General features: G+C 38.6%; 3 protein-coding genes and 2 long non-coding RNA genes across 5 annotated transcripts; 2 read left to right on the forward strand and 3 right to left on the reverse strand.

The window, feature by feature from the left end:
- Nucleotides 1–7682: 7682 nt before the first annotated feature.
- Nucleotides 7683–12149, reverse strand: LOC140948468 (uncharacterized). The gene is made up of 3 exons (XM_073397709.1): nt 12013–12149; nt 10638–11647; nt 7683–8922 (listed from the first exon to the last, which is right to left on the reverse strand). Exon 2 carries the CDS (start codon nt 11642–11644, stop codon nt 10652–10654), a length of 993 nt encoding a protein of 330 aa, XP_073253810.1. The 5' UTR covers nt 11645–11647; nt 12013–12149; the 3' UTR covers nt 7683–8922; nt 10638–10651.
- Nucleotides 7750–10247, reverse strand: LOC140948987 (uncharacterized). Its single transcript, XM_073398241.1, has 2 exons — nt 9039–10247; nt 7750–8922 (listed from the first exon to the last, which is right to left on the reverse strand). Exons 1-2 carry the CDS (start codon nt 10245–10247, stop codon nt 7750–7752), a joined length of 2382 nt encoding a protein of 793 aa, XP_073254342.1.
- A 1180-nt stretch (nt 12150–13329) lies between the features above and the next one.
- Nucleotides 13330–26837, forward strand: LOC140948627 (membrane frizzled-related protein-like). Its single transcript, XM_073397891.1, has 3 exons — nt 13330–13615; nt 21626–22030; nt 25068–26837. Exons 1-3 carry the CDS (start codon nt 13570–13572, stop codon nt 25421–25423), a joined length of 807 nt encoding a protein of 268 aa, XP_073253992.1. The 5' UTR covers nt 13330–13569; the 3' UTR covers nt 25424–26837.
- A 6922-nt stretch (nt 26838–33759) lies between these two features.
- LOC140947842 (uncharacterized) lies at nt 33760–38941 on the forward strand. Its single transcript, XR_012167008.1, has 3 exons — nt 33760–33833; nt 36061–36125; nt 38839–38941. It is a non-coding gene; the product is annotated as an uncharacterized lncRNA (long non-coding RNA).
- Nucleotides 38942–50598: 11657 nt separating this feature from the next.
- LOC140947256 (uncharacterized) lies at nt 50599–55689 on the reverse strand. Its single transcript, XR_012166945.1, has 2 exons — nt 55578–55689; nt 50599–51011 (listed from the first exon to the last, which is right to left on the reverse strand). It is a non-coding gene; the product is annotated as an uncharacterized lncRNA (long non-coding RNA).
- Nucleotides 55690–72089: the final 16400 nt, after the last annotated feature.

Below are 72089 nucleotides of genomic sequence, written 5' to 3' on the forward strand. Positions count from 1 at the left end.
TTTCTGATTGGCTTAAATTGACCGTTTAATTCTTTATGGTCAGATAGCACTGACAAAATTTAGATGTTTGCTGTCTTTGGTTTTAATTATTACTGGCCTAAATCGTAAACTGTTCGACTAAAAAGACGACGCACAGTACAGACGTCGCAAAAAGGAGCAGCACAACAGCTGGAGAAAATGGCGCAAGATTTCATACATTAAAAGAAGAAGTCGAAGAAGAAATGGCCGAATTTATACGGCCTCAAAACCATTGCACTCGAAACTAACACTCGACCTATAACAAGTTCTTTATTTTTTCTGACAAACATCTTTTAGAATAAACATCCCTTTATATTCTGAAACTGCCAAGTAACAGGAAAATGCTTTAAATGATTAATAGTAATTATAATATCGATGATAATAATAATAATATATAATAATAATAATAATAATAATAATAATAATAATAATAATTGATAATAGTAATCATCATTGGTGCCCTAGTAACAGTCAGCAAAAGATTCCACCTACCGTATCTTAAAAGAAAGCAGGACTTGACGGAAGTATGCAGCCCCAATAACTTGTCAGAACTGGGAACGGCAAAAATTATGAGAAAGGTGATGGATACCTAAGGTGACGGGAGGTCACCTGGTACCAGGAAATGAACCGGTTGGAGGACCAAGAAAACCGTGCGAACTGACAATAATGATAATGATACAATTGACCTTGAAAATAGTTTCTTCTTTTTTTAATCGAAATAAATTGTTTTAATTGAAATGAAATGTTCTTAATTTGACTAATTTTTGTTTAATGAAATGAATTTTTTTCTATTCAAAACTAAGGGTTTTCTTAACGGAGGGAATTTTAAATAGTGTTTTGACGAAATAGTTTATTTTTTTTAAAAAGTGAATTAATTGTAAATAGGATTTTAATAGTTAGCATTGTTATCAATAAAATATGTTGCATAATTTTAAAAATTTTAAATATAATAATAATAATAATAATACTGATGATGATGATGATGATGATGATGATGATGATGACAGTAATGATGATAATGATAACAATAATAACTGAAACCTTAAAGGATTTCCCCTACGTATGATATGAAGGATATCTGCATAATTCCTCGTTCTATAACAAAGACTGAATTCAATGTACACTTTTATGTTTTGTTTTCTCATTTCAGACGATGTTATGTTACCCCATAGAACTGTTTTATTCTCGGCCTTTTCACCAGTGTATGTGTCCATACTTTATGAAAAGACAAAAGCAAGATCCCTTGAGAACATTACGTCGTCTGCCGGAAATGGGAAAAACCTCCAAGCTAAGAAGGTCTGTTATATTGTTTTACCAATATGACCGACGTGACGTCATGCGAAAACGCTCTATAACCCGGGGTATTCCAAGTGGGAGGGTGCTAATGGGGGTACTACTATTTTTAGTTAGCTATTAGCTTTCACTTCCCTACAGCGAATACTATTCCTTCATAAAACGAATTTTCCTTCTTTCAGCAAGTCAATCACTTTTGGGGGTAGGCCCTACTAAAATCAAGGTATAAATTTACATGAACTCTGCCACTAGTACAATTTATTAGTAACTGAAAATATTAGTCGTATAACCAAAATCAGAGATCCAGACGCACCAGTCATGATCTCGTACTGATCTTCCCGACATGGTCATACATGTCCTGCCATAAACTGCTTCAAAGGTCACCTTCGGCACTTTCATTATCTGATCGGAATCGTAGTCTTGTTCTTATCTGGTTGCTGTATGTCCTGTATCTTGTTGTTGGCCTACGTTTCAATCCATTTTCAATCCTTGCAATCCATTATAACAGACGACGAGAAACATTATCAGTGCCAAAATATAGTCTTAAATAACAAACCTACAATCAGGGACAAAAGTAGTTGACACACTTGTTTAAAACGGGTGCTTTTAGCAAACATTTAATTCATCTATTATTTCATTCTTTTTAAACGCCGTAAATCCCCTCACCCCCCGAATCAATGTTGTCTGAAGTAAAAAAAAGACTTGAGGGTCCAAAATTCAACATTGATTTTGGGGGGGAAGGGGTTGGGGTAGACAGGGGAATGGGATAAGTATATCCACTATGCAAAAAGGGGCCATTTTACGGAAGTGTGCCAACACTTTTGTCCCTCATTGTCTGAATGCAAAATTGTGCTACTGCACACAAGTTGAGCCGTGCATGACACTGATTTTAACTGAAATTAAAGAAATCAAAGACATAATTATGTTATTGGTGGTGGGGGTGACATTGACTTATTCACGACCGAATTATAGGGCCAATTGGAATTACGTGATGACGTAATAAAAGGGCTGCGATATCCAGAATTAACGTCGATATGGTTTACAAGCTAAAAACTAACGCTGAAACTCGCGCACATGTACAACTTTTGATGAATTTCAAGGGTACGCGTACTGAAAATGTTTTTAATAAAGTGAATATTTCTCGTTCTTCACTTTATCCGATGGTTAAGGCGCAAACAATCACGGGTAGGGTAAGGATTGACACGTAGTGGGGATAGTCACTGGCCGGCCACGGAAATATGGAGCGTTAGTGCGGAGCGGCCGTCACTGCGTTCAATATCGAAACTACGGAAAAGTGAAGGTAAATTCATGGCCAATTCAATAAAAAACTAAGGACAGCGTAGCAAACATTGTAAGTGTCCACGAAAACAATTACTTTCAATCCCACCTCGTGACACCATGAGTGACATGATAACGCAACGCAAATAGCGTGACATGAGCGCATTTGGCTGTGTATTTGGACTGTATTTCTCAAGCGAAACCCTGTGTTTTTGTCTATTGTCGGCAGAGAAAATGAAAAGAGAGCTTTGAAACGTGAACTGGTATTTGACTCTCAAAGAAAACGACAGCTCAAACTGAGGAAAACACTGCTTCCTTCGTGTTACAACGGTTAACCACGTTTCGGAAAACGAAAAGTAAAATGAGTCTGTTATGACCTCTTAATGTCCATATGTATTCTCGTGGTTAACCGTTGAAACTCCTTATTTGCACCACATCGCTGGAATTTTTCTTGCCAAGAATACGTATTGCGAAGTACTTTCTACATAGCGGAATCTTCTTTTGCCTTTCGTGAGGAATTAGCGCATAAAAAAGGAAAATTTTCCAGCGCACGGCCGTCATTGATCACATGTTATCCCGCTTTCCTTGTCATCAAGTGAACTTCTGGGCAAAAGTAATTGCTGTTTTGGCGATGACGCAAACTGGTGTGTCTATCTTGAAAACAATTTCTTTGGTATTCTGTGATTTACGAGCTGGGAAATGAAATAGTTGTCCATCCAACATCAATAAAAAAATTATGCCACTGAATAAATGGCAGGCGGTCATCTAAAATCATTACAAAAGTACATTCCAAAACCTGGTCTAACCTGTTCGACGCCTACCTACGCTAAAGGTTTGGATCACTTAGGTTTGAAAAGGTCTCCAAAAAAAACACACATCTATATATAGGACATAGCACAAACGGCTGGCCCATCATTTATGAGGTTCATAACCTGTATATTGTTCACGTCCTTTCACTAATGGCACAAGTCAATGTCAAAAATAATGCATGTCCCCTCAGTTACTCTGCAGTACTTCATTCGCTTAAGTTAATCATTTACCAGAACAATTTCCATTGCACCTTAGTGTTTCCATCCTTTTTCCACTATTGATAATACTTGTGAAAACATTACATCCGCTGCAACGGCATTGATCATAACACAAATGATTTCCTCTCGACCCCACAGGGTATCAGGAACGCGCGCGGAAGTACAAGATTAAGTGATGACATACGCTTCGTACATTTTACTCTACGTATACTACAAATCAGGACGAAACTTTACAAATTGTTGTTTCTAAAAAAAACAATTTGGCCCATAGAGTAACGTCATCGCACAAAAATTCAGCAGCGTCAAAAATCTAGCCGGAAAACACAGATACATATTTCAGACAATCAGGGACAAAAGTAGTTGACACACTTGTTTAAAACGGGTGCTTTTAGCAAACATTTAATTCATCTATTATTTCATTCTTTTTAAACGCCGTAAATCCCCTCACCCCCCGAATCAATGTTGTCTGAAGTAAAAAAAAGACTTGAGGGTCCAAAATTCAACATTGATTTTGGGGGGGAAGGGGTTGGGGTAGACAGGGGAATGGGATAAGTATATCCACTATGCAAAAAGGGGCCATTTTACGGAAGTGTGCCAACACTTTTGTCCCTCATTGTCTGAATGCAAAATTGTGCTACTGCACACAAGTTGAGCCGTGCATGACACTGATTTTAACTGAAATTAAAGAAATCAAAGACATAATTATGTTATTGGTGGTGGGGGTGACATTGACTTATTCACGACCGAATTATAGGGCCAATTGGAATTACGTGATGACGTAATAAAAGGGCTGCGATATCCAGAATTAACGTCGATATGGTTTACAAGCTAAAAACTAACGCTGAAACTCGCGCACATGTACAACTTTTGATGAATTTCAAGGGTACGCGTACTGAAAATGTTTTTAATAAAGTGAATATTTCTCGTTCTTCACTTTATCCGATGGTTAAGGCGCAAACAATCACGGGTAGGGTAAGGATTGACACGTAGTGGGGATAGTCACTGGCCGGCCACGGAAATATGGAGCGTTAGTGCGGAGCGGCCGTCACTGCGTTCAATATCGAAACTACGGAAAAGTGAAGGTAAATTCATGGCCAATTCAATAAAAAACTAAGGACAGCGTAGCAAACATTGTAAGTGTCCACGAAAACAATTACTTTCAATCCCACCTCGTGACACCATGAGTGACATGATAACGCAACGCAAATAGCGTGACATGAGCGCATTTGGCTGTGTATTTGGACTGTATTTCTCAAGCGAAACCCTGTGTTTTTGTCTATTGTCGGCAGAGAAAATGAAAAGAGAGCTTTGAAACGTGAACTGGTATTTGACTCTCAAAGAAAACGACAGCTCAAACTGAGGAAAACACTGCTTCCTTCGTGTTACAACGGTTAACCACGTTTCGGAAAACGAAAAGTAAAATGAGTCTGTTATGACCTCTTAATGTCCATATGTATTCTCGTGGTTAACCGTTGAAACTCCTTATTTGCACCACATCGCTGGAATTTTTCTTGCCAAGAATACGTATTGCGAAGTACTTTCTACATAGCGGAATCTTCTTTTGCCTTTCGTGAGGAATTAGCGCATAAAAAAGGAAAATTTTCCAGCGCACGGCCGTCATTGATCACATGTTATCCCGCTTTCCTTGTCATCAAGTGAACTTCTGGGCAAAAGTAATTGCTGTTTTGGCGATGACGCAAACTGGTGTGTCTATCTTGAAAACAATTTCTTTGGTATTCTGTGATTTACGAGCTGGGAAATGAAATAGTTGTCCATCCAACATCAATAAAAAAATTATGCCACTGAATAAATGGCAGGCGGTCATCTAAAATCATTACAAAAGTACATTCCAAAACCTGGTCTAACCTGTTCGACGCCTACCTACGCTAAAGGTTTGGATCACTTAGGTTTGAAAAGGTCTCCAAAAAAAACACACATCTATATATAGGACATAGCACAAACGGCTGGCCCATCATTTATGAGGTTCATAACCTGTATATTGTTCACGTCCTTTCACTAATGGCACAAGTCAATGTCAAAAATAATGCATGTCCCCTCAGTTACTCTGCAGTACTTCATTCGCTTAAGTTAATCATTTACCAGAACAATTTCCATTGCACCTTAGTGTTTCCATCCTTTTTCCACTATTGATAATACTTGTGAAAACATTACATCCGCTGCAACGGCATTGATCATAACACAAATGATTTCCTCTCGACCCCACAGGGTATCAGGAACGCGCGCGGAAGTACAAGATTAAGTGATGACATACGCTTCGTACATTTTACTCTACGTATACTACAAATCAGGACGAAACTTTACAAATTGTTGTTTCTAAAAAAAACAATTTGGCCCATAGAGTAACGTCATCGCACAAAAATTCAGCAGCGTCAAAAATCTAGCCGGAAAACACAGATACATATTTCAGACAATCAGGGACAAAAGTAGTTGACACACTTGTTTAAAACGGGTGCTTTTAGCAAACATTTAATTCATCTATTATTTCATTCTTTTTAAACGCCGTAAATCCCCTCACCCCCCGAATCAATGTTGTCTGAAGTAAAAAAAAGACTTGAGGGTCCAAAATTCAACATTGATTTTGGGGGGGAAGGGGTTGGGGTAGACAGGGGAATGGGATAAGTATATCCACTATGCAAAAAGGGGCCATTTTACGGAAGTGTGCCAACACTTTTGTCCCTCATTGTAGATCATTATTTTTGGAATTCAATTGGTGAATTAATAACTGTTTGCACCGATGGGAGAGATATAGTTGAGAGTGCTGACAAAGGCATGACATGACACGGGACAATTCGACTTTTCGTGAGTGTAGCCCACTTCGAGCTCGTAGTTCTTTTAAGCGATTGCTTTACTGTGGTTTCAAAGTCTTGGGCGTAGTTCAAAGCGCTAAATGTTTTGTGTTGAAGTGAGAAACCAGTGTAGGCTTTCCACCTGTTTTGTCAGAAGTTTTTTTTTCGTACCTCGATACAGATTTTGTCGATATTCTCTTTCGCGTCCCTCAATGCTACTTTTTTCGCGTATTTCAAAAGCCTCATAAAGATATCCAAGGGTTTTAAGAAATGAAACTGCCGAAACTGTTTCAGAAAGACCGGTTTAAACACGACCTTTTCCTTTTTATTAAAAGAAAGTCTCCATAGTTAGAACTCCAACATCAGTTACAAAAATGATTTCTCGTAAGTAAGTAAGAAAGATCGGCTGATTTCTTTGAACCCTCAAAAATTCTTTTTGGCCAGATCCAATGCTATTAGAGTCACAGCTTTTTTATTTGGGTAGTAATGTTTAACTTGACGATCTTTTGGGTCCGTGAAAACAGTATTTTCCTTTTCTGAACACAGAAAACTTGTCAATAATAAAAGACGAATTATTCGTTGAGTTGTCTACAACCAGCTCTTTGACTGACGCTTTCTGTTTGTCGGGTACTGCCCTGGAACCTTTTGCACATAGTAATATCAGTTAATGTGCCACCGGGTCAACAGCGGGACAAAAAATGTAAGAAAATAGCAAAACTTTGTTGCTTTCATTAACATTAATATAATATACCACTTAACTGTAAACTTTTAATTTATCAGTTAACTACTAATTTTTTGGCCAATTATCAGTTAACTACTGTTTTTTTGGCTAAATGTCAGTGACTGTTAACCCCATTCGCACCCTCAAGTAGGAACTTCCAAGTTACTGGAGCCAATTACGTCCGAAAATTGAAAATTAAACAAGACTTACCTGTAAGTTGAAGTTTGATGATAATTCTGCCAAATCATTAGTAGTACAGTAGGGTTAACATGAGATGCGCACGCACCGCCGCAGGTCAGTCTTAAAAGAATTTTGTGATCACTAAAACGCAGCCAAAACGGCGTAAGGGGTGGGTGTGAACATATGGGTGCTATGGGCATGTTAACCCTACTGTACTACTAATGATTTGGCAGAATTATCATCAAACTTCAACTTACAGGTAAGTCTTGTTTAATTTTCAATTCTACCAAATCATTACGTACATCCGGGTTACCATGAGACTTTAACGCAGTGAGCACAAAATGAGAAACACCCACACAACTTCACACGCCGACTTTATCTGTACACTACTTTGCAATACAATTTTGTTGTACAAGGCATTAACCTAAGTAAGAACTGCCAAACTCATCTGGTTTGTTACAGCAACTGGCTTGTGGTAAAACTTCCGAAAAGTGGACTCCTCAGTCCAACCAGCTGTAGCTAGAATCACATCAGTGGAAACTGACATAAGAGCTTTACTCGTTGAAGCACACCTAGTGCTATGACCAGAAAATATTTCTGTATCAACCCCTGCTTGTCCCAACAAAGTTTTGATCCAGCGTCCAATAGTAGACGAGGTTACTGCCTTATAGGGCTTAATGTACGAAACAAGCAATTTTGAAGAATTCCTGAGCTTTTCAGTAGCCTGTAGGTAATAATCTAATGTTTCATAAACACACAGTTCCCTTACTGGATACTTGTAAAGGCGTACATTGCCAAACACTTTGCCAGGTTTGTCCTGCTTAATGTGTTCAGTTAAGGCAAAATTAAAACATGTATCATTCTTCTGCATATATTGCTCTGATGTGTCCAAAAAGGTCAAAGTCTGACACCTCTGCCCCGTAGTTAAGGCAATCAACATGACTAATTTCAGGGTGAGTTCCTTCAAATTGATCTCGTGCAGGGGCCAATATAAACTCAAGTAATCAAGGACAGTATCCACGGACCAGATATTGTTATACTTCGGCACAGGCTTGAGCTTGTTGAACACCCCTCTAAGGTAACGGCAAACAAGGAAATGCTTCCCTATAGGTGTGTGAGATGAAGCATCATTATCACTCATACCAATGTTAGAGACTGCAGACCGAGCTGTATTCAACGCAGAATAGCTCAAGCCACTCTTGAAAAGACTGTGCAGAAAAGAGAGTACAGCTGTTACAGTGGGATGCAACGGATCAATCTTTCTTTCATTGCAAAATTGCAACCACTTGTTAATATACACTTTATATTGTTTCTGAGTGCTGTCTCTCCATGAATGCATGATGATGTCGACAATGTCTGACGAAATTGCAGACTCTTGCAAGGATCGCCTGATAACTTGCATACCATCAACTGCAGGCGTTGGTGTAGGGGATGAGGACCGTCCAGAGTTGGATGAATCAGGTTCTGAACTGAAGCATTGAATACACGTGGCGTTTCTGTTAGTAGGCTCAGTACAGCCGTAAAATAAGGCTGAGTTGTCCACAAGGGAATTACTAGAATTCCTGATGCCTGGTCGTGAATTATTTTCTGTACACACCTTGAAACAAGACAAAATGGAGGATAAGCATAGAAGAAAAATTGTGACCAATCAATGGTAAAAGCATCCACAAACTTTGCCATTGGATGTGGTTTCCAGGAAACATAATCCTTTACCTGAGCATTAAGTCTACTAGCAAATAGATCTATATCTGGTTTGCCAAATAAAGCTACTATCCTCTGAAAAATTGGAGTGGAAAGCATCCATTCCAGATCCAAATTCAAACTCCGAGATAACTGATCAGCATCAATATTGCTTGATCCTGGAATATGGGCTGCTGATAACCAAATATCTTTGCCAATAGCCCAATCCCAAATATCCTTAGCAATGAAGTTACATTCTAAAGATCTACAACCTCCCATAGAATTAATGTAAGACACAGCAGTGTTGTTATCAGACATAACCCGCACATGAATATTGTTCCGGGCATCAAGTAGGGAGGACAGAGCAAGCTTAACTGCTAATAACTCCAGGTAATTTATGTGCCTGGATGACTCTGACTTAGACCAGATGCCACTAGTGTTATTCCCATGTTCGATTTGAGCACCCCAACCCACTTGGGATGCATCAGTGTAAACAACTACATCAGGGCTATTATGAAAAATTCTTCTTGATGCTGTTAGAATATTTGTAGACCACCAGTGAATCTCTTCCAAACTGTCATGAGACAAGGTCATGAATGAATCAAAATTCCCCTGGATCAATTTCAAATTTGCTTCTTTGTCAACCTCAATGTGGCGATAATGTAAAGGGCCAAATTCCACGCCTGGAAAGCTGGAGACTAAGGTCCCAAGAAAAGATGCAACTTCACGAATAGTAAACCGTTTACTTGGAAGAGAGAACTTTTGGCACAACTGCAAAATTTTAACAGCTTTCTTGTTAGTCAAAGTAACTAACATGAGAATAGAGTTCAAAATAAACCCTAAAAACTCTAAGATCTGTGTTGGTATAATAACTGACTTTTCTGGATGGATTTTAAAACCCAGACTGACAAAAAGTTGTATAGCACGTAATGTGGCTTCTTCACACTCTGTATAACTATCTTCCAGATAGAAAGAGTCATCAATATAGCCCAGACAGGTGTGGCCAAACTGACTTCTCAAGTAGCTAAAGACTGGTTTTAAAACTTTCGTAAAAATCCTAGGGCTACTAGTCAATCCCATAGGCAGGCTAGTGAAAGCATACAACTGATCCCTCCAAATAAATTTTAAATATTTCTGATGTTCTTCTGCAATAGGGATAGAGTAATACGCATCCTTCAGATCTATAGATGTCATGTAACATCCAGGCCTCATGAGTCTAATAGCTGTCTCTAACGTGTCCATTTTAAAATGATGGTATGTCACAGACTCATTCAGTTTCTTTAGGTTAAATATAACCCTGTGAGACCCATCTTTCTTAGGCCTTGTAAAAATTGGAGATATCACCTGGCCATCCTCATGTGATGATAGCCTTATTATCCCTTTAAGAAGGAATTTTTCTACTTCATTGTCAATGATAGTCTGCTCAATTTCAGTGAAGGAACAAAAAGGCCTAGTAACACTAGTACATATTCCAGGTTCCCGGTCAAATTCAATATGACAGTGAGTAACTGCATCCAAGATAAAAGGATCTGATGTGATAGTCTTCCATACATGAAGACAGTCCCGCAGCCCTCCTGCCTTAAAAGGAATTTGATTTGCAATAATAGTAGTAGCAAGAGTTGTCTGACTTACCTCAGCTGGTGATCCTACTGGGTCTTGGTTGCCGAGGTCCTGGGATTCTGCTGGGGCCGAGCATGGCCCCGGCCTTGACCTAAAAAAGAATTAGAGGAGGCTCTTCCCCTGCCAGCACTATGACCGAAGCGGCCACGACCACGCACACCTCTAGAGGCGGGGACTTTGTAAGGTTCCATGCGTCTCTTAGGAGTCACTTTATTGCTGAGCTTTTGTGACTTGGTTAACTCTTCCACTTCTTTGTTTAGGTCATCTCCAAACAAGAATGTTGACACAGCTGTAGATGGGTTGCATAAAGGAGCATATTGCTTGTTTAGGTCAGGACGAATGAGATCTCTTCGTTTCAGATTAAGCTCTCTATTTGCTGACAACAGCAGGACTGCTGTATGGGTCAAAACATTCCTTTGATCCCCATTTGCACTGTTACACAGCTGAAGTACAGCATATAAACCTGACAAGAGCAAAGACTGTGCCTTCTGGAAAGCTGAATCATTGTTTCTGGTCTCCTGTCGTAATTGTTGCCAAATTTGCTTGTTTATCTTGGGTGCAACCAAATTAGTGCAGTTTTCAGGTCTGAGGTACTTGTTCTGTACCTCGGCCAACTTTTCTTTTGTGAGCTTCTCTGTAAGCAGACTCTTCACTATTTCTGCCAAATTTGCATCTATGGCAGGTGAAGTTTTCTCTAGAACGCTAAATTCATCAGCGAGTGATTTAAAGGAACCGCCATCCGAGCCTTCAGCTTGGTCTGAGGTTTTTGGCTGGATAAAATCATTTATTTTAGTTGCAACAGTCGTTGCAACAGCTGTATCCGAACACTCAGTGCTCGCTTCACCGCTCTCAGGGCCGGTCTCATAATCTTCAAAATCGGCATAAACCTTCCCGATAGAGTCTTGCACGTGAGCCAAAATGTCTCTTTTGGCATCATCTAAAAGTTCAGCAAACATCGCCTTGAAGTCCACGGGCGAAGTACCTCCAGAATTTGCAATTTTCTGAGACTCCTCAGACATCGTCTGAAGAAAATAAGATGAATAAAGAAAACGTCAAGCTTTTTGCACTACAAAATGGCGGACTCGTCCGCCACGTGGTATCAAAACAATCGGTCCAAATAACCGGCTTTGTAGCTAGTCACAAACTCGTTGAGACTTGTAAAGATACGAGGAAAGGGTATAAACGCGTTACACCACAATTGCTTAAACTCTGGACACGTCCAGGAGTCTTCTCATAAAATTATAATTCGGCACAAGAGCCGAGACCGCCTGTGACGCGTCACAGAGCACGAAAAGGGAAAAAATCCAGACAATAACGGCTGGAAAATGTAATGTGGAGCGCGTCCACAGTAAAAGAAAAATAAACGAAAAAGTAACTGTTAACTTACCGTGATAAGCAGCTGCCAACGGCGTAGAAATATCGGAGAAAAATACACACGACTAAACCCACGGCGAACGATACATGCACTGACCTGCGGCGGTGCGTGCGCATCTCATGGTAACCCGGATGTACGTAATGATTTGGTAGAATTGTTATCCACTTATTTGGTAAATGCTAACAACCGTTAACCGCAAAGCCCACCGTCCTTTTGGCAGTCTCTGCGGAAGGAAACTTATGTATATACTGAAAATAATCCCAAAGCATTATTTTTATTTTTTGTTCCAAAGACACCAAACGACTTCCACTTTTTTAACATCTTCAGTTGTTCTAAGTCGGCGCTCCAGTTATTCGATCATTTTTTTCATACAGAGAACTGCGAAGAGTGATTCTAAATTGTCGCACGGCAGCAGGATCAGCCTTTTAAACTTAACCTTTTCATTCTATCTTTCTTTTGTTCTTTCCTTGAACTTATCACCGTTCTTATTTTAAAATTTCGTACACTCACGTGAGGCTTTTCATTATCTGTCAGTGCGGTTTATGGTCCTATTTTGGTGGAGTCACCGTATTGGAGTCTTGATAAAGCATTCTAAATTCAGAACAAAGCCGTTCACTGTTTTTCCAAAAAACCACAATTATTTTCCGGCCCCTCCTTGTCCCAGCAAGAGGACTGATTTCATAGTTTGAATACTCAGACATGCAAGAAGAAGTTTCTTTTCTTTCTTTTTTTTCTTAATTTCAGTCTGCCAGGGAAACGACTTAATATTAGTGAAGAGTTGCGTAAACTGTATGCATCCATGTTTAATAAAAACTTTCCTTGTCAGCGAAATTATTTGTTTCGATACTGATTGAAAAATTCCCAGTAATCCAAGTGTGAGAAAGACAAAATAATATTTTTTTCGACGGGATTTAAATTAAGAATTGGAAGAAAACTCCTTTTAATCCACCTCGGCTCTTTTGAAGTATATATTTTTTTGTCTTGATTTATTATCAAATGAGATCTTAAAAGTTAAAGAGCTTTATCAAAGGATCAAGGCGAAAGAATTGCGAAAGAACCATTAAAAATTTGACAAAACAAATATAGAAAGTTGCCAAGTTAAAAAGATCAGTTTATCAAAAAAAGTGAAGAAATACCGAAAGGCAGTGATTCAACAGCCATTCATTGGCAGAATTTAATGCTAATGTGACACTCCTTGTGTAGCGGTGGTGATCTATGACCGATTGGGATATAAAGTTTGTTCGTGTAATCCAAAGCCTTTGAAATCCTGTACGCGTCAACAGTATCATATGTTTGGAGTTCAATTTTATCCATGTCAGCTCAAGGTCATTAGAATTTTAAATTTTGTCCGTCGCCCTGTGGTGTTCAGTCTCTTAAGCAATCTGTCTAATTTGTTTGCTCAAGAATAAGAAGCTTTTCTGGACTACATATTTACGTTTGCGACGATATCGAGTTTCGACCACTCAATCCCTTGCGACTTTGTCTGCGCGAGAAATCCGTTTGGAGCCAGATGATTCCCACGGAAGGATTTTTACTTGAGGTTCTTGAAGAATCGCCAAGACGTAAAAGATGAGAGGGGCCATTTGCATCCTGGTTCTTTCTGTTGTTAACTTGGGTAAGTAACATTTGTTTCTTCAAGAGTGATGTCCTCTTCTAAGCTTGTGAATGATTGCGCCTATCATTGCCGGTACACATCTAGAGCATGTAGATTTTTCAAGACGATGTGCAACCTTAATTGATTAACGTAAAAGCGTTGCCAAAGAGTGGTTACCAAACTTTAAACTGCGTTTTCTTTGTCTTGAATCACAGCGTGTTTGACCACATCGCGCTGCTAACTCTTGCTTAATGCGCTCGGAATTTCAAACGCAAACATCAACTACAACGGACAATTTTTCTAAAAATACCGCTCTCGGCGTAGACTGAAGGTCAACCTTCAATTTCCACTACGGAAATGGGGCTTGAAGATGCTGTCTTGGGATAAATCCACCCTCTATGGGTTAGCTGACTTCAATTAAGACTCTTCATCTGCCACTGCTGTTCTAAGGAAATGTTTATTGTTGGTACAAGATGGTCTCTGCGCATATATAGGCAGGCACACATGATGATCAGGCACCTTGATTTAAAAAACTAGCCTTCTCTGAGTAGAAAGGAACGATTTCTTCTTATGCAATGTGACAAGCTTGGGCATCGAAGTGCAAAATAATCGAGTCGACAAATCTCTCCTGTAAGAAACAGTGTTCCCATGTAGATGTCCTTTAGCCGCAGCCTTCGCCCGATGGAGAGGGCTGTTTGTTTTCATCTCGTTCAATATTTTACGTATGGCATGGACAAGAAATTTGGGTCTTTGCATTCCGTGTAGACAAAACCTTCACCTGTATATACGACATACTGGTGACGTGAATGTCACACTTTCTTTCAATTCAATTCTCTCTTTGCTAAATCAAATTTTTGCTTAGGTTTCGAACTGAATTTTAATCAACTACAACTTCAATTTTCTCGTTCGTTTTTCGTTTGCTCTATTTGAAACCTGCAGTTTGAGAATATCATTTTGGACAATACTCAGCATTGTTTCAAGATTAAGTCAAAAGATATCAAAAGTGGAAGGTTAATTTTAATCTTCTTAACAGCCTCTACTTTCCACTCAGGAAATAATGAAAAACGAACAATTTCCTATTATAAGAGTTCCAAAGGTAACAGCACTGTCATTCTTCGAATGGATAACAAACATAAAGGCCCCGGTTTGTGATCGTGAAACCGATATCAAAACTGAGCGTTTCTCCTTGGAAATAGAATGGGTCTCTGAGTAGCACAACGGAGGAACTTCAGTGAAAAAAAGGAAAATGGTAAGGAGTAGTCATGGTTTAAACAAGAATTTTCTGTTTACTCTGAAAGTTACTGGCAATTGCAAGTTCTTCGGTTACCTCATTCGGAGAGAACTTTCGGGAAGGAAAAGATCTGTAATTGCCACCCCCCTAAACGAGAGAACCCTTCCCCCTCTCGCTTACAGGGCATGTTACTAAAACCCCATACACTCTCTTTTTTTATCTATAAGAATATATTTTATAAGAATATCGAGGCTGAAATTTGCAAAATTTAAGAATATTTTAAGAATAAACCCGAGGCTGAGATTTCGAAAAGGATGATTATTTTGAGTGATGAAAATCTAAAAAAATTATATGTTTTTAACTTAACCGTATTCAAATTATTGCTTCCTCCTGCGGAAAAACTATCCAACAAAACGAAGAAACCTGCATTGGTGATAGCCAAATGTTCAGTGCTAATGACAGTTCGATGAACGGTACATGAAATATACATATCTATAGTATACAACCAAAAAAAATGAACAAACCGCAAAAGGGATATGATAAATTCCTTCTTTTCAATTCGATTTCAAGAATAATACAAGAAAATTTGCAGGCTAAAATCGGCAGAAAAATAAGAATATCCAGCCTGGCCCGAAAAAAACAACATTCTTATATATAAAAAAAGAGTGTATTAGTACATGATGAAACAGACATCATACAGCTAAACACTATTATAATAACAGACTCTCTGTTTACCACATTAAGTCGAACTTAAACAACACTATTAAGAGGAGCTGCTCTTAGTGTCAGGTGTATCAGACCAGTTCTTAAGTGACGGATGAACTTACTCTAAGTTCTGCACAAAGCTTTGCGTTTTCAAGCTTCATGCTTACAAATGACGTTAGGAATCTGTTCATTTATTCATTTGCCTATTTACTGGTTTGTTTTTGAAACAAGAGACGTTCCTTTTTGGGACAATACAAACCAGGTATAGATTTGTACTGAAAGCATCCAAGATTTAAGATAATTGAAAATTGCTGTTAAATTGTTTTCACATGGTGTGCTGATCTTTTTACCATAGTCATCAAAACATCATCACAGAAATGCCCTACTATTCAGCTAAAATAATTGTTTTTGTTTTAGGCTAATCCAAGACAGCTTGGCGCCTTTTTTTTCATGATGTGATTTTTGGGCGGTTAAATAGGGATTTTGCAGTTCCAAAAGCTGACATTTAACCTCTTATTTTCATTAGATATCGAGAGGTCATGAATTAAACACGGGGGATTCATTATTTTCCTAAATAATCAAAAGTGAGACGTTATATTAATATCGTAGTGTATCGTAGTAACGCACGGTCACTACCAACTATGTGTTAGTCTCTTAGTCCAATCATATCTTCCCCCCCCCCCCCCCCTCCTCCCCAGTGTGGATGTAACAAAACCAACCGAGTTGATTCCGTTTTTAATAAAGGACCTTTTACAGAACCAAAAGGTAAAAATAACAAACATTAATGTGGCAAGTAGCTAGGCGCAGCAAACACCCGATGGGGGACTTTGCATACGAGGCCATGCAGAGTGACCATATCATGTTGATTCAGTTTCATCTGAGTGATACACGTATTTAACAGTGGCCTTTTTCGTCTCTCCCGCGTTTCGCTAAACGGACTAAGAAAAACCAGTACCTGCTTGTAGTCTACTATATGTTGGTGTACCAAAAAATAGGAGATATCCCATAAAATCAGAGCTCAGTTCTTGGGGGTACACCAACATGTTCTTCCTTTCGACGCTATATGCTTACGCCCTATTCAGTCCGCTTCAGGCCGTAGTTGGTCAAAAGCTGGATTAAGCTATCCAGTTAACAAATCTCTGTCCAATAAACAGGGGCACCCAACGAGGATATAGTTCAAAACCACTTAACATAGCATTGTTGAACGTATTTTAGTATTCAAACGGTAAATATAGGCATATTTTTATCCCCTAAAAACTTTTCATCTGTTCGGATTTCCTAGCGGAAAGTCTAGTGATCCGAAAATTATAGGGATAAAACCTTACCTTCTCGAAAAATTCAGCCAGGAGAAGGCTCCCGAAAATTCTAGGTGGCCTTTTTTTAGGGTCAAAATCCGTTAAAAATGGGTAATTATACCATTTTGTCGATGTTCGAAAATCCTAGGAGGCAGGCAAGCAAGAAATTTTACAACAAATGCTCCGAAAACTCTAGATCTCAAATCGTCTTCCGAACAGATATTTTCCCGAAAATTGCCGTTGGGTGCCCCTGAATAAATAACGCAATCGTTTGTCCTAATACTTATCCTCTGGATAATTATATAAAAGATTTATCTTGGTTAGGGCTGTCCAGCTTTTGTCCAACCGGGGATTTGCAGACGCATAAGGGCCAAAAATAAGATGAGGGAGAAACCTGCCCGAGAATGAAGCTCTGGTCCATAAGGAGAAGAGAATATGCTACCTTCTTCTTTACCGGACAACTACATTGCCCGGACAAAACTAAACTTCTTCCTTGGTAGATTGGACTTAAATGCCCTGAATGCCTGTAAATGACCAAACGCTTTATCTAAAACTTTGCTGTGTCTTTAAAAGCTCCACATTCCGATTAACTTTTACGTTTTTGGACCTTTCCGGGTAATGTTTTAGCCGAGGTATAACTGTACATCAGCCGAATGGGATCAATTAACTAATCACCCGCTGTGTCTTTATGCCGCTCCGTATTTAGCTTCATGATCGAGTGTTCTATCGATTAAAAGTCTATCAATCAATTTTAACACATGACAAGAAGCCAAAATTCAGCCAGGCCAGCATGGGATCTACAAGTTCCACTGCAACCGAATCAAGAACTTAAAAACGACTTGTGCTTCGTTTTAAAGCGGGGATCTCGCGCGCGCGAAGCGGAGCACCATGGGTAAGAAAATCTGGTTAACTATATGCATCCAAGAAATTTTGGATTGATGACCAAATCGTCCGTACGTACGTCCCACCCCTTCATGTAAGCTGGGATGCAGTCCGCGCGTTTCGGCGGTGAATGCCATGGCCACCCGGACTTAAAGAGAGAAAAAAACAACAGCAAAGCCGAGTCCTTCTTTCGACTAAATTTTAATGTCTACATCAAAGTGGAAAACAGAGAGAGAGCTAGAGCGAGAAATAAAAATCAACGGAGACCAATTTCGTTTGAAGAAACTGATATAACAGTTTTATAGCTGCGGTGAGAAAATGAGAAATGCCAGCGGCCACCAAGGTCAAAACTATGAAAATTAGCGGCAGTGAAAAAGCACTGAACAGGAACACATATAGAACATTTCCTCCATAAAACGTGCAACTAGGAGCTTCACGTTGTAGCACTGCAAAACAACGGTAAAGAAATGTACAAAAAGAGTGTGCTACACGTGCAAAGTTGTTGTTTCTTTTTTTCTAATTTTTCCTTTTGCTGTTGTTTTTTACCGTTCTCGTTGCCATCACAGTTTCTCTAGCATTACACCATTTAAATTTTGTTTCAGTAAACTAATACCAAAGAGAGATTCGTTTTCAGCTTAAGCTAAATCATACACCGTTTCTGCCTACGGGTACGGATGGGTGGAAATGTTTGCCATGTAGCCTATAAAAAGTGAGCATCATTTCCCATATGTGATGATGGCATCAACTTTCTAACGGGTTCTAGCTAACCCTTTTCTCCAGGATAAGGGGCAATTTACTAATATTTTATTTTACGGCTACGCGTACGGGTAAATTACCCCGCGTAACCCCACACGGAAATTTTCTCTCTTTATTTGCCGGTTTTGTCTGTTCAAAGCTTAGTCTAAACAGGAAGTTGTAAGGAAGCCTGTCAGACATGTATGTGGTCTCCTGGTGGCACTGATTTCATCGGTTTAAAAACTTTAGGTTAAAGGGTAGCAAACTCAGCTGGAAAGAACATTGAATAAGAAACCTTTCTTTAAAAAGAGAGCAGATTTTAAAAAAATGCCGTGCCCATCCGGCTAACTGAGAAAACACGATATTGCTCTCTGCCCCTCGAGTTGTTTGATAGCGTGCCTTTTTGTTAAAGAAAGAGTATACAGAGGTAGTCTCGAGGTCATATCCGCCCCAAGGGGCGATTTCCTTCTGCAGTAATTATTAGTTACATAACTGCTTAGACCGTGAAACTCAAACACTGGTGCGCAATTTTCAAGCTCAATATGTTGGGGGTTTTGTAGGATGGTTTTATGAGATGGCTGCGTCTTCATCGTAAATTAGTAGCTGTTGAATGTCTTTTCTGTGACCATTACAATGAAAAGGTGAAAAGCGGTGATTTCTCTCGACAATATAATGTTTACTTTGCGTGGTTTAAGGTGGCCCTATTTTTTCGTCAGCAGATGACATGATCGACCTTAAATGTTCCTGTTATTGCCGTTGGACTACGGTAAATTTTAGTACTAAAGTAGATGTAGTAGCAGTGGTAGTGGTGGTGATAGAAGTTGCAGTGGCAATAGTTAAGTGACAGTGGTGGAAGTAGTAGTAGTGGTGGTAGAAGGTGCAGTCGTAGTGGCGATAGAAATTGCAGTGGCAGTGGTAGAGACAGTGGTTGTGGTAGTGGTAGAGGTGGTAGAAGATACAGTGCCAGTGGTGGGTAGAGGTAGTGCTGATAGAAATTGCAGTGGCAGTGGCAGTGGTAGTGACAGTGGTGGTGGTCGTGGTAGTGGTGGTAGAAGATGCAGTGGCAATGGTGGGTAGTGCTGGTGGTAGTGGCAGTGGGATAGAGGTGGTATTAGTAGTTCCCTCAGTTGTTGTCGTTGAAAGCGTGGTGGCCGACAGGTTGGCACCTCGCCGTCGCAATGTTTGCTTAGACAACAAACTGACTTGTTTTGTATGGAAGGTGCAACCCTTTCTCCTTCTATATACTACTTTTGACAAACAAGGTACCCTTTTAGTATACTTCTGTTGAAAACTGATGTCCCTTGCATATATCTGCTAATCGTAGATCATCTTTTCATGAACAAATTAAACTGATACGGCCATCAGTTGCGTCGATATATTTTAAATCTAAGGCCTTTTAAATACCTAAATAGACCGCGAGCGGTTGTCCTTCTTTCCTAAGAGCCACGAGTGACTAACAAAAACATGAGATTACTCCTCCTTTTCATATCAGAAGCCTGAAAAAGGCACACCTTTGGGTGGACCTTCCACATATAGGGAGTACATCCCCCGCTGACTTTTCCTCACTATGTTACTTTTTACCCAAGTGCTCTAAATGTTTGCTGGAGGTATACTGCTTGGGGTACCGTAACGTAAGACTTTCTAAAAAGTCCTCCATTTAGTTTTTCCTGATTGTTTGTGCCATTTGAAAGGACTTTTTAAACCTGTTTGGCGCGAAATTAGAAAGTCCAAAATTTTACCGCTGACGACATGACAATTGACCAATAGGACAGTGAGTAATATTTTCACGCCGCTCTCGACATGGCATATGTCAATCATCTTTTTCCCGCGTGAATATTTATAATATAATTCAAATCCATTCGAGTCGACCTCGAGACTTCGTCACTTGCTCGGTCGCTGCGCGACCTTATTAATTGAGGCTCGCTTCGCTCACTTTTAAGAACGTATGACAGGCCGACTTCTGGCAAGTCTAAACGTCAGCTTGTAATAGACGAACATTCCATCCGGGAGGGGAGTATAGCTATACCCCTAGGTGCCTCATGCTGCGGAAACCGGGATAGCATCGGAACTGATTAGCCACTTGCCTATTATACAGTCGTTACCTTTTTTTTCAGTTGTTGTCAGCGAAATAACAGTAGCAGTTGTTGTAGTACATTAGCACCAAGTGTTTTGCTTCAATGTGGTGGGAGGTTTTGTCTGCCTTATTGGCCCTGGAAACAATACCAGTTGGGACCTTGGTCCCTGGTGGGTTCAACTTAGTCTGCTACACAGCCGTTTTTAGTGTCGTCACGCAACGCTCCTCCCCAGCGTTGCGTGACGACACTAAAAACGGCTGTGTAGCAGACTACCTTATTATAGGAAATTAACGCTCCATGAAATTAACGCGAATCGTTGAAATTCGCGTTAATTTAAGTCGTGTTAATTTTGTTGAGCGTTAATTGCCGCGACGTTAATTAAGTGCCGCTTTAATTTCGCGCTCTAAATTTCCAGTATTTTAAACCCAATTTTGGAACCTGTCCAGGCACCTAAAAAACATTAACGACAAGCTTTCGTTCTTTCCATTTACCCTTTATTTTTTCATCTTTCACAAAAGCTAACGCGAAGGTTTACAATATTTCGAGTTCATCTTCATCGTTGTCGCTGTCAGAAGTGATGTCAGCTCACTTTTGTTCAGTTTTGGATTTTTTTGCATCCAGTGTTGAAATAAATTTGTTCCAGTTGCCTCCACAAGCTGTGTCTTAATCGCGTTAATTTCCTTTATTATGAAACTCTACCTCCTCTTTCGCGTTAATTTTCTTTATTCGAAAGTCGTTTTCAATTAAATTCGCGTTAATTTAAGTCGCGTTAATTTCCAATACCTTAATTTCATGGAGCGTTCATTTCCTATAATAAGGTAGGTTCAACCGCGCTGGGAAGGTTTTGGGTGAAAGGCAAGACAGATTGTAACGCTTGGCCAGGTTGGGAGTTGGGCGATTAGTTTATGTCCCATCCCTTTAACAAATATCATAACAGAAAGCAGACACACTCTTCACGTAGTAGTGGCGGATGAGAATTGTGGTGGTCATATGCGTAGGGCGAAGAGGCAAGGTAGCTAAGTTATACCAGTAGAAGAGATAGTAATGATGGACCGTTTATTGAATTTCTTCAGTGTAAGGCTGATTGGTCTGATACTTGTTTCAACAGTGAAAAAATCCTCTGCAGATTGCTCGAAAAACAACACCATAGACGAAAATGATAGAATCGAGTTCAAAGGACTGGCGGGCCATCTTACCAGTCCTGGGTACCCTGCTTATTTTAAGGACACAATTCAATGTACATGGCACATCTACGTCAATATGAGACATTCTATCGAACTGGAATTCGAATTCTTCGATTTTGGACCCACGGAAGCGTGCTCCTCAAAAGAAACAGAGAGTCAGTTTATTGAAGTTCGTGACGGCGCTCGCGGCGACAGTGAACCGCTGGGAAGATTCTGCGGTAAAACAAGACCTCAGAAGCTCTCTTCTAGTGGCAGCGAAATGTGGATCAGGCTTAAAACAAATGGATACAGGTCAATCAAGTTTAAGGCAACGTATAAGGCTGTGAGAGGTAAGACTGGTTGATATAAATATTGAGTAGAGATTACTAATTGCAGGTATAATGCGACGAGTAGATAGTTTAAGTTTAAGTTTAATAATACTTTGTCATGCTAATACAAGTAAATAAATAATATTACAGAAAATACAAAAAGTGCATGACTGGAGAATAATTGGGGGAAACTAAATTCCCATACAAAGAATATCCTCCGATATTAAACATACTAAAACTTAAGAAGTAAAACTTAAATGCGGCCCAAAACTAACCTGATTTTAAAATTGCATACTTGTCACTCATGAGTTACACCTGATTTAAAATTGACACAAATGATGCAATAGATACGACTTAAAACTGCTTAATGAAGGTACGTGCATAATGTTCGATGGAATACTATTCCAGCCTGTTATATAGCGATTGAAAAATGAAAATTTAAAGTAATTTGTTCGTGTCTTCTTAGGTCTTGTCTTAAAATTATGGTTCCTACGCGTATTCGCTAAAACACTATGTTAAAATAGAAAAAACATGTGAGGATGCATGCTGAGCAGTAGGCACCATTTGAGAATCGATGTACTGACGTACACTTTTTGCTGATCACAGTCTCCTTCATTGGGTCAATTAATAGCCTGTAGAGGACTTCACGAGAGTCCTATAATCACAAGTCTAAGGTCTTAGGTCTTAAAGTCATACGAAAATGATTTGAAACTGTTTGCGCGCAATAAGAGTGTTACGATTTATATTTAAGTCATGCGATGGCGCCTCTGTCCATTTTGGCTAAAAATCATCCCGACAAACAAAAAATCGAGATTGTAACGCCTGAATAGCGACAGGACACCCAAGGAAGCACAGGACACCCAAATATTGGTGTGCTGATCTCCAGGGGGCCGAAGAAACAATAATTTACAGGATCACGGTAATCAAATTACTTTCTAATAAGCCTCGTTGCTAATAAGATCTAATTACCACCCGGGTTTTATAAATCTCAAGTGACGTCTAACGTCTGATCTGTAATCCTTTTAAACTCTTTATTTTTATGGCAGACGTTATTAAACAATTATTGGACGAGGCCGAGCAAAATGTCATGATTTGTCAGTGGAGAGCAGGTCAATTCTTTACCGAAACCGAAGGCTGATGCAAATAATTGATCTGCCAGATCAACAATCGAGTTGAATAATCGTTTTATCATTCGATGACCGAGTTAGGTTTTTAATGAATATCTTCGGGAAGCGAAGCGATCTGTCATTCAAGTAAAGAGCGATCGCAAGAAGGAGAAAAGTATGGTCGTATCAAGAAATGACCCATTTTACCGACCTGAATTTGCCAATTAACGTTCAAACAAAAGGCCCTTTGTTCCAGGTGACACCTGCCCAGACCAAGCCGAAGTTTGTTTGAATAATCGGAAACCTTCGGCGTGACAAACTTGCGAACCAGGGGGGTAGGGAGTGCTACATTGCGCTGTGAAGAATGATGCTCCACTAGGGTACCGACGGGAGAAGTTGAACTTCGTACAAATTTAGTCCGTGCGGAGCTGAGAGCAGTCTTTTACTTAATTTGTTTTTGCTTCAGGTTCTTAATCACACAACTATAAGCATCGAAACAGTGAACTAAAATCTTAACCTTTTTACGTTTAGAAGTTAAGCTCATTTTTTCATCGAGTACACTGCAAAATAATCCGCGGTGGCTCCCGCAATCGTTCTATTTGTCATCGTGCAAAAGTGACGGGGTTGGATACAAAATAACCAAAAAAATTGCGGCGCTCAGATCATTTTATGCCGGTCCTTCGCGCTTTGCTAAGACACTTCTAAAGAGAAAGAAGAAATTAATTTGCATTCTGCGCGCTACCAAAATCCATACCATGTAAGCACCAGCATGATGTCCGTACTGCTTCAGATTCTTTAAAACACATTGAGGTTACGCTTCAGTATTTTAGGCCGATACTACTTTACGACCCTGTTTTTGCACTTTAAATCGAAATAGGATCGCAGAAAGAGACCTAGAGACCTGCGCGCGCAGTCCGTACTTTGAGGCCTGAATTGTAAGTTCTCGGCTCCTTCGATTCAATCCGTGGTTAAAGTTCCTTAGAATTGTTACTACGATGTTTACCATAAAAAATGAAGTATGTTTTCTTAAAATTCGCAGCCAGTACGCGAAGCGCAAAATAAACAGTACAGTTCGGGTTTGTTCGTCTAGTCTGTTCGGCACTTGCCTCACCCCTCACTACTGCGTCGTCCGTTTCGCCAGTCAACTAACACTCCTACCCACCCCCTAAGGTGAAATTGCTCCTTACTTCGGTCCCGCCGAAAATTCAAATCTCATCGGAAAGAAGTAATCGGTAATGTTGAAATTTGCCGCGCGTAAAAGCTATTGTTTCACGTTGGTCGTTTTTGTCCTTAATAGGCAAGAAACGATCAAAAATAACAATACAAAACAATATCTATTGTTCTCGAATTCAGGTCGCTTTTCTTGATACGGGTTTCATTTACGCATGAGCAGAATATTATTTGCAGCCAAACACAGTCGGAGGACATTGTGCATGAGCAGGCTATTATTTGTAGACAGTTATTCGCTGGTCACGTGGTGGGCTCTCGGCCAATGAAAAGGACGAAATATTAGCATCGAATGATAAAATGTGTTATGCATTTGGCCAGGAGCCGATAACTGAACTGGCTCAGTTCATCTCGGTCATCGGTTTACTAGATTTCTTGCTGAAACGATGGATTGCAACCTTTTTTAGAATGAAACTCTTATAAATGGCCGCCATCATTGATTTTAATTAAAATTTATGTCTATGCTGATAGTAATTGTAATAAAACATTCGCGGCTTGTGGCAGCCCTTGTACAGCAGCCCCCTTTTTCGGGGAGGGGCGACTGTACACAGGTTGTGCGCTTGGCAGTAGCATTCGACAGTTTTTGAAAAAAAGGGCAAAGAATTCATTTCTCGTGACCATAGCAGCTAATTGTCACGAAACAAGCAACCAGTCGAAGTGATGAAATCCATTTTGATTCATTAACTTAAAACTAATTTAGCATTTATGTACTTTTTTTATGGCAGATTCTCCATCCACTTTGCTTGTGGTAGCCGGTGTGTCAACTATCGTTGGTCTAATGATGACTTTATTATTATTGACACTCTACCTGAAAAGAAAGCGAAGAAATTCGGATGAAGAGAACACTTCTCTCGCTGGATCTCAGAACCAAGGGAGCGAACAGAACTGCACTGCTTGCGGTACATCCAGAATACCGTGTGAAAACATTACGTTCACTTCAGTAGCAGCTGAAAACTCGGCTGGGCGGAAGGAGTCACTTTCCGAGCATGAACTTGTGATTAGTGGTCGAGGAAATGAAAAAACACGAACACAGTCGCTTGGGGCCTACGCGCAAGAAAATCTAGCCCCTGTTGTTGAATAACCGATGGGTGAACGTAACGGAAATTCACGAGAGAAATAAAGAACTCTTTGGAAAGCGGTTGTGAGCGAAAACAATATTGAAACAATGTTGTGACAATTCAGAACTATGTCGCAAGAGTGTTGCAATGCTATATTGCGAATCCTCCCTTGTAAAATCATGGGCGTCATTTAAAACACAGGGCAGCCAATGGCTCTGTTCTTCAAAATAGCTGTTCTTCAGGCAGATGTTTGCTGGCTGGGAGATTTAGAAAAAATAATATGTCCTTGGAAGGAAAGTGTTGCCGGGAAATTGAAAATTCTGTGTGTGTAACGGGATTTGCAGAGTCTAAAATCAGTATCTACACTTGTAAAAGTTGCAAATGTTTTATTATTAGGGCCGACTATTTGACTTTTGAGGCGGAGAGGGGGGGGGGGGGGGGTAGTTTATGGGTGATTTGGTTTGTTTAAGAATATTTTGCCCCAAGCCTCTAGTGATAGAACTTTATATGGGCTCCTGGCCATGAACTATATTTTTTTAAGTGTAGGAATTTTTTTCGCCAGGTATTTCCTTGCAAGAATTTTTCTCCCTTCGAAAACAGTCTGCACTTTCTCTGCAGGATATTTTTTGAGGAAATCACTCATACCTCACCCTCCCCTCCACCCCGCCTCAATAGGCCTCTTTGGCCCCAGGCGAAGCCAACCTCATCCCAGGGTCTTCTCGCTTTCCAAAATGCCGCCGCCATATTGAAAAGCGAGAAGACCCTGGGGACGAGGTTGAGGCTTAGAAGAGCATGTTTACAGGCCCAGCAGCCTTTGTGATAGTGCATATAGTGCATGTAAATGTCGGCCATTTTGTTCCAAGTGTGTGCGGGAGATGAAATCAAAATATGGAAATTCACTCACTAATGAGAAGGTTGGTTTTGTTTTATTTATGCTGTTCGAGTACATGAAACAGAATAAATGCAGAAAACTGAATTAATTACTTTTATTACCAGCAAAATTGGAGGGAAATGTTATCACGAAGATAGAGATTTATTATATAAACACCAATGAAATACCAGGTGAGATTTCGCAAGAAAACTTGATATCTTCACATGTGAAAATGTCAGCGTTGCTATGGCTACATGATAAATCGCGCCTTTTACACCAAAAAACTATTAAAGTGAAATGGTTTGGTTTTCATTGGTGTTTATATAATAAAAAGAACATTACATGGCCGCTTGGAGATACACAATTCTCTTCTCGTGTTGAAAAAATATTTCACTCGTAATATTTTTCGGCACTCGAAGAGAAATTTCCTATCTCCGCGCGGCCATGTAATATCCTCTATTTCCACTGTATTGTCTTCCTATTCATGTGTTCCAGCAGGGGTATTACTAACCAGAGTAACGCAGTAACGAGTAACGGAGTAAACAGAAAACGAGCAAAAGGATAAAAATTCAAGAGGTTAAAAAATTAATAAATAAATTCTAATGAAAGAAAAAACATAAAAATGGTTTCACTATCCTAATAATGACTTTTACTAATCTCGAAAAATATGTGTATTCCAAAAGGTGCTTAAAACAACGACGTCAAACACCTCCCTCCCCCCCCCCCCCCCCCTCCGACCCGAAAAAGTCACCTGGCTACGGCTGTTATAGGGGGCCGACCTGCACCTATTCCAAACAAGGTTTGTGATTGGCTGGGAAAACAATAGGGATTGTGACATAACAATGTTCCTATCCCTGAAAACAATCGGTAGTGCAGGTTATAGGGACCAATGAGATAAGAGGTTTGGATGGGTGTAGCTCACAGCCACGAGGAGACCGAGGAGCAACCAAGGAGGAAGGTGAGGTACAGATTTTCTTTCTTGTTGCCAGAATTATTTCATTTCTTGGTAGAAATAGCTCTGTCAGGTAAATAAAAGAAATAGAACCTTGTTGGGCCCTTATTACGGTTATCAACTAACCAAGTACTCGATTGCCAAGGCTTAGAAACAGTTTGCTCACTCTTTTCTCCCGGGGTTATTACCCTTTCTGCTCAACTTGCAATGTCTTTTAACTCCTCTCGAAAATACGGGATTCGACTTAATACTGCGTTCCAAAAGTTAATTATAGTGAACGTTTCTACCGGTTTAAAAGGGATTATAAATCAGTCATGTTTAAAAATAACTTCCCGATGTAAAGACTCTGACATTTGAATTTTGGTGACAAAATAAAATAGATCGATTTTCAATTAATGTACAATAAAGTAAAGAAACATTCAAATGGATTGGTTTGCTCGAAGTTGCGTTTAACATCAATAAATGCAGAATAACCTATTAGTTAAACATAGTTACTGCCAGGGCATGAAATTAACTCTTTTTTGTAGGATCTACTTGGCTACTTAATATCTCAAAGTGGTAGCCAATGCCATTAAGTCGACTAAGTCCTACGTCTCCACAAAAAAAAGATATAAATAAAACAAAACAAGAAGAAACAGAACACACAAGGAGAAAAAGGCCGGTTTACTAAGATGTTATTTTAGAGCTGAGATCCTCCAAATCGTCAAGTTTTGAACCCAAATGGCTCTAGCAAGTAATCAAAGTAAGCAAAGAGGATCCCTACATATCTACTGACTTGAAAACTGAACCAAGATGGCGTCCGCCAGCGACAGAGTTTCCTAGTGAAATATGTGCCATTTTGCATGATCGTCATATAGACATTGGTGCCTGTATTAGTTGCAATTTCACGCCCTGATAACATGCAATTACATGAACTCATTTTGACCCAAATTTTAATTTGTTAAGCCTGGGCTTAATGGCTTAAAGGCAGCTACGCCCCTGTCAGAGCTGAATTCTGTGAGGGACTTTTCCGCTTCTTTTAGACTTGCTTTGACGATCAATCTCTTATATTAGGACCTAGCATTAAGTGCTGAAGAGGCACTTGCAGAGAGCTTTTAACATCCTGCGACTACGAAGATGGACCTGCATCTGGCATGAGAAAAACGTTCCTTAATGTTCTTACAAAATTTAATTAATCCATTACTGTTAGTTATCACAATCGTTCACACTGTAACCTTGAAACTGTAACCTTGAAGGGTAATCCCATACTTTGTCTAAAAAGGAATGCGCCACCAAAAAAACGTCCTGTTTCTTTTCTTCATGATCTCAATAAGCACAACGTATACCACGGGATCAAACTAACCATACGGAGATCATTACAATGTTATTGAGGCAGATGTCGATCGATGTTGGTACTAATGCTGGTAGAAACACTTGTAAAGTCAAAACCACAACGACAAACCCGTGAGGGTCCACCGAATCTTTAGTAGACCTGGATCAGTAAAATCTTGAGTACCAAATTTTAAACTGAAAACAGTAAACTGATCCTTACGGCAGGAAGAGTGATAGAAAAAATAAAGAAAAAAAAAACAAAAATAAAGTGGTGAATTATCTGCCCTATATTTCGGTTTGCAACACAAACCTTCAACGGGGGCTATAAAAGAAAAATGAATACAGATAAAAGATCGATGAACGTTACATACGCGAGATTTGAATACATAGCACACAGAAAATGATAGGCTACTAAAAAGATAAATGTCACTAATTAAGTTCATCACGTCTATTTATACCCTGAGGTTCAGTCTAAAGTCATAGCTTTGTCAATGAGGTGAGCCTCGCGTGCCTTTCTGACAGAGTCATGGCTGCTACGGATTAGTTCTAAGGGAATAAGAAGAACGTCGTGGATAGAGTGATCGGCTTGATTAAAATGTTCGGAGACAGGAGTAGGATTAGGAAAGTGGCCATCTGAGTTGAGGAGGGAGCGGCGATGCTCCCCAAAGTGTTGGTGGAGATGGCGCTTGATCTCCCCAATGTACTGTTTGCGGCATTTTTTGCATTCAGTGAGATAGATAACTAACAGGTTTTTGGATTTACAGTTTAAGGGGTCATGTATATATCGTTTCTCTTCGGTGGAGGTGAAGGAGTAGTTGATTTGGCCTTGTTTTAAAAATGGACAGGTAAGGCAGCATGGATGATTGCATTTTGAAACGCCCGGAGAAGGTTTTTCTTGTTATATGCTACAATATATCACTTAAAGCGCTTCTAACAAGTAAGTCACGAAGGCTGGGACTCCTTTTATAAGCAACGACTGGTGGAGACGGAAATATTTGTTTGCAGCGATTGGATGATTGAAGAATGTTTATATTCTTCCGAACAGCGATGGAAACGTTAGGAAGAGCTGGATTGTATGACAAAGGGAGTTCGGTTTGAGTTGTTTTTCTATGTTAATTGTAATTTAAAAGTTTCTTGACGTGGGATGATACGTGCCCGGTTATTTTCTTTTTTAGGAAAGTGGCGGCTGTATCCTCGTAGTTTCAGAAAGTTTATAAGTTCATTGTAGCGTAGTACTACCTGGATACTACTCATGGACAGTGACTTAAAACCAGTATATGCAGTTTTGTTCAGTTGTACATAAAAATGATTTTTGACAATTGTTTAGAAACAATTTGGAATACACATAATTTTCGAATTGGTAAAGGTCATTAATAGGATATTACAACCATTTTTATGTTTTTTTTCCTTCATTAGGATTTATTTATTTATTTATTTTTTTAACCTCTTAAATTTTTATCTCGTTACCCGTTTTGTCGTTACTGCATTACTAAAAACAACGACCCTAAAAATAACGACTTTTAAAAACGCTATTTTTGCCATTTTTCTAAAGAGATTAAACAATGATTTTCTTAAAAAAACTGAAATGTTTTCTTTCTTTGGTTTTTGTAAAAATAAACCTAGAAAAAATATTTGCTAATGCTCAGAATCGACATAAAAGCTTTTTAGGCTATAAAAATATCGACTTTTAAAAAGGCTATTTGTGGCATTTTTCCAGGGAGGTTAACCCATGAATTTGAAATGTTTTGCTTCTTTATTTTTCTTCAAAATAAACCTAGAAGAAGCGTTTGCTAGTGTTCTAGAATACAAAATACTTTCCAGATTATAGAAATATCGACTTTTTAAGAACGCTACTTTTGGGATTTTTCCAAAGGGGTTAACCTATGATTTCTGTCAAAAATTTAACATTTTTTTCTTTGTTTTTCGGCAAAAAAAACCTACAAAAAATTATTTGCTAATGTTATAGATCGATAGAAAAGCTTCCCAGGCTATAAAATTATCGACTTTAAAAAAACGCTATTTGGGGGATTTTCCCGAAAGGGTTAACCCATGACTTTCGTCAAAATTTCAAATTGTTTTTTTTCTTTGTTTCTCGTCAAAAAAAAAAAAACAGAACAAGTGTTTGGTAATGTTCAGATTGATCGAAAGGCTTTCCAGGCTACAAAAATATCGTCTTTTAAAAAATAATACTTTTGCTATTTTTCCAAAGGCCTTAGCCCATGATTTTTGTCAAAAATGTGAAATTTTTTCCTTCCCTAGCTGTTTTTCCTCAAAATAAACCTGGAAAGAGTGTTTGCTAATATTCTAGATCGATAGAAAACCTTTCCAGGCTATAGCAATATCGACTTTTAAAAAGCGCTATTTTTGCCATTTTGTTAAACGGGATCACCAATGATTTTTGTCGAAAATTTGAATTTTTTTTTTTTTCTTTGTTTTTAGACGAAAAAAGCTAGAAAGTCTTTGCTAATATTTTAGATCGATAGAAAAGCTTTTCCGCCTATAAAAATATCTACTTTTAAACAACACTTTTTTCGGCATTTTTTAACCCATGATTTTTGTCAAAAATTTATATTTTTTTTCTTTTTGGTTTTTCTTCAAAATAAACCCACGAAAAGTATTTGCTAATGTTCTAGATCGATGAAAAAGCTTTCCAGGTTATAAAAATGTCGACATTTTTGGCATTTTTCGAAAGGGGTTAACCCATGATTTTTCTTTTCTTTCCCTGGCGGCTCGTCAAAAGAAACCTAGAAAAAGCGTTTGGCACTGTTTTAGATCGTTAAAAAAGCCTTCAAGGATATAAAAGTATCATCTTTTTAAAAACGCTATTTTTGGCATTTTCCAGAGGGGTTAACCCATGATTTTTGTCAAAAAGTTTCAATCATTTCCTTTATTTTGTTGAAATAAACCTAGAAAAGGTTTCTAGGCTATAGAAATATGGAGTTTTGAAAAACGCTATATTTGGCAGTTCTCGTAAGGGTTTATCCCATGATCTTTTCAAAAAATTGAATTTTTTTCTTTTTTTTTTTTCGTTAAAACAAAACTAGAAGAAGTGTTTGCCAATGTTCTAGATCGATAGAAACGCCTTTAAGGCTACAAAAATATGGACTTTTAAAAAACGCTATTTTTAGCATTTTCCAAAGGAGTTTTCCATGAGTTTTGTCAAAAATTTTAACTTTTTCCATTCTTTCGTTTTCTTCAAAATAAACCTAGAAGAAGTGTTTGCTAAAGTTCTAGATCGATAGAAAAGCTTTTTAGGCTATAAAAATATCGACTTTTTAAAACGTTATTTTTGGCATTTTTCCAAAGAGGTTTACAATAGCCCATGATTTTTGTCAAAAATTTGAAAATTTTCCCTTCTTTCTCGTTCGTAAAAACAAACCTAGAAAACGTGTTTGCTGATGATCCAGATTGACAGAAAAGCTTTCCAGGATATAAAAATATCGACTTTTAAAAAACCGTATTTTGGGCATTTTTCCAAAGGGGTTAACACATGATTTTTGTCAAAAATGTAAACCTTTCCCTTCTTTGTTTTTCGTTAAAACAAACGTAGAAAAAGTGTTTGCTAATATTCTAGATTGATTTTGTCAAAAATTTGAAATTTTTTCTTTTTTTTTCTGTCAAATTAAACCTAGAAAAAGTGTTTGTCAATGTTCTAGATCAATAGAAAAGCTTTTCAGGCTATAAAAAAATCGAGTGTTAAAAATCGCTATTTTTGGCATTTTTTGTTAAATGGGTTAGCCCCTGACTTTTTTCAAAAATTTGAAACTTTTCCCTAGACCTAGAAAAATTGTTTGCTAGAAAGACTTGAAAATTAATTTTGCTTAAAAAATCGCCTTTCGCCTGAAGGACACCTCACCTTTTAGGGACAATTAACCCTATAATACGGATAGCAGGTAAATTCAAACTCAAATCCCAACACAACGGGATCTCGCTGTTATGGACACTATATCTCGTGTTCTCGAGGTCGTCCGCATAGAAAGAGTTGTACTTCTCTACCAAGATCTTGAAGCTGGAAGGACGCAGTTGGTGTAAACCCTTTCCACCGCCCCCACTTGCGAAATGAGAATTTTAATATTACTATCATTATCACTATCATTAATAATTATTTTATTACTATTATTATTATCAATTTTGTTGTTGTTGTTGTTGTCGGTGATAATAATACTATAATATGGGGTTACTTGTCCTCCGACCGTTCATTTCAAGTTTATTACAAAGGTGCCCGTCTTAAAAAGATTCACAGAAAGTGACTGTTGAGCGGCAGGTAGGTGTCCGTGTGGCATCAGCTCCTGTGTCACATGGATTCCAAATAACAGACAAATAACATTCAGAGGAAATTATAATCGCAACATTGAAAAACTACGAACTCGGGCAATATACACCCAACCGAAGTACAACGTCGTATTTGCTCACTTGGAACAAGCACCACCGATTAAGCAAAAAAAAAAACGGCGCATTTGAGACAAAAGAGTTATTAACCCTCCCCCTAAATAAGCGCCGCGGTCCCGGTTCTGGCCCAGGTTTAATTCTGTTAATTTAATACGGAAAATAATAATACCCTGGTGAAAACAATTATCCTAACTTTTAAATAAGCGCCGCCCTCGGCGAAACAAGCAGGGCATTTGAAGCGTAAAAAAATTAATAACCGCCATGGCGCTTCTTTCAATAAATACTTTATAACAAACAGGGTAAAAACAAAAGAGACTGAAATGACCGGATCTCAAAACATATGACTTTGTAGGATCAAATTACTGGTTTAAAAGCGGCTCCTTACAACTGACATGCGTCTTCTTTTAGTTTGACTCAGTTGCCAAGTCAAAATGATAAGAAAAAAGAAATTAAAGGTCCTTTACCGTTATTGACATCACTAATTCACAATTTTAAGTAAAGCTGAAGAAAAAGAAGAAAACAAAAAGAAAGAAGAAAAAAAAACACCAGGGAATGAGCAAGCGCTAACTATTCCCTGGCCTTTGTTTGCTATTACAGCCCAATCCGCAGTCCTTCTGTTTCAGTCTATTTTGTCAAAACAATCCCGCTTAAAGTTTATCCCATTTGTTCCTGTGTTTTTATTTTGTAGATAAGAGCGACAAAGTCACAGGATAGTTCGCAGAAAATTAGAAAGTCTATGTTTTTTTAGCAGCAAACACATGCACCCACCCGGGCCCTATATTTCAGCAAAGAGCGAGGAGGCCGCGCATTGTGGACGATTTGGGGCACTGGGAACTAAAAAACACACAGACAAAGATGGCGCGCGGAAGGCATGGTTGGTTTTTCTCTCGTTTTTCATCTATTTTGCAAGGTTAGTAGCGATTATAGGTGGATCATACAGTAAGAACCAAAATAGGTATCGTTTTAAGAAGTGTTAGAAGTGCTTGTGGTAATGGTTTATTTACCTTACATTTGCCATTTGGTGAGTCTGTAAGGCTTAAAGCTTATGTGCAACTCTTTCAATAATTCAATCCCCCCCCTTCTTTAATTATAAGTCTCAACGCTTTGAATTTAAGGGGATTTCGTTGCATATCAAATGGTGTTTAAAGGCTCTATTTGCAAATTGGCTCAATAAAATTCTAAAAATTATAAGTGTTAGATGTACCGTGAATGTAGCAAATATTTTTTTTGTTTGCTTAGTAGCCAGGCCTCTTGCTTTTTGGGGGGAAGAGGTCGATGAAAAGAACCTTATTCAATGACTACAGTTACAACAACAGGAATTTTACTGGTGATTTCAATTTCTGTTTTGTCAATTGGTTTGTGATTTTTTTAACTGGGTCAATTTTTCAGAGATACTGGTAGGTAAACTTTCTTAGGGGTTAATTACAGGGACTGTGTCTAAAGCAAAGAGCTGCTTCGTTGGGGTAGTACTTGGTGTAAGACTGCCCAAAATGTCCCGAGCCACTGCCCAGTACTATGTATAAGCACAGTACTATGTATAAGCACCACTGTGGCTGAACAGTAACCGTAGTAGATTGTGTATCTGTAGCAGCTGTAGTAGCTGTAGTAGCTGTAGTAGCTGTAGTAACTGTAGTAGCTGTAGTAGCTGTAGAAGTACCCCTTCGTTGAGCCTCTAAATAAAGGGCAAGTAAGAGATGGGCAGATGGGGAGGAAGGACCAAAAGGCAGGCAACTTTCTTGTGAAATGGACATTGTAGTCTTTTGTGGACTTTGTCTTATTTTTTCTTTTATTTATTTCTTTCTTTTTTTGAAATGTTAAAATTGTTATCTGCTTGAATGGAAAGAAAAATTAGTGACTGATAATTAGACTTAATCTTACTAAAATAAATAAATTCTAACTGTTTGTAGAGAATTTTTTTTTTTTAAAAAATCTAAAGCCAAGAGCGGCTTCATTGGGCCTCTTCTCCAGCCATTAGTGGGACACAACTTCATAAGAAATGCCTCCCCTCGCCTGCCCCAAAAATGAGGAGAACCCTTTCTTACTTTTTGAAGGAGAATACCATGGGGCTCGATAAACTCAATAAACTTAACCTCGTCCCAAATCTTGCCTGCGAGCAAGCTCTCCAATTTTGATGAGGCCAGAAGTGAGCCATGAGAGTCAAAAACACAAGAGCAAGTGGCAAAGCCCCGCATGCGGCCCTGTGGAACAACTCCCCCAAATGAAAAGCTTGCTTGCAAGCTATTCCAAATCAAACAATTTCTACCTGAATCTTCGGTCTGATTGGTGTGTTCAGCTGAGGTTTGAGTTTGTATATCCCTATCACGCTCATCACAAGACAGCAGCTGCTGAGCCTCTAACAATACCAACAACTGACTGAAAGTCATTTATTGGTGAGAAGCTTGCAAATTGCTGCCTTTTAAATAGCTTCAAAAATGCTAAAAAGTCATCTGAAAGTCGTCCATCATTTTCCACGACATTGCAGTAAGTCTTCGGAAAATTATCTGTTGGAACATTTTGGAATGGTGCTGGGACATTTTCCAAAATCCCAGTCATAAGACAAAAGTCTAAAACATTTGACTCAGAGAAGGTTGGCACACATAAAGACATCCAAAAGTTTATCAATACCATCTTAGTTATAACTTGAGTTTAAGATCAATATTTTGGAAGAACGTTACCAGCAGGGTATTTTTTTTTGTACATTGTTTGATCCAAAAAAAAAAAAAAAACAATATTACTCTTTCAAAAAAAAAATGCACCATTACCTCCCAAATACTACAATACATGTATTTGCTAAATGCTGTGAGTGACTGGCTGACTTTTTGACTTGCTGATTGAGTTACTGACTGATCGTTCGACTGACTGACTGATTGACTTTCTGACATGTTAACCGACTGACTTACTTACCAACATACTGGTCAGTTGACTGGCTGACTGGTTCAATTACTGACTGGCTGTTTTACTGATAAACTGATTGACTGACAGTCGCAGGCCGATCGACTGATCATGACTGCTGGCTCACTGACTAATTGACTTGACTGGCTAGCTGATATACTGAGATTCATGCTGTGAAAAGAATCAAGATTACTGATTGTGAATCAAGATTACTGATTACTGATGAAGGTGGTCTTTCATTTCAGATCGGATGTGTCCAGCAGATGTCCTAAGACTTGAGCAGCCAAATTTTGAGCTTATCTTCAGTACTGTAAGTGCTGTATACATTGCTTTGTAATCTAGCTATTGAGTGAACCACAAAAATGGAACTTGTGCAGCTTGTTTAAAGTATGATTGACATACAGATTCATCCTCGTTTAGTGGCCATACCAGGCATAATTTAACACAAAATTTGAAACTGTTTTAAATTATTTTGATGTCTCTGTAAAATGAGAGATACATGTTTAAAATTAACATACCGGGTAATTATTATAGTGAAAGAATGCACTACTTGAATGACTTGACTTCTTCTTCTTGTTAATATTATTTTGGCAAGCTGTTTCTAATGTTTACTACTGAGAAGACAGAGATTCAACAAAAATTTTCAAACTCAAAGTAAGAATATAAAACAGTCTGTTAAAAATATTGTTCATATTTTAAAATGCATTTAAGATCTAAGACTCTGTCACTACAAGGTGTCAGGCTAAGCTTAAGGAGTCTATGTGTATACATTAAGTGGCAAAAGCCTGACCTTGATCAACAGGTCAAACACATCAATCTGACACTTTCTCTATAATGCGTGCACGCACATCTGTTAAAATTTGCTAACTTTAAATTTGCTGTATGTAGCCTATTGTTTTCCAACGTAATGTAACGTAAACTGTACATTGTAACAGGCACGTTTTATCAGTTGTAAACTTTCATAACCATGACACTGACGATGACGGATGTACATGTACCATCGAAACATGTTTGTTAAAATTAAAAAAGTCACACTACATGTATTTTTAAAAACGTTTGAGGCTTGGCTGCTGTCTCGACCATTTAGGACTTATGTTGTATTACTGACTGATAGCATTAAGCACTGACTGACTGGTTGATTTGCTGACTAACTGACTAAATGACTGAAGTTTTGACTGACAACTGATTTACTGACTTACTACCTGACTGATAGACTGACTTAGCAACTGGCTGTCTTGAGCATTGACTGACAAAATGTCTGGCATGTTGACAACTGATTAACTGACTTTCTAAGTGACTGCCTGAATGACTGACAGTGACTTACAGTTGACTTTTAAACTGGCAAACCAATTGACTAACTACATGTACATGTAGCTGACTTGTTTTACTGATTGACTGGCTGGCTTTCTTGCTGATTGAGTGGCTGTCTATTTGATTGGCTTACTGATGGACTGACTGATTAACTGACTGATAGGCTGAAATGTTGACTGACTGACTTATTGCCAAACTAATATAACTGACTTGCTGACTGACTGACTCGTTTATTAATATGCTGAGTAACTGACTGATTTATGGACCTACTGGCTAATACACTGGCTCACTTACTAACCAACTGACTGACTTATTGATGGACTCACTGACTGCCTTGCAGACTTGCTAAGTGACTGGCTGTTTGGCTAGCTTGCTAACTGACTGACTCATTGACTAGATGACTAACTGGTTAACTTGCTAAGTGATTCGCCACCTGACTTATTGACTGTCTAAATGGCTCACCTTTTGACTGACTGACCTCCTGTCATTACTGATTGTGTTATTGACTGAAATGGCTGACCTGGTAAATGACTGCCTTATTGCGTTGGCTAACTAACTGGTTGATGTGCTGAATGTTTGCTTTGAACTCTTCATGCAAGTCAGCTAAAAGCTCTCTAATAGTTTGAGGCCAAAGTTTGCATTTCTTTCCAACAAGTAGCACTTGTTGTGTATAAGTCTGAGAGACTTGAAAACGGTCATTGACTGATAGCATTAAGCACTTTGACTGACCAACCATTAGACTGATTGACTGATTAACTGACTTGCTGACTGAGTGGCTGACTATCTGACTGCCTGAATGAATGACCTGATGACATGCTGACCGACTTACAGATGTACCTGTTGGCTAACTGACTGACTGGCTGACTAACATACTGACTAAATGGCTGACTTTTTGACTGACAACTGATTTACTGACTTACTAATTGACTGGTTAACTGACTTACTTACTGTCTTGACTGACTGTTTGACAAACTGGCTGATCACTTGTTGACGAGCAAAGTGATAACTTATATGTATTAGATAAGTGTCTTGACTGACTCTTTGACAAACTGGCTGATCACTTGTTGACCAGCTGAGCAATTAGATCGCTGTCTTGATGGACTGGTTGGCAAACTGGCTGATCACTTGTTGACCAGCAGAGTTATTAGATAATGTCTCGACTGAGTCATTGACAAAGTGGCTGATCACTGGTTAACCAGTAGAGTTATTAGATAACAATCTTGACTGACTGTATGACAGGCTGGCTGATCACTTGTTGACCAGCAGAGTTATCAGATAATGTCTCGACTGAGTGTTTGACAAAGTGGCTGATCACTGGTTGACCAGTTAGAATTATTAGATAACTGTCTTGACTGACTGTTTGACAAACTGGCTGATCACTTGTTGACCAGCTGAGTGATTAGATAACAAGTCACTGTCTTGACTGACTGTTTGACAAACTGACTACTGACAGACTACTGACTAACTGATTGACTTGCTAACTTGCTGACTCACTGACCGCAGAACCTCACCAACTAGTTTCATTTTGTATATTGATTAACTCTCAGTTTCCTCGATGGCATTGAATGTGGAATCGGGTCTGCGTTAATCATCGTCTTACAACTACCTCCAAGAAATAAATAATTGGAAATCTATAAGCTGACAAACAGTAGTCCTAAAAAAATTGAAGAAATAAAGAAATGACTCAATGGAACTATCTTCCATGTTTTCAGGTCAACCCAAGAGACGGGGATAAATTCCCAACTATCACAGTTCTTAGTGGATGGACATGATACAAGGCGGTGAAAACAACTTTGCTGCAACCTTGGGAGAAGACGAAAGAGATCACAAGTTCTTAGGTTGGTTTGTGACCTTCATTGGTGTTACTACTAGCACGGCAAAGTAGAATGTAACTTAATCATGTCAATAGCAAATTGGCTGTCATTTTGATTAGAGATCAGTCCCAGTTAAATTGAGCACTTTGATCATATATACTTCTTTACATCCTCAAGTTCACTAAAGTCTCTGAATGTGATGTGTTTAACCTCACTGAATAAAGTTATTAGTACTATCTATATTATTATTAATTATTATTATTATTATTATTATTTAGTTATTATTATTATTATCATTATTACTGTTATCATAAATTATTTTATTATCATGGCTACAATCTGTTACAAAAAGGCTCAAGGGACTATTGATTTCAGTTGGGAATTTCTTAGCATATAGGTTGATTCTCAATTTCTTTTGTCTCCTAGGGCAAGGAGACGAAAGAATCGAGATTCAAACAAAGTTAAATCAAAATTACACTGAAAATACTCAATGACATGTACTTTTTGCACTAATAACAGAAACTCTGTTATGTGTTTTTGTACAGACACCCGCTTAATGGACATCTCATAATTATGGATAGTTTGCTTTGTCCCTGAAGAAAGAAAACCCTTCATTTTCTCTATATTCAATCCACTTAATATGGACAGAGCTCTGCTAATATGGACCTTTTCTAATGGCCCTCTCAGTGTCCATATTGATTAACAGTGTTTGACTGTAATCGTTCTTAGCAAAATAAATAATATATGAACTGATAAACAGAACAATTGTTATTGTAATGTTTATGATTGTAAGGGGACTGAGATGCTTATGTATGCTCTTCGTTTCTTATCCAGATCAGATGCATTATGCCGCACACAGACAGGATCAAGTCTTCAACATCAAGGCTTTAGAGGTTATCTTAAGTACCATAAAGATTACTTTGTAATCCAGCTCTTGAGTGAACCAGATAAACATGTGGCTTGCTTATTCAAAAGGCAATTATTATTAATCTTATCCAGGACACAAAATTAGAAATGCATTTAAATGCACTTTAAAGGAGTTAACAATATTTAAAGTGCATCTTTAAGGCTCAGTTGGTTTGCACACACTGAGTAGTTCGCTACAAACATTCACATTATACAAGGCATGTGGAGATTTCTGGCTTAATTCGTCCTTCAAGGTTTCTTAATACAATCTTTCAACTGCAGAAATTAGTAAGTAAAACACACAGGGCAAAAGTATCAACAGCCGATTCCCTGTATGTAGTTGAGGGCAAAAGAGTTGGTTTTTATTTTGAACATAATTAGGAACAACTCAAAGACTGAATTAAATTTGAATCAATGTTTATTTTTAGAGCATCTGGTGGCTTAGAGAATTAGGAGAAATTCACTGGACCCTAACCTTTTCAGGAAAACAGTCTGTATTTGAAGCTCAAAAGGCAATCCAAATCACTGTCTACACAAAATGAAGGAAAACTGTTCAAAACACTTTTAAGTGGTTAACTACCACTTGAGACTTATTTAAGAGTTTCAATGAATCACTGAAGCAAGTTACATGTAGCAGTTTCACATTGATTTTCTGACTGGATTTTGTAAGTATCACAGCCTTCATCTTACTCAATGAAAGTGCATAAAAAATTATAAAAATTCAATTTTATAATCCTACATATGTATTGTGGAAAGAACCACTCAGTTTAAAAAATTTGGCTTGATAATTAATCATGCCAAATATATTTTTGATTTTACTCCTGGATAAGTATTAGTTTGCTTTTGATCAGTTTTGCCACAGCTATGCTATAGATATAAATGTAAGCTAAGTTCTGCTTTAGTTTGTTAAAAAACAGTTTTACATCATGTTATGTGCCAGTTTTTGCAATCACAAAGTCATTGCAAAAATTTAGAACTACAGTACCACATTGTGAATGACCCAATAATACTGAAAACTTTAATTAAAGCTCATAATCATTGTGTCAACAAACATGTCGAAAGGTGAAAGAAAACAAGGGAAAGTTTGGCTTAAAAGGGAGAAACAAGCCTTTAACTTTTTCCAGCTTAAGATAAATTCATGCAATGTGCTCCAAGCGTACATTAATGTGTATTGAAGTTTCATATTATCATTCAGCCATGTCAATTTCTGGTTCAGAGGACCTTCTGTAATCTACAGTTGCACTCAGAAAGTTTAAGAAAACGGTTTACAACAGAAAGCGATGAATTAAGTTCATCAGAGTGTTGCTGAAAAGAAAATCTGCAACTCAAAGTGGCAGCGTCAACTCAACAACCTGAAAAAAATGGTTGAACTTTACACTTTATCAAAAACAACTTTTTTGAAATATTAAAAAGGGCTGATCACTAAAATCTCTTTCAAAATTTTGCAAAAACTGACATTTGAAAACCATAAAAACATTCGAATTTTGTTGGCGCTGTGGTTGGAGCTTTGTTCAAAGTTCTCATGATTTTCACATGGAAGATGAAGAGATGTAAAACTGAATGTGGGTTAGATCAGACGTGCAATCTACATTGTGGCTCGTACAGCCAGCATCACCGACTGACTGACTCAGGCTGGCTGACCAACTGACTTACTGGCTGAATGACTGACTGCCCAACTGGCTAATGACTGACTGACTGACTTGCTGACTGACTGAATGACTGACTAGCTGACCAACTGACTTACTGAATGGCTGGTTGATTGACTGGCTGGCTGATTGACTTGCTAACTTGCTGACTGACTGACCGGACTGGCTTGCATGCAAGAAAAAACCTGATTTATTAATCCTTATATTTTTAGTACGTTAAGTTAGCTGATGGAATGACTGACTAACTGGCTGGCTGAATGCTGACTCTATTGTTTGACTGTGATCTTGGGTTAAAACCCTTAAAAAACAATCAAATATGCCCACTATGAAAAACCATAATTTGAATATTTGAATCAAGGAGGGCTTGGTTTTTCTTTAATTGCATGTAGATGATCATCGAAAATTGTTTCTGGGCCCATCTTGTCCCAAAACAAACTAAGACAAAATTTCCAATTTTTGCTCAAAAACATGGGTTTAACCAGCTGAAAAAAATGTCAATATGGCGACTATGCAAACTACATAATTTTGTAGTCTACATGTAGAACGGTTTGTTTTCTCTCTAGACAATCATCAAACACTACTTCAAGGCCCATTGTTGTCCTAAAACAAAGAGGAAGTTTGCATCTTTTGACCAAAATCATGTTTTATCCCCCTTAATAAAATCCAATGTGGCAACTTTGTTAATCAATATTTTATAGTCTAGGAAACCTTGTTTTCTTACTTGATGAAGAACAAACAATATTTCTTGGCCTGTTTTGTTCCAAATAACAGAAAGAGTAAATTTTCCATTTAATCCATTCCATTAAATTTTCCATTTCCAATCTCAATATGGCCACTGTGTAAAATCAATATTTGTATGGTATAGGAAAAGGCTTGTTTTCTTCTTGGATGATCATCAAACATAATTTCAAGGCTCATTTGTCTAAAGTCACTCTGAGATGAAAATTTTTCCAATTTTTGAAGAAAATCATGGGTTAACCCCTTTGAAACAATTCCAGTATGTCCACTGTGTAAAATCGATATCTTTTTCGTTTAGGAAGGCTTGTTTTCTAACTAAATGATCAACAAACACTATTTCAAGGCCCATTTTGTCCAAAAACAAGCGAAAAGGAAATTACAATTTTTGACCAAAATCATATGAAATCCATACTTTTATAGTCCGGGAGGGCTTGTTTTCCTAACTAGCCGATCAATTTACATCGTTACTTGCTGACTGCATGACAAATTGATATACGTTCTTAATTACCGCTCAACTGGGATATCGACGTATTGACTGAATATCTAAGTGATTTTTGACTTTGACTCTATTTACTAACTGAGTGAATGGCTTTTCTTGACTGTATGGCTCTTGGTGGATTGCATGACTGTGCTACATGTAGTTTATTTCTTGGTTTATTTACTGTGAACTTTATGATGAATCCCGAATCTGCCTTGCATTGCGCAAACTGGAACGGGAGTGGGTACTAGCTTTTGGCGCCATGAACTATGGAATCGTATGAGTAACAGTCAATAAGTTTTGAAGCTGGAAGAGTCGTTAGAATAAGAAAACAGCCATTTAAGGTATTGGTTTGGAACGCGATAAATCACTTTGCCATTATGACCGGACGGTGAGAATTGGCCAGGAGAGTTAGCATTTTCATCACTTGTAGCGTAAAAGAAGAAGTTCACAGTATCAAGACAAAAGGTCTTGGATGACGCTTTGTGTAATTTCAGACTGACTTTATTAATGATTGATTTATATCGCAAAATGCGCATGTGTCGGTGTGTGTGTTATGAATTTTTTTTTTGTACTTTACTACAAAATCGTAGTCAAAATTGCCGTTGTCCTTGAGATCGTCACGTGAGGCGTTTGTATCTGCGTGACGACCCCAAGAGCCATTTCAAAGAAGACTGGACCATTTTATTTCATACGAATAAGTCAGTCGGGATATTTTTTGGTCGATTTCGTTTCTTTCGTTCTTTCTTGTTTGTGGCGTCCTTTGCGTCGAAATGCAAACTGCTTAATAAAGATCAGTCCGATTTTTACCACAAAGATTTAGTAAGAGTTCATCAAAAGCAGAACTTAGCTCTCTCTTGATTTAAACCAGCTAGTACTTTAAGCTCAAAATACGAGTGTTGGTGCGAGTTTGAGAAAGACCTTGAACTGTTGCCGCTCAGAAAATTTTTAAGAATTTGCGTGGGCAGGGGTTTCCTTATAGAGTTGCCAAGCTCTTCTACTCGCGCGAGTGTTTTTATTTTTTGCGAATTAATGTTTTTCCAAATTTGCATCGACACTTGAACTTTGTTGTTGTAGTACTTATGGTTTTGTCAAACGTAAAGGCTTGGACACAGTGAAGCATTGTGCGCAGTAAATTTACGTGGTTTTTCCAGCGCTGAGATTGTTGTGAGCGATGTGTAAACAAAAGCAATTTGTTAAATTCGAGCTATCTTTTACAACATTGTATGCAACAATCGCTTGGTTGGATAAGGGTGTAATTCAAGGATTAGTTTATACTAGCGACTTAAACGCAAGCAAAACCGGTACAGCTTAGTTCAGTGAGATCGTCAACAACAAATGCTTTAGCAGAAACATGGGGAGACTGAAGGAACACACTCATTCTTTCCTTGATCATTACTAATTCACCCAATTAAAAAGCAAACACAAGAAGAATGAAAAGAACCCGTTTAATTTTCTTGTTCTCTTACTTTAAATGCGTTGGTTACTAGTGAGGATAGAAAGAATGAGTGCGTACTTTCTCCTGTGTTTGTGTTTATTCTTGTGCGGTTACGTCCGCACTTCACTTGTGCTTGTATTTACGTCAGTGGTGTAAACCAATCTTTACTGCACGCAATGTTTTACTGTGTCCAAGCCTTTAGGGTATTTATCTGATTCACTCAAGTAGTTGGATTGCAAAGTAAACAGCACCGGTACTGAAGGTAATACTTTATAGAAGAAATAAAACTTGTCTCTGTTGTCCATTTTTCACAATAAAAAAAGAATATAAAAAAAAAATAATCTAGCCTCCCTCGCCCCTGCCGGACTGCTTCCACTCTCCTCCAAGTCGGTGTTCATTCTTTTGTCCTCATTGAATATTCCAACTTTAAAATCCTGGTCTGTTTTATCTGATCCCTTTATTCAAGCTGGGGGCAGTTAGACACTTAGAAAATTCAGCCGTTTGTTCCCAAGTGGGGTGGGCAGCGTAGAGGAAAGTGAGAGTTTGCTCCTCATGTCCTCAGGGTCTCATTCATTTACGTCACAATACCACACCGGCCAAAAATAATTCTCAGTGAAAAATATAATTTGTTTTAGTTAAAGACGCGTATCTGCAAAGTCAATATATCGTGAAAATATCCAGAGACTCGGACAAGAAAAAAGAGGGTGCTTCAGAGTGAAACTCAGTCTTCAGTGGGTCTCCGTCAGAAACGAAGGCAGAGAATTGAACAAAGAATCGCGCTGGTCTGACTGACCTTCATTTCACAAACTTCACCAAAGAGCACAAGTCAATAATAATCTCTCTTCTGCGAAGCAACTGATGCTGGATTTCTCTCGCCTTATTTTAATGTTTAGTGTTTAATGTTTAGGTCTCAATGAAATGAAATTTGCCGCCGAAAATAAGGTTTTATTCTAGCGCCGTTTATTATCATTTACCCTGAAATGTCGAAGTGCCGCGATTGAGTTTTGGTCTTAATGTTTCGTTTAAAATTTGCCTGCCCTATTATGAATTAGGATGCTGTTATTTAAAATCAGTGCCGAATAGATTTCGCCTTCAAATTTCGCCAAAGGGATAAGATCTAGAGCGACTTTGTTAATAAATATTTCATTTAAGTTAAATTTTGGATCCTTTTACTTCCAATGAAAATAACGGACAAATTTTCGTATTTCGAAACGAAAAAGGAACTTAGCGGAAATATATATTTTTTATCCTATAAAGCAAAAGTAAATGTTAGCTAGAAAAAATTGGATTCGATTTTAAGTCTTAATTTATGCAGCTAGCCGCGATGTTTATCCGCATAATAATGAAAATTTGCCAGAATAATAATTTGGGCCAATTTCCCTAGAGATGTTTCAGCTGTCGTGACCGGAATGGATACTTAACATCAGGTTTCCCACAAAAGACTGGAACTAGCCAAATACGTCGTTTAAATGAACAATAAATAACAAGAGTCTACCAGTCCTTTAAGGGGAAGCTGATTTTAATGTATCAATTGAAGTCACTGCCGAGAAATTAGCTGAAAATTTAAAGAAGACATTAAGCGAAATCTATGATTATCATAAAAGTTGTTTAAATATTTGTGCCTACAACTGAACCTAAAGCATGAAGGTCAAATCAACTTGATTTATCACACAAGCCAAGGAAATCTATTCTACGTCCCTTTTAAAAAAGGACATAGAAGCGACTTCCACAGCAGTCTGATTAATCAAGTTAATTTAATCGTAATAATTTGATCCTAAATTAATGCGGTTTAGTTATCTAGGTTTCCGAAGGCTTAAGTAATATCAAAGAGAAGTTAGTCTTTAACATCAACAGCCTAGTTTGTTTGCCTGTTGTTTCCAATTGACACAAAAACAACAGACAAAAAAACAACAGATGTTGATGTAATACAACCTTAGCTTTGATCATTTTTAGATAATTCAGGTTGGAAATATGAGAATGAAATGATAATTAAGATAATAATTGAATCCTAAATTAAAATGGTTTAGTTATCTTGCTTTCCGAAGGTTTAAATAATATCAAAGAGAAGTTAGTCTTTAACATCAACAGCCACGTTTGTTTGACTGTTGTTTCCAGTTGGCACGAAAACAACAGACAACAGAACTTGTAACAGATGTTGATGTAATAAAACCTAAGTTTTGATCATTTTGAAATAATTCAGCCAGGAAATATAAGAACGAAATGATAATTAAGATAATAAATAATTGATTTGCATATGATTTTTATCCTATGCGATGGTTTGAACGGTTATTTATTATTAGGCCCAAGCAAGCTTGAGATAGATGTGAAATTTTTAGGTTTAGAAGAGAACTCCATTACCAGTCGCCCCCCATTAGAGAGATTTTTTATGACTATCAGCTCAATTTGATGTCATTTGTAAAAATCCACCCACATCACACCAGTGAGATTCAGTGTCCTGTCCTCTGTCCTCGAATCCTCCATCGACACACCTACTCCGTGAGCCAGCACAATGTTAGCACCGCCGTTTTTCATCCTACCGCAGGGGAACATTCCCAGACATATTGTTTGCAGGCAAGCACCTTACTGTTTTTTTTTTGGAAAAAGGTGTGGGTAGTATTATGACAAAATGAATGAAGCCCCAAGAACATAAGAAGCAAACTCTCACCTTCCTCCACACTGTCCTCCCCACTTGGGAACAAGCGGCGAAATCTTCCAAGTGCACAACTGTTCCCAGCATGAATTACAGCATCAGATAAAGTTTCCCAGGACTTCTCAGTTGGAATATCTCAGAGGACGTCAGAATTCACACCTTCTCAGAGGCAGAGCTTCCACAGCCCAGCAGGGACGAGGTTGGCTAGATTTAAACATGACCTTGCCCAAGTGATGGGCTCCTAATCTTGTGTGTGTGCCACCTGAGGTCTGAAATTAAATAAGAACTTAAAAAATAATAATGAAAAACTAATGGCCTAAGAAAAAAACCGATAATTCTTGACGACACCACTGGTTTCCCCAAGAAATGACCCAGTTAAAAGAATAAATGAAGAAATTCTATACTAATGATGTGTCAGTACCCAGATCTGGGTATTGCTTCTGATTCGTAGTGCCACAAGGAATATATATGAGCTTCGACCAATCAGAAGCCCTTTCCAGGCCTGAGTAGTGACATGTCATCAGTATGGAACTTCTTTACTCAATCCTCATTTCAGGTCATTTCGCGGGGAAACCAGTAGTAGCGCCATGAAATCTCAACTGTTTTCAAAGCCTTAGGTAATGCAAGCCTAACAACAAATATCATTAATTAACATTAAGGCAACTAATGCAAGCTCATTAGCGTATTAAACAAAACTAGATATTTCTTGGTACTACAAACGTCTCCGTAATGTACCTATGTAGTCAGTCAACTAATGCTCTGTTTATATGAGTAAAAAATGGAAATAAAAACAATGCCACGGAGTCAATTCCTAAACCTAACTATGGAAAATGATAAAAAAAAAAAAGAATACAGAGTGAATGCAGCACCAAGAAAATAATATTAATTAAATATAAATATAAACGCAATCAAATGTCTCCAGTCTGCTTTGTTCTCAAAATTTAAAGAAGTTTCAGTTGTGAAATTATCAGCAATTTGGAAACAACATTTTACTGCAAGTTTCATAGAAAAAAAGCACAAGCAGACTAGAGATTGCCTTCTAGACATTATGTAGATGTAAACTAATGAAAAATCTACTTTGTGTTGTAGTACTTAAGATCCTACTATTGGGCCTAATTTTTTTTACCAGCCTCACTGTTGTTGCTTTGGAGTTCTTTTTTAAAATTAATCTGAATGGACAAAATCATTTGTGCACCAATGGGACCTAACTTTGAAGTCCCAACAGAGACCAAAATCAATCATCAACTTATTACTAATCAAACAAAAATGAAACTATACCTTCTTGAAACTTGCAAACATACTCCTTACTAGAGGATCAGTAGGGAGAATTTGGCAATTGGTATTGGGACTTCAATGATCAAGGTCATTGTGGTTATAAAATAATGCTTTGCTATTCCTTTCCAAACTGTGCTTTGTAGATTTAGCGCGCAAAATTTGGATGCAATTCCAGCTGTAGCTTTGTGACCACTGAAAGTTAGAGATGCCTTTGGCTGAAAGAAAAAACTTATATTTTCCCTCAACAGAAAATCATCAAACAATTTATGGTATATGGTCTATTCATTTTACCCTTATAAATTTTAGCTCATAAGAAATCTGTATTGCTACTTTTATGTCTTGTATACCTATCTAGTACTTATTTCAGTTATTTCTCTTAGCCTGTATAGACCCTGAGTTTAGACATAAATGTTAGTTAGGAGATTTAAAGGTAATATTTTGCTAATGAGCTTGCTTAATTGTGGAGTGTTAATTTTAGAAATAAGATATAACGAATACTGTATCAGTGAAATCCTGATCCTCCAAACCTCTTGATAATTCGAACAAAAACTTCTTTTCCTATCGCTGAAGTCACTATTTTTTTTATATTTCCCCTTGGGCTTTCTCAACAAGAAAATGGCAAGGAAGGCCAAAGCCCAAAACGAAGCTTAGTGTCTCTGTAATTCTTTGAACTCTACTTTTCTAAAATGCTCAATTTTACAAGAGGTTCAAAAAATCATTATAGTTTCACTCTGTTAATATAGCCCAGGAAGCGCAACAATTCCTATGAAAAAGTAGAGTTCGGATAGAAGGTGGGCCTGTGGAAAGAACTATAGTGTGTGGCTTTTACTTTGACAAACGGAATAACATTTAAGTAAAGCTACATATTCCTGCCTGTATGATTTATTTTTGCTGTGATCTGGTTGTGACGCTTCCCATGCCTTAAAGATACAAGCAATAATGTGCTGTCATGTGATCTTAGAAACTGAAAGTCAGTGAATGACCAATGAAATTATAGTCTCAGACAATAAATTATTATGGGAACACTTAGTCCACCCCCACCTTTACTGGCAGCACAATGTTAACAACTGTATAAGATGTACAACCAACATTAAGCCCCACCCACCCCACACCCCAAACCATTTCTTAAAGACTAATTTTGAAACCTGATCCTCTTACATGACATCCTCCACAACTTACCTCGAATGCCATTCCTCTTGCAGAAAATACAGGAAATGATTTCCTTTAAACCAATGCAAGGTTGCAGGTGAGATAAAAAAATAACACTTCCCCCCTAATTTTTCTCCTTAATATTGAGATAATAAGAATCCTCTCTTCATTCCTCTTATCCCCCACCCCACCACCACCACCTCCAAATCCTTTAAACCTCTCTTTAAGGTAGATTAATATCCACACTCACCCGACTACTGGAACTATGTCATAACATCATGATCACTATTATTAATATTTAGCAAGATTTCCTTTGAGCAGTGAAGTACTAGGCCCAAGGGTAGTTAACTTTAAAAAATTTTAGAGTAAGGATGCGCCGGCCGGTGCACCCTGAAACACCTAACCCATATCAGACTTAAGCATTCAGCTCAGTTTTGCTTAACCCTACAGTATAATAGACCAAATTGGTCTAAAAGCTAATTTTTGAAAGCATCTTTCTCAGGTGATTGAATGACATACTGTGTAGCAGATTTTGATAAAATTGCTAATTCCTGAGAAAAATGTTTTTTATAACCACTTACTATAAAATTAATATTCTTGGATAGAGCTTTTCACTGACTTCGTCTGACACAAAGTTTTCTGAATCCCTTTTCCTCCCTGAAGTATAATTAAATATAATAGACCTTTGTATACTGCTCAAACTGCATACTACTCAAAGGAATTTTGCATTTGAAATTAATGATTATTAATATGTAAATACATGTGGTACAAATAAGCATCTACATACATTTTCAACTTAATTTGTCGCCATGAAAGTTTTTGGGACAAAATACTCCAATTTGAAAAAATAAAGACCACAAACTTACTTAATTTACGAAAACTTTGATAAGTTGATCACTGTCCGGTTAAAAATTAAACTGGATGAAGACTTATTTACATAAATAAATTATGTCATAAAATTTCAATCTCAGACTTAAAAACAAACTAATTGAGAAAATTTTGTAAGTGATGCTTATTTTGTACAAATATGGTGGCGCACACACTTTATAATTATAATTATCATTACTATAATTGCAATACTGCAGATACCTTAGTATTCCCTCTAATAGTGAATTTAAGAATTTTGCCTAATAAAAAACACCCTTATTGATTTAACTACATTATTCAGCAGAGATGTGCTGAAGATACTAGCTGATTTTTTATCACACCAAATTAGGTTTTCTTTGTATGTGCAAAGCTAAGTCGTTTGAAAACTACTAGTATAGTTAAAAGGAAAAATATTGCAAGTGAATCTATTCACTCTTGTTAGGAATACCATGGACCTGTTAATATGCATGAGGCTCCTATTTGCTGAAAAGGTCAATCTTCTTCAGTTTTGTTTTTGTTTTGTTTTTTTTTTCGCTGCCAAATTAAATGAATTTGTCTAATTGCTGCTGAATGGGGGTTGTGGAACAACAGCTGGGTGAAAAACCTCCCCGTACGTCCACTTGCTCCTAGGAGGAAAACCCCCGGGCCAGCTGTACCCCGCATTCATTGACCTCCCGGGCTGGGTCAGAAATAGTCTTAAACCAAGTACCTGCTTTGAGGTAGGGTACTGGTTGTAACTGTTAGTATTAATAATAATTATTATGATTCTATAAATACTAAACCAGGTATTTATTGTAAGTTGACCTTGATGGTACCATCGTCTAGTTATACCAGCGTTTTCACTCTTGGCTTTTGAACTCCTGCATTGAGCTACTGATGAGTTGTGGACCATGCAGTAATGCCAAATCGGTTGTTCTTCTGTACCTAAGGAAAAAGAATTCATTTTCACTCAACTGGAAACTTATTTGTGACTCAAATGATGACTTTTGGTTTGTAGGTATTTATAGGAACAGAGACAAGCAAGGGATGTATCAATAGTATTATGTCTAAGATCTAGTCATTTAATTAACCGATCACACAAAATAAATGTAAACGACGACCTTATAGCATCACATCTATTTTCCTAAATAAGACTACAAGACTGACTGCAATGACAACGATGTCTAAGATAACAAGGGTGACTAGAATGACTGGGATGTCTAGGATGACTAAGATAACTGGAATGACCAGGGTAACTGGCATGACGAAGATGATTCTAGAGGGTGACTAGGGTGGCTAGGATGACTAGGGTTATTAAGATAAGCTAACTGTGTTGACTAGGATGACTGCCAAAATGATGACAACAGTGAATGGGTTGACTATGATGATAACGATGACTAGAATGGCTGGGATGACAAGGGGTGCAGGTTTGGATGACTGGTTTGACTAGGATGACTACAATTACTGTGATGACTAAGACGAAAAGGTTGACTGGAATGATTGGAGTGACTGGGATGATTAGGATAAGAACAGTGAATGGGTTGAATGTGATGATATGACTAGGATGGCTGAGATGACTTGGATGGCCGGAATGACTGGGATGCAGGTTTGGATGGCTGGTTTGACTAGGATGAAGAGGATTACTGGGATGACTAAGATACAAAGTTTTCCTGGGATGACTGGGATGATTAGGATGACAACAGTGAATAGGTTGACTGTGATCACAAGGACGAGTTGAATGGCTAGGATGACTGGAATGCAGGTTTGGATGACAGGAGAGACTAAGATTACTGGGATGACTAAGACACAAAGGTTTCCTGGGATGACTGGGATGATTAGGATGACAACAGTGAATAGGTTGACTGTGATCACAAGGACGAGTAGAATGGCTTGGATGACTGGAATGCAGGTTTGGATGACAGGAGAGACTAAGATTACTGGGATGACTAAGACACAAAGGTTTCCTGGGATGACTGGGATGATTAGGATGACAACAGTGAATAGGTTGACTGTGATCACAAGGACGAGTAGAATGGCTTGGATGACTGGAATGCAGGTTTGGATGACTGGAAAGACTAAGATTACTGGGATGACTAAGACACAAAGGTTTCCTGGGATGACTGGGATGATTAGGATGACAACAGTGAATAGGTTGACTGTGATCACAAGGACGAGTAGAATGGCTTGGATGACTGGAATGCAGGTTTGGATGACTGGAAAGACTAAGATTACTGGGATGACTAAGACACAAAGGTTTCTTGGGATGACTGGAGTGACTGGGATGATTAGAATGACAACATTGAATGGGTTAACTGTGATGACCAGAATGGCTGGGATGACTAGGATGGCTGGAATGACTGGGACGCAGGTTTGGATGACTGGTTTGACTAGGATGACTAGGATTACTGGGATGACTATTTCAAAGACACAAAGGTTTCCTGGGATGACTGGGATGATTAGGATAACAACAGTGAATGGGTTGACTGTGATCACAAGGACGACTAGAATGACTGGGATGACCGGAATACAGGTTTGGATGACTGGAAAGACTGGGATGACTAAGACAACAAGGTTGACTGGGATCACTGGAGTGACTGGGATGATTAGGATGACAACAGTGAATGGGGTAACTGTGATGATAAGCATGACTAGAATGGCTGGGATAACTAGGATGCAGGTTTGGTTGACTGGAATTACTGGATGATTAGGATTACTGGGATGATTAAGACTACAAAATTGACTAGGATGACTAGAATGGCAACAGTGAATGGGTTGACTGTGATGATAAGGATAACTAGAATGGCTGGGATGACAGGGATAACTAGGATTACTAGGATGACAAAGATGACAAGGTTGACTGGAATGACTGGGATGACAGGAATGACTGGAGTGACTGGAAGAACTATTATTAACGGGATGGCAAGCATGACTGGTATAACTAGGATGACTAGGAACACTAGGGTGACTGTGTTGCATGGGATGAATAGGATGACTAGGGTGTTTGGCATAACTGGGATGGTTTCGATGAATGACTAGAATGGCTATGATGACTATGACTGGAATCACTAGGAACACTGGGTTGACTGGGATCACTAGCATGACTGTGATGACTGGGCTGACTAGTATGACTAGTATGACTAGGGTGACTGGGATAAGTTAGATGACTAGCATAAGGGTGATTTAGGTGACTAGGGTGACTAGAATGGCTAGGGTGACTAGGGCGACTAGTATGACTAGGGTGACTGGGCTAGGGTGACTTGGGTGACTAGGGTGACCAGCTAGGGTGGCTAAGAAGCCTAGGATGACTAGGGTGACTTGGATAGGATCCCTGGAATTACGCAGATGTAAAACTGTCCAAGGTGTGAACCCTGGAGTCACTTAATAAGTAGGTTGAGCATGATCGTAGTCCTGAATAGGACTGTTGTTGTTGACATTGATTGACCTTTCAACAAACTGTGTGGCAGTCATCTTCAGAGTCGAAGTTGGTTGTGTTGAATCAGTTGATAATATTAAAATCTGGTTATTGACCAAGGCTGAGTTCAAAGCTGGGTTAGGATAGCCCAGGGTTAGTGCGAAATTTGAATTCAGATTTGATAGTTAAAAAAGCAAATTCAGTTTAATTCTTTTTGTTTACAATGTGATGATTGGATGATCTTAAAAGTATACAGAAAATTACGCGAGAAAATGCTTTCGAATAAAAGAAAAAGAAACCCGCATTAAAATTTAACTTCAGCTTAGGGCTAATCAGCCTTTGAGCAACTGGGCCCTGATTGGTAAATTAAGCTTCGACCAACTGGGCCCTGATTGGTGAATTAAGTCACGATGATATTGGTCGTCTGTTAGTTAAGCAGAAGTGATGTTATTTGGATGAGTAGACTGAACGGCAGGGGTGACTGGGATGACTGTGATGAAAAGAATAATTATTAGCATAACAGTGATGGTTAGGTTGAGTAGGGAAACTTGGATGACAAAGGCAAATAGGGAGACTAGGATAAGCAGAGTGATGAGATAACTGATATAACTGGGGTGACTAGAATGACTTGGGTGACTAGGGTGACTATAGTGATGAGATAACTGATATAACTGGGGTGACTAGGATGACTAGGATGACTAAGGTGATGAGATAAGCTGATATAACTGGGGTGAGTAGGGTGACTAGGGTGATGAGATAAGTGATATTATAACTGGGGTGACTGGGATGACTTGGGTGACTAGAATGATGAGACAACTGATATAACTGGGGTGACTAGGATGACTTGGGTGACTAGGGTGACTAGAATGATGAGGTAACTAATATAACTGGGGTGACTAGGATGACTAGGGTGATGAGATAACTGATATAACTGGGGTGACTAGGATTTCCTAGGGTGAGGGGATAACTGATGTAAATAGCTGGGGTGACTAGGTAAGGATAACTAGGGTGAGGAGACAACTGAGATGACTGAGGTGACTAGGATGACTAGGGTGATGAGATAACTGAGATGACTTGGGTGACTAGGATGACTAAAAAGGGGTTAGACCACATTATTTTTTTCGTCAAAAATTTGAAATATTTCTATCTTTTCATTTATGGCAAAATCAGCCAGCAAAAACTGTTTGACGATGTTCTAGAAAGTAAAAACACGTTTTGAGACTACAAAAAACAGAAAGTTAAAAAAGTCGACAAAAATTGGGATTTTTCCAAAGGGTTTAGTCCATGGATTTGGTGAAAAATTTGAAATAATTTTTCCATCTTTTTATTTTTGGCAAAGTCAGCCAGCAAAATGTGTTTGACGATACTCTAGAAACAAAAAAAGTGTTTTTAGGCTCTGAAAAGTAGTGACGTCACTGGACAGCATTAATGGCTGGTTGATTCACACCTTGCTGAGGGGAGAAAATGACTCAAAGCAATCAGATGAAATTCAGGCTAATGGACTAACACCTTTGGAAAAATCTCGATTCTTCAACCTTTTTAACACTTTGTTTTTTATCGTCTTAAAATGCTTTTTATAGAACATCGTCAAACACATTTTGCTGGCTGATTTTGCCAAAAATAAAAACATGGAAAAATGTCAAAGTTTTTACCAAAACCATGGACTATAATTATAACTCCTTTGGAAAAATCGCAATTCTTCGACTTTTTTAACTTTAGAGTCTAAAAAGTCGAAAAAGCAAAACGGGTTAGTCCATGGTTTTGGTAAAAAATTTAAAATCTTTCCATCTTTTTATTTTTGGCAAAATCTGCTAGCAACATGTGTTTGACGATATTCTAGAAAGAAAAAAGGTTTTTTAGACTCTAACATCAGAAAATCAAAAAAGTCGAAGAATCGCAATTTTTCCATGTTTTTGGCAACTAGGATGGCAAGGGTGACTATGATGAACCTGCGATATTAAAGTAGGATAACTGGTTTGACTGGGATGACTGGGTTGACTGAGATGACAAGGACTAGGCTTATCCCCTGCTAGACACCCCAGTCACAGAACAAAGTGTCTCATACCAGTTTAGAAGGCTAAAAAAAAAGCTTTTGATACCTGGAATGCCTGAAACCACTAGCGGGACACTGCCATCCTCAGCTGTCACTTTTAATGTTGTCCGTTTAATCATTAATGTTTTGATATCCAACTTGTGATGGGCAAGGAAATTTCCAAAACATTCCCAGATAGGAGGGGCTCTGTAAAATGGGAAGAAAATGTAAGAGATAAATTACACAAAAAAATTTCAAAAAGCCAAGTAGAAAGGAAGAAATAATAGTTTTCCTACCTACATGTATAATTATATGGACGCCTTTTTTGCAAAAATTAATGTTTCCTAGCAGATTAAATAAATACAGCCTTGATTTGATCTTTTTACTGACAAACCACAAACCCAAACAAACACTACAGATAATATTTCTGGAACATGTGTTGTAAGAAAAAAAGACAACCAGGCATGAGCAAAACTAAGCTGCAAGCAAAGATGATAAGTAAGTTTGTGGTTTTCTGGCAAACACACATGTCTTTATATTTGCTGTGATTGATCATAAGAACACAAACATTCCAAAAATAATTTATCTCATGTGTTCATGGTTTTGTCAGACTTTCACAGCAAAATTCATTGAAGATGTTTACAAAAAGACTACAAGAGCCTGCCTGCAGTTATTAGTTAATAGGACTATGTGATGTCCAATTTGGAATAATTGGATGAAAAAATACTCTGAGGACAGCAAAAATTGACAATATCAGATTTAAAACTAACAGCGATAAAATAAATAATAATAATAGTTAAAATTTGAAGGAAGGTTAGCTTTAACTTGGGGATTAAATTAAGTTTTAAATCTGGTTTTCTTTTTGGCATTTTCTCTGATAATTTTCTCAGTCTATTTTTTGAAATATCCAATCATCAAATAAGAGAATTAAGGCTTTCATACACCTGCGTATTCCCAGTCATTGTAGTCATCCTAGACACCCTAGTCATCATAGTCATACTACTCATCCAAGTCATCCACTCATTCTACACTGTAGTTATCCCAATCATTCAAGTCATCAAAGATATTCCAGCCATCACAGTCATCCCAGTCACTCTAGCCATCCTAGTTATCTTAGTCATCTTAGTTACCCCAATCATTCGAGTGATCACACTCATTACAGACATCAGAGTCAACCCAGTCATCCTAGTCACCTCAGTCCTCCTAGAAATCCTAGTCGCACCAGTCATCCTGGTAGCTACCCTAGTCATCCTAGTTATCCACATCATACCACTCACACTGATCATCCAAGTCACCCACTGGTACTAGTCACCCCTCCCATTCCAATCAACATCATCACGTCAATTCCCTTGTCATCATAGCCATCCTAGTCATCTTTCTCAACCTATTCATTCTTCTCATCCTAGTCACATAATCATCATAATCACCCTAATCATCCTTGTCATCCTAGAATCCCAATCATTCAATACATCACAGTCGTTCCAGCCATCCCAACCACCAAAGACATCCTAGTTATCCAAGTCACCATAGTCACCCACAAGTCACCCACGTGACCCTAGTCACCCACAAGTCACCCAAGTGACCCTAGTCACCCGCAAGTCACCCAAGTGACCCTAGTCACCCTAGTCATCCAAGTCACCCTATTCAACCTCATCACCACAGTCATCCTACTCATTCTAGTCACCATAATCAAACTAGTCACCCCGATCATCTTAGTCATCTTAGTTATCCTAGTCACCCCACTCAATTCATTCCTAGTCACACTAGTCACCCAAGCCACACTAGTCATCCTAGTCTCCCCAGCCATCCTAGTCACCCTAGTCTTCCAATCCATCCTAGTAATCCTACTCATCCTAGTCACTCAAGTCAACCCAGTCACCCCAGTCATCCTAGTAAACCCAGTCATCTTGTCATCCCAGTCACCATAGTCATCCTAGTCACCCTAGTCATCCTAGTCACCCTAGTCATCCTAGTCATCCTAGTCACCCTAGTCATTCTAGTCAACCCAGTCATCCTAGTCACCCTAGTCATTCTAGTCAACCCAGTCATCCTTGTTACCCGAGTCACCCCATTCATCCTGGTCATCCTACTCACCCCAGTCATCCTAGTCACCTAGTCATTATGTAATCCTAGTCATCCCAGTCAGCCCAGTCATCCTACTCATCCTAGTCACCCTACTCATCCTAGTCTCCCTAGTCAACGCAGTCATCCTGTCATCCTAGTCACCTTTGTCATCCTAGTGATCCTAGTGAATCCAGCCATCCTGTCATTCTAGTCACCCTAGTCATCCTGCTCACCCCAGTCATCGAAGTCATCCTAGTCACCCCAGCCATCCTAGTCACCCCAGTCACCCCAGTCACCCCAGCCATCCTAGTCACCCCAGTCACCCCAGCCATCCTAGTCACCCTAGTTATCCTAATCTCCCAAGGCATCCTACCCTAGTTATCCTAGTCTCCCCAGTCATCTTAGTGATCCTAGTTATCCTAGTCTCCCCAGTCATCCTAGTCACCCTTGTAATCCTAGCCTCCCCAGTCATTCTAGTCACCCCAGTCATCCTAAAGTAGTTACCCTTGTCACCCCAGTCATCCTAGTCATTCTAGTTACCCTAGTCTCCCCAGTCATCCTAGTCATCCTAGTTATCCTAGTCTCCTCATTCATTCTAGTCCCCCCAGTCATCCTACAGTAGTTACCCTAGTCACCCCAGTCATCCTAGTTACCCTAGTCACCCCAGTCATCCTAGTTACCCTAGTCACCCCAGTCATCCTACAGTAGTTACCCTAGTCACCCCAGTCATCCTACAGTAGTTACCCTAGCCTCCCCAGTCATTCTAGTCACCCCAGTCATCCTACAGTAGTTACCCTAGTCTCCCCAGTCATCCTACTCACCTCAACCCAGCCTTATTTGTCATCTCAGTCGTCCTAGTAATTGTAGTCACTCCAGTTATCCTAGTGACCCTTGTTATCCTAGTCATCCTAGTCACCCAGGTCATACTACAGCTGTACAATACATGTAGTCACCCTAGCCATCCTAGATATATATTACATTATTTTAGTTAACCCAATCAGCCTAGTCATTCTGTTCACCCGAGTTATCCTAATCAAGCCAGTCATCCTAGTTATCCTAGTCACCCCAGTCATCCTGGTCACCCTGGTCATCCTTATAGTCATCTCAATCATCCCTGCATTCTAGTCATCTTAGTCACCCTAGGCACCCTAGAGATCCTAGTCATCCCAGTTACCCATGTCATCCCTGTAGTCATCTTAGTTATCCTAGTCATTCTAGCCTTCCCAGTCAGATTAGTTCTCTTGGATGTATTAATTTGCTGTTCTTTATCAGTATAGATTTTTTATTGTACTTGTCTTAGTTGTTCAAAAGCTGGATAGTGGTATCCATTTGATAAACCACTATCCAGTGGATATAAATTAATATCAGGGAAACCAATTGTATTATTCAGTGGATAGAGATTAGTTTTATCCAGTGGATAGTGCTAAACAAAACAGAGAAATGCACCCATTGATTATTTGTTGCCTGTGAAAAATTGACATTTATTTGATAAGATTTCTGGCAAATTTAACGGTATTTTGTGTTTCTGTGAATTTCGTGGGATTTTGCGGAGTTATCTGAATTTTCGCAGCTCCGCGACAGTGCAAAATATCAGAAGCCCTGTCTTTTGAACTTTATAGCAACTAACAATAATCTCACATTCCACAAACAATGCAGAAACAACGAGTCTAGGTTACCATTGTTTCAAGTGTTGGAATAGGCCACTGCAAAAAAATACCATAATACTGTCAAAACTGTCCTTTAGGAAGTACTTACTTTTCAAACTCACAACTGTCAGCAGCTAATTAAGCATCTAATCTGTTGATCCATTACACTTCAGACTTACGACTGCAACAAAACAAAACAAAAAAACATTAAAAGAGATGTAAATTAGGAAGTCACAGCCATGTGTAAACTACAAAGAGATTAAGAAAGATGGGTGGTAGTTGAAGAATGGAATAAGGGAAATGACTGGTCAGGTAATTAGTCCTAAACTTCACCACAACAGTACATGTTAAAGGGTCCAATCTCCTGACCAAACCAATGCTAAAAGCTTTTGTATACAGTTTGTACAAGAAGTCTAAATAGAAGTTTAAGAGACTTGTTGGGTCTTTAGATCTGTTTAGAAAGTATAGTTACTATATAACTGGCTCTCTGCATGTACTGTAGACAGAAAGACTTCATGATGCTATCAATAGCAAACAATGCTCGGAGTTGAGGATTGGAGAAATTCAATAGACTTGCATGTAGCAAGGTTTTGTCAAACATTGTCTAAAATCTGTTTTAATAACTGGGACTTAGAAGTAACTGAGCAGTTCTGCCATTTTTTTTCTTACATCCGCAATTGGTTAGACATTCTAGTCTTCTCAGATGAAGATAAAAACTGTAGGTCCCAGGCAGTGACAAGCACTTCAACCAAACTGACTCTTTTTGAGCAAAAAAAGAGCAATTCACTGGCAGACTAGATACCTTGGCCTCCAGCAGTGACCAGCCCTGGTCCCAGTTGTTAAAAAGGTGGATAGTGCTATCCACTCGATAACTTTCTATCCACTGGATAGCGTAATTCTTATGGTTTCCCTAACATTTATCCACTGGATAGCAATTTATCCGCTGGGTAGTGGTAGTGCTATCCAATGTTTGAACAAGTGGGGCCTGGTGTTTATCTTTCCATAACTAAGAAATGGGTAACGAAGGGGAGAGCACCTCACCTGACACCTAAGAATCTTAACCCCCATTTTCATTTCCATTGGGCAGGTCTGTGCCCAGAAAAACTAGCAAATAAAGGAAGAAGGAGAGAGGAAGGGGAGCCATCAGAAGGAAAAAAATTACATCATGTGGTTCCAAAATTTTCCATACCTCCCCCATGCAAGGGATTTTTCCTTAGACTCCCCACCTCTCTGGAAATTCCAGTCAGGCTTCACACATTTACTTAAAATTTTTGGGCCTTTAATAATCCCCCGCCCCCAGGAATTTCCAGTTCTTCTGTGGGGGAAGAATGGATATTTTCTGGAACTACACATTGTGGTCACTAAAAAAGGTTTAAAAAGGGTTTAATCCTTTAAGTCCCGAGAGTGACCATCATTAATTTTCTATTATTAGTACACTGTACATACATGTAATCAGGACACTGGGTTACAAAAATTAATAAAATCATCACTTAAGTGAAAATGCTATGATCTTAAATCAAATTCTCTCAACAAATTTTTCAAGGAAATGTATAGAGCTCAGTGTGGAGAATTTTAATGTCGATAATATTGGGGCTTAAAGGGTTAAAGGCTTGTTTATAGTGGAAACTGCACCTAGCTTATCCAGCTAGTTTACAAGCCAACTCTTCTCAAATACTTAGAAACAAATAATTCAAAACATAAGATAACAGGATTCAAATTTCAACTGTCAGAAGGCACCCAGTTGGCGAATTACAAGGGTGGCCAAGGATTTGCACTAGGGAAGACCGAGAACAAATCCAGCAAGTGGCCAGAGCAATACTCAAACCCCGGGCTGCTGGATCTCAAGTCTGACACACTGACCACTCGGCCAGGCGGCCTCCTGATAGGGGTAAAAGAATGAAGGGCATGCAAAAAAAGAGGAAAAATAAACACACTGTAGCAATGCCATTTCTGCCTGCACTAGCTGCATTTAGAGATTCCAACCCTCTTGATTTGATTTGTTGTCTCCTGCTCTCCCGATTTTTATCAGATTCTATCTATTTACCATTAACCTCTGAAAACAAGGGAAAAAATTGCTTATCTTAACCATTTTTTTTGCGATCTAAGTGCAAAATGTTGCATATTACAATTTTCTTTCCTATAATGTCTCGTCCAGTCTCTCCATTGAACACTGCGTTTTCTGCGGACTCATAAGGCCAGCAGTCTAAACAGAAGGTTTAGAGTGTCTGGGAAAAAAGTACTGAGTATAACAGAGCCCATGCCAGTGTTGCCTTCCACTGAATGCAATTACATTTTTGTCTGCCTCGTGTACATTACGTTTATAATGATTGTCAAGTGGCCATGGAGTAAAAGCAGTAAAAGAAATCTCTCTGTTTCTGAACATTGGTTTAACAACAGCAAAGAAAAGCCCAAAGACATCTGTGATAATAATAAAGACCCAACAGAATACCACAAAAATGATGTGGAAATGAAGGAACTGCCACTTGAGAGAAACTAATTTAAAATTTCATGGTTTCTTGGGGGGACCATACCCCCAGACCTCACTAGAGGCTTGCACCTTAGGAACTTCTGAGAGTGCCTTTGGCGCTAAAAAATACTCCCAATTTTCCTTCAAAAGGGGTTGCAATCTCTGTACATGTAAGCTTAATTGGGCACGTGACTTAAAAAAAATTCAAATTATAACAAAAGACATTTTCTTTGTACACCCCTCCCTGGCTGACCCCTCTTCATCCAAGCCATTCTGACAGTAGCTGAATTAACATTCTTATCTAAGCCACTACTATGTAGTTTCCTTTGCTCTAACATTGCACTGTAAGCTTAAACCGTCATATCTTACCTGTACTATGATCAAAACTCTCCATGGACGTGCAAGATCAGTGGTTTGTCACTAAGGACGTAAGCCTTCTTGTTCCAAAGAAAGTTCTTTCTTTTTATCTCATTTAAATGATCCAGAAGCTAATAGGTCACTGAGCTAAAAGACCAAGCTGCGTTCTGGCAGAATCCGTGTTTTCATTTGAAGTCAGTTGGGCAAGGGCGCCATCATAAGGCGCCATCTTGGTTTCCCTTGGTCCCCAAGCTCCACTCGGTAAAAACTTAGGGAGATGTGGGGGGAGGGGTGAGGTTTACCAAGAAAGAGGCCCTGCCAGGGTAAATTCCAACAAGCGACATGGCCCAAAAAGTAGCGACAGCGCGTAAAATGAAATCGCGACAAGAGATAACCTCCCTCGGCCAAATTGCGTCAGTGACGGCAAAGCCGACAATAAGCGACAAGCATTTATAAACACCGACGCGACGTTTTAAAAGTCATACGGGCGACATGGGACCCCCCCTGGCAGGGCCTCAAGAAAAAGCGATCAGTTTTAGAGCCATGCAAAAGCCTCCTTTTCAGTCGATTAACGGAATTTAAATTTTCTATTTTTTTTTTCCGCATCCCATATAGCGATGTTGCTACACAGGCACACCATGCCCAAAGGCGTGGTAGAATCTATGGAAAGCCCATGCATTTCATGTTGAAAAATTGCTTACTTAACGATTTATAGGTCTCATATTGGAAAGTGCGCAAACCTTCATTACTTCTTTTATATAATCAATGGATAAGACAGGATCATCGCAAACCAACCTTAATGGTTGAAAAAACAACACAAGAACAAAACATAGCAAAATACAGCAACACCAAACGCAAACGCGCAACATTCAACAGAAAAAACAGGAGGATATAGTACGTACCACTATAGAATAGGGTGTTGTCCCTGTGCCTAACTACTAACGAAAGGTGTACATTTTATAATTCCGTGCGCGATGTAGGCCAGGCAAACCTTTTTTTATATATCCTTTTAAACAAAGGATATAATATTTGTAAATTGGTTAAATAAAATTAATGATTTTGAGTTGGGGGACAGCAAATGGTTCATCCAGTAAGTGTAATTTTTTTTTTTTAGTTAACCGTTAGTTAACCGTATAGTCTAAGACTGATCCGTTTGCTTTGTTTTTCTCTTTTTTATTGTTCGTCTCCTCATCTAATCCGAAAGTTCTAGGCTCCAGGAAGCCTGGCATCTTTTTTTCTTGCTAGCCCTCAGCTGAAACCTAATCCATTACATATTCCTTATTCTCACTGTTTCCATGTAAGAGACTCAGTCCAGTGTCAGTCGACTAGCCTTGATTCTGTCTCACTAAGTGCATGCGACTATCGCACTCGACCAGTATACTTCATGACCTTTTCGACTATCCAAACGCGCACAATTCTCACTTACGACGTCCTCATGTGTCGTAAGGATGTCGTGGGTCTAATTTACACGGAACGATCTGAAGTGAAGTCATGACGTATGCCAGTCGCGCACGATAGTCGTATTAGTAATGGTAACAGGACTGAGTGGAGTCTAATAGACCTTTTTACCGATACGGCGGCCATTTTGAATTAATTCGATTTAAGGAGTATTATAGGATGCCCAGTGGGCATGAGCACATTTCGTTTGTATTTTCGAACGCTTTTCGCGACATTTTTTCTTAAAGTTTTCTTAGAATAAGATTCTAATGGGAAAAAAGATCCTTGTGCCGTGTTTGGATGAAATAATGATCGCCTTTTTCCAGAGAAATAAACAGTGAAAGTCCATATTTCTAATACTAAACTAGAAAAAGGTGATGATTATTACATCCAAACACGGCACATGGATCACCCAAAAACATTCCTAATGAAGAGGGGGGTCACTAAATACTGCGCGAGCTAACAGTTTGAATTTACCTGTTTATTATTGTATTTTAATCGGTAACACCATGCATGGTGAAAAATTTTACTGTATTATAAAAGTATAACTATACAAGTTTATTTAAAACAAAACAATGCTAATAGTATTCTTAGTATTCTAATCTTATACACTAATCGTACCTCACGATCAGCTCAAAAAAAATTACAATATGTATGACGCATATTATCACAAGAAGTCTTATGTCTTTATGGAATGATTTCCTTTTAGTGTCACGTATATATATTTTTTTATTTATTCTATGAAACAAGATGACTGCCTCTACAATGATTAAATGAACAATGTGAGTTTCATTTTTAAATGATTTATAAGATCCCGAAAAAACCCCCTATCTACCATACGAAGATGTTGAGGAGTGGCAGTTTCCCAGAATTCTTTACTGATCTCTTAAAAAGACATAGGGACAAAAGACAGGAAAGAAGAAGAATTATTATATGTTACTAAGCTGCCTAGACTGTTCTAAACGCCTGGAACCGACAAGCAACCAGAGAGGAAAGTAGACTATGGCTGATTTAGCAACAGAACGGGAAAGTCAGTTGACGACGACGCGCGTAAATTAAACAACTGGCTTAACCAGGCGTTCAGAACTGTCTAGGCAGCTTAGTAAATGTAACATACAATAATTTGTCTCTTTATATACAAAAAGGATAAGTATTTTCTGTAACCTTTAAGTATCCTTGTTTTGAATACCACTTTAAAAAACTGATTTGGTGGGAAATCATGCCACATATGAAAAAAAAAAGCTACGAAGCGGAAAGGTACCTCTTGTGGTCTTGTAAACAGTTGGAAAGAGCAGTCATCTTTCGTATTGATGAGGCACACAAAAACAAACTAGACAAACAAGATCTTTTGCCCCCCTTTTAAAAGCATTTACAACGAACAAGAAACGACGCTGTAGAGTACGATTTCTTGTAAATAGCAGTGAATTGAGTGATTATCACTTGACTGATGTCTTGACATTTGTGGCGGAACAATCAATTCAGAAAGTAAAAAGCATCAAAGACTCTTTTGCGCTCCATAAGTCTCCGTAGAAATGACATCTCTTCCAGCAATGTTTTTTAAAAGAAAGTTCTCAACGAGCTCTATCTAATCAATAAAAAATGTCGGAAAGTTATTGATTTTTATTATGGATGATACCTTTTAACCCTCGGACGTACAAGGGAGCGGGGGTGGTTGTCACCCCTAGACATAGAACATCACCACCTGAAGTTTTCTGTAGCAGCTCGTTTATCCCCAGCGCGCATTTTGAGAAAAGTTTGGTGATGGTCAGTTACTATGGTTACGAGATATGAAGTCATAAGTAGCAGGTGGTAAACCCATTTTTGAGTGAAAATGCATGTTTTTTCAACTTCTCTCAGGAATAAAAGTAAAGCTTGTTGATAAAATGATACAAAGTAAACATTTAAGTTTATTTCACCTGTTAAGCGCAGAAAATTATCAATTCTCACTGTTTTTACCTGAGTTCTAATTCCACCACCCATAAAATATACCTCATGTTGTTGAGAAGATCAAAGGTTTTCCACTGAAGCCAATATTGTTTCGAAATACTGCAACATATAAAAAACTTAAAAGCGGGTTCAATCAACCTTCCCCCTCCCCTTGTACCACGGTGGGGATATGGCTTTGCGTATACGTCCGAGGGTTAAAAGATGTTAAAAAAGCTACCACTACTGACTACTAACACGAACAACAAAGTAACAGAGTAGACGCCCTAATGACAATCAACGGCGGTCGACAAACTTGATCTTAACCGGTTGATCTGGAACGGTAAGCAGCTTCTGGCGCAAAACCAGTGGCTCGTGATGATACTCTAGGTGAAACTTCTGAAGTAACTGCAGCAAAGAGAAATGACGAATAAGAGGCATTGATATATTAGAAAATAACACTTTCGTTTCAGCCTGCGAACGCTGCAGACGTATCCTGTGTCGCTTCTCTCTACCCAAAAAGTAACTTTGATGGTGGAAAGAAGCAACGACCGGAAGTATGTCTGTGTTCGCAGGCTAAACTTTTTTGTAAAATGAGGAACCAGTTGTTCGAAGGCCAATTAGCGCTTAACCCAAGGTTAAATTTAACCCAGGTTTCTTTTTCTTTAGTGTTAAAAAGCTTTTTTTCGGACTTTTTTCTCTGTTATTTTTAAGAGCATCCAAAAATCAACTTGTTGACAGAAGAATTAAATTGAATTTGCCTTTTAAGCTTTCATATCTGAATTCAAATTTCGTTCTAACCCTAGGTTATCTTAACCAAGTTTGAACAACCCAGCCCGAAACTCTGGGATCATTATACGTTTAAGGGAAACTACCCATCCACCCCTCCCCTAAGCCAACATTTACACTTACCTCTCACTTAGGGCAACATGTTGGCTTATGGAAGTGGTAGGTGGGCAGTTACAGTCACAACCGACTTATGTATCATAATTTGTCTGTGTTTATGCGCATGTCATCATAAGACCAAGAAACGACGGGCTCTGGGGACGAGAATGGGCCAATCAGGGAAATATGTTGGGGAAAACAAAGGGATGGATTGGGTTCTCTGTCCCTGGGGAAGGGAATACTGAAGACATTGTCGTAACTTCAGACGAAATAGGAAAGGGGAATTCAAAATTTTGGTCTTTATTTTAGCCTGCGAACCGCAGACGTATTTCCGGTCTTTTCTCTCTCCCTCCCGGAGAGAGAGAAGCGACGACCGGAAATACGTCTGCAGTTCGCCGGCTATCTTTGTTTACGATCATGCGCAAACAAATTGCATACAGACTGTCATAAAATTTCCCTCAATAAAATGAATCCAAGTTATATGAGGAAGATATCAGGACAGGATTTTCCATTGAGAAGCACTTGAACCAGGGGACTTTTGCCTTGTTAAATTCCCCCATCCCTTGGGTCCTACCCGCGAGGGAAGTCCATGACATGTGCATTACTCCTTCCCCCCTTCCTCAGTGATAGGAAATACATGATTGATCAGAATTGGAGTGAACGTGAATGCTTCACCAAATGTGACGACTATTGTAGCTTGTACTAAATTCTAATCGACAAAGTCGTGTCAACGGAATCAGAATGTTTTCACTAGAACGTGACTCTCCTTTCCTCGCAACGCGACTGGCGAAACAATTCTCTAAAGAAGCCTAATTACGAAGAGATGACAGTATCACTCTCAGGGTACTGTACAAAGTACTAAGTTAATTAAAAAGTGTATTTGGATGCTATTTACGGAGTATTACTACCTTGCATATAAAAACGTACATCTTAAGTTCAGTCACACGACGGCCTACAGGAAGGGCAAATATTACCGTAAATCCTTTATTTAGCCCCCCGGAGGAGCTTATTTATTTCAAGCCTATTTGAGGGGGGAGGTGCTTAATAGAGACGGGGGGCTAATTTAATTTAGAAACAGCGATGGTATCAGTTCTCCAGAAAGGACTAGAATACAAAGTGGAACGGCTCAAGTACAAAAAGTTTTAGGTCATGCAGCCGAGGATCAGAATCAAATCCGATCTTCCAGTTGGTAAGTAAACCATCCCAGATCAGTCCACTCGAAGTTTTACAGTCGTGGTTGATTAATACAGTCTATAATTTATTAGTGAAGGATAAATAGGGGAGGGGAGTGGGGTGCTTATTAACTTTCTTCCCCTGAAAAGGGTCGGGGGGCTTATTAGAGGGAGGGGGCTTATTGGAGAGGGGGGGTGGGGGGGCTTAATAGAAGATTTACGGTATACAAGTTGTTGATCAAAAGTGACATAAAGATGGTTGGTTATTGGACAGTTCGACAGTTACAGTTGCAAACTATTGTAGAAAAAAAAATTAATTCAACTTAGATTGAGAACTGAAATGGGTATGGGAAAGGGGGAATGAAGAGGAACGAAAACGAAAGAGAGGTTTCATATTTTGATATGGGTAGTAAAACGCGCAACATGGCCATTTAACTCAACCCCCCACCCCCACCTCCGGTCCTTCGTGGCAGACGGTTGATGGGGAAGGGAAAAGAGAAATGAAGGCGCACGAAAACGCGACAAGGGCGCACAAAAACGTGTAACTTGTTTTGCATTGCTGCACTGAACAAGTTAAAAAACGATGTTGCCCGTTTCACGACCCACGTCAGTCAAACCTGTTAACGACCTGATTTGTTGCAACACAGGTTTGATATGGGTGGTAAAACGCGCAACATCGCTTTTCAACTCGTTTTGCGGCAATGTTGCAAGACAAGTGTTTCTTGTTACCCTTTTGTCCGTTCCTTAAAGGGCGCGCGTGCCATGTTAACCAAAGTGATACGTGAGTACATATGGATGTGCCAAAGGCGAAGTTTTTCACAAGACGCTGCCTTGACAGAATAGCTTCTCTACTCACCGACGCACATGCGCGGTCCAAATCCAAACTGAAGGTGGGAAAAGGAATGAACCTCTTTACATTCTCAAAGCCAGCACTCGGGATTAAACTCCAAAGGATCTTTGAAGTACTTCTGGCTGAGCAAGTTGTGGCGTAAAAGAGTTCTGTAAGAGTTCATCAGAGAGGTCTCTTCCTTTGCTTGTTGCCCCTCTGATTACGTCATTATTTTACTATTTTTTCCGTGAATAATGTACCTTAACCGATGACACCAGACAAGGGTAAAAATAAACAACTAACTACTTCATTTGTTTAGTTACTGAAAATGTCCTACAGGACACGCAGGAATTAGCATTTCTGAGACCATAAAGATCAAAATGTTCTGGGGAAGCTTTCCCCAAACCCACCTTACATGGAGCTTTTTCGGCGTTCTACCTTTCCTTCCCGAGCGTACACTTAAATCTCACGCTGCGCCCCTGAAAACAGGATTGTCTCCACACTACTTAACTACGGCGGTGAAAACAACTGATCTGAAAGAAACTTAAGGGCAGAATCGGAATGAAGACCTTAATACTAACTTTCGCAGGAACATGGTATCCAGATAAGACAACATACTCTTCCAAAAACCTCGTATTGGCTGTAATACTTGGGGTCAGCCTTGAACGAAAAACTGTCATCTTCAGAGTCAAAGTGAGTTGTACAAATAGTCCGACTCGGAATCGACACTAGAGAGATTAAGATTCACGTTTACGCCAAACGACAAATGTGAAATTGTACCACGTGACCAAGTTTTCCCCTTAATTTTCGTTAACTGTTTATTAGTTCAACTAAAAAATTAGTAGTTTCAAGCCAGTTTTATGCATAAGAATAGAGAGATTAAGATTCACGTTTACGCCAAAAGGCAAACGTGAATTTGTACCACGTGACCAAGTTTTCCCCTTAATTTTCGTTTACTGTTTATTGCTTCTACTCAAAAATAAGTAGTTTCACGCCAGTTTTATCCGTAAGAATTGTTCTGGACATTTTTTTATCTGCTTATTTTCTAACCTGAGAAATTCTCAACTTTAATCTGACGTTTGCCGTTTGCCCAAACGTGAATCTTAATCTCCCTGCTATCGCCTGATGAAGACCTGCAAGGCGCGGTCGAAAAGGTCGCGATTAATGTCAGTTTCAATCGCGAGACAAACGATAAAACTAACACCCTTTAATATACTCATCATTTCCTGCTTGTGGGTATAACTTGATTGACACAGTGACGTAATTTGACGCACTATTGTTGATTTTATTGATAAAAACCCAAAGATGTTTTGGAAGCTAATACGCAGACGTCTCTCGTCTGAAACGCCTCAACGGCGTTAAGCGGAGGCACGAGAGAGGGAGGGGGGGGGGGGGGGGAGGAGGGGGGATGGAGGGGGTTTGTGTCTTCCCAGGTTAAGCCTTTACTTAGACTGAATTCACTATGGTTGTGTAAGTAAAATCTCTTTTACCTCATGGACTCCTTAAGGCACTATTGGTATTTTTCAAAAGGGGTTAACCCATGATTTCTGTCAAAAATTTAACATTTTTTCTTTGTTTTTCGATTCGTCAAAATAAACCTAGAAAAAGTATTTGCTAATGTTATGGATCGATAGAAAAGCTTCCCAGGCTATAAAAATATCGACATTTTATGGCATTTTTCCAAAGGGGTTAACCCATGATTTTTCTCAAAAATTTAAAATGTTTTCTTTCCTTGTCTCTCGTCAAAAGAAACAGAAAAAGTGTTTGGCAATGTTTTAGATCGATAAAAAAAGCCTTCAAGGCTATAAAAGTATCAACTCACTTGAAAAGCTATTTTTGGCATTTTCCAGAGGGGTTAACCCATGTTTTTTTGTCAAAAATTTGAAACTTTGTCCTTTTTGTCGTCAAAATAAACTTAGAAAAGTGTTTGCTAATGTTCTAGATCAATACAAAAGCTTTCCAGGCTATAAAAATATGGACTTTTAAAAAATGCGATATTTGCCACTTTCACAGAAGGGTTAACTTCATGATTTTTGTCAAAAATTTGAATTTTTTCCTTTTTTTTCGTCAAAAAAACCTAGAAAAAGTATTTGCTAATGTTCTACATCGGTAGAAAAGCTTTCAAGGCTACAAAAATATCGACTTTTAAAAACCGTATTTTTGGCATTTTTCCAAAGTGGTTAAGCCATAATTTTTGTCAAAAATCCTTTTTTTTTTCCTTATTTGTTTTTGGTCAAAATAAACCTAGAAAAAGTGTTTGCTAATGTTCAAGATTGATTGAAAAGCTTTCCAGGCTATAAAAAATATCGAGTTTTGAAAAAAAGCTACATTTGCATTTTTCCCAAAGGGGTTTACCCATGATTTTTGTCGTAAATTTGAAATTTTTTCCTTCTTTGTTTTTCGTCAATATAAACCTAGAGAAAGTGATAACTGATGTGCTAGATCAATAGAATAGCCTTCCACGCTACACAGATATTGATTTTTTCAAAGTCGCCATTTTTGGCATTTTTTTAAAGGGGTTAGCGTAGGATATTCACAAAAGAATAAATTGGAAATGTTTTTTCTTGTTTTCTTTTTTGTCAAATTAATTCTAGAAATTTTTGCTATTTTAAATCGTTAGCAAGGCCTCCAGAATGATTAAAGTATTAATTTTACAAAGTGGAAGGGATTATTTTCAAGGGGTAAACCTTTGTTAAAAACTTGAAGTGCTTTGTTTCTTTTTTTCTTTTCTTTTTTTTTCAATCAAAATAGACTTAGAAATGGATGTCCTAGGTCGGCAAAAAGACCTCCCGGGCTTAAAGATATGTTTAGAATGTCGCCAGTTTTGTGGTTTTTCCAAAGGGGTTAACCCATAAATTTTGCCTTAAAATTGACATTTTAGTTAAAAAAAAAAAAAAGCAATAGTGTTTACTGAGGTTCTACATCAATACAAAGACCATCATGAGTAAAAAGAATATTTATTTCACCAAGTCGTCATCTTTGGAATTTTTCCAAAGGCGTTAACAGTGCAAGTTATTACAACCAAAAGCTGAGCCCGGCATTTTGTTTAATACACGTGCCCCACTAAACAAAGTTATCCAAAAAATTGCATAGGTTTGAAGTTGGTCTTCGGTAGCATCGTGGGCAACATGTAAACCGATCAAGTGAAGTCTTAAGCTCTTGAATTATAATTATTCGGTATTTTTATTTTCATTTGTCGCTCACATTGGCTCCGTCTACGATCATAGTAATCTTAACCGTTTGACAGTAATACTGTCTGCAGCGTGCAGCCTGTCCTGTGGCATTAAGGCAATTGACAAGTAATCCTTGAACTATTTTCGCACGATATTCAGTCGCAGATCCAGACCTTCAGATAAGGCGGGGAGGCGGTCATCCAGAGCCTGAGATAAGGGGGGGGGGGGGGGGAGGGGGCGGTCTCCAAAAACATTTTTCGGCCCTTCTGGCCTCAGTTTTGGCTAAAAAAAGGGGGGGCGGGACCCCCGGGCCCCTTCCCTAGATCCGCCACTGATTTGAACAATTAAATAATGATGAGTTTACTCTATGTTGGAGAGGATAAATAGCCCAAGGTGTACGGGTAATGAGCGTGATAGGATACCAAGTAAAGAACATGCTACCCTGTAAGGTGAATACTTGAAAGGGCTATGTCAGGACGGTAGGTCAATTCTGTACTGCAACTATTACTTAGCGCCTTTACTTATATACAAAATGCTTCTTTAGAGATATGCAGAAGATATCAAACAAATTACGTCATGAAACATGAAAATTTTAAAAGGCTGGGCCAACTTTTTTAGTTTACAAT

Source organism: Porites lutea, chromosome 9 (assembly GCF_958299795.1).
Source record: "Porites lutea chromosome 9, jaPorLute2.1, whole genome shotgun sequence".
Lineage (NCBI taxonomy): Eukaryota > Metazoa > Cnidaria > Anthozoa > Scleractinia > Poritidae > Porites > Porites lutea.

Excerpts from the sequence above, each read along its gene's own strand:
- LOC140948987 (XM_073398241.1), bottom strand. The coding sequence starts at position 10,247 with ATGGACACGTTAGAGACAGCTATTAGACTCATGAGGCCTGGATGTTAC. Across the intron at positions 8,923-9,038 it reads CTAGTAGACTTAATGCTCAG|GTGTGTACAGAAAATAATTC; the intron begins GTAAAGGATTAT and ends TCTTGTTTCAAG.
- LOC140948468 (XM_073397709.1), bottom strand. The coding sequence starts at position 11,644 with ATGTCTGAGGAGTCTCAGAAAATTGCAAATTCTGGAGGTACTTCGCCC.
- LOC140948627 (XM_073397891.1), top strand. The coding sequence starts at position 13,570 with ATGAGAGGGGCCATTTGCATCCTGGTTCTTTCTGTTGTTAACTTGG. Across the intron at positions 13,616-21,625 it reads TCTTTCTGTTGTTAACTTGG|TGAAAAAATCCTCTGCAGAT; the intron begins GTAAGTAACATT and ends TTGTTTCAACAG. Across the intron at positions 22,031-25,067 it reads AACGTATAAGGCTGTGAGAG|ATTCTCCATCCACTTTGCTT; the intron begins GTAAGACTGGTT and ends TTTTTATGGCAG.